This window comes from Myxocyprinus asiaticus, chromosome 33, assembly GCF_019703515.2.
Source record: "Myxocyprinus asiaticus isolate MX2 ecotype Aquarium Trade chromosome 33, UBuf_Myxa_2, whole genome shotgun sequence".
Taxonomy (NCBI): Eukaryota; Metazoa; Chordata; class Actinopteri; order Cypriniformes; family Catostomidae; genus Myxocyprinus; species Myxocyprinus asiaticus.
Window position 1 is genome coordinate 28,271,818 of NC_059376.1, and position 70,057 is coordinate 28,341,874.

At 40.9% G+C, this 70,057-nt stretch overlaps 2 protein-coding genes across 4 annotated transcripts in view; one reads left to right on the top strand and one right to left on the bottom strand.

Moving 5' to 3' along the window:
* LOC127423785 (IQ motif and SEC7 domain-containing protein 2-like) overlaps positions 1 to 25,126 on the top strand; it is a 121,183-nt gene extending 96,057 nt beyond the window's left edge. For all 3 annotated transcript variants that reach the window (XM_051668357.1, XM_051668359.1, XM_051668360.1), the window contains 12 exons: positions 3,020 to 3,196; positions 4,916 to 5,970; positions 11,544 to 11,705; positions 11,951 to 12,073; positions 12,405 to 12,571; positions 17,311 to 17,450; positions 17,954 to 18,079; positions 20,090 to 20,189; positions 20,988 to 21,149; positions 21,976 to 22,167; positions 23,256 to 23,305; positions 23,933 to 25,126. In XM_051668357.1, the coding sequence (XP_051524317.1) occupies positions 3,020 to 3,196; positions 4,916 to 5,970; positions 11,544 to 11,705; positions 11,951 to 12,073; positions 12,405 to 12,571; positions 17,311 to 17,450; positions 17,954 to 18,079; positions 20,090 to 20,189; positions 20,988 to 21,149; positions 21,976 to 22,167; positions 23,256 to 23,305; positions 23,933 to 25,123 (3,645 nt within the window). In that variant the 3' untranslated portion in view covers positions 25,124 to 25,126. The remainder of the gene's footprint in view (positions 1 to 3,019; positions 3,197 to 4,915; positions 5,971 to 11,543; positions 11,706 to 11,950; positions 12,074 to 12,404; positions 12,572 to 17,310; positions 17,451 to 17,953; positions 18,080 to 20,089; positions 20,190 to 20,987; positions 21,150 to 21,975; positions 22,168 to 23,255; positions 23,306 to 23,932) is intronic.
* Positions 25,127 to 29,966: 4,840 nt separating this feature from the next.
* Positions 29,967 to 57,334, bottom strand: LOC127423793 (PDZ domain-containing protein 4-like). The gene is made up of 8 exons (XM_051668379.1): positions 55,609 to 57,334; positions 40,686 to 40,724; positions 39,068 to 39,357; positions 38,587 to 38,677; positions 37,448 to 37,546; positions 37,273 to 37,335; positions 34,911 to 35,012; positions 29,967 to 31,955 (listed from the first exon to the last, which is right to left on the bottom strand). The coding sequence occupies exons 1-8, from the start codon at positions 55,666 to 55,668 to the stop codon at positions 30,027 to 30,029; spliced, it is 2,673 nt and encodes an 890-aa protein (XP_051524339.1). The 5' UTR covers positions 55,669 to 57,334; the 3' UTR covers positions 29,967 to 30,026.
* Positions 57,335 to 70,057: the final 12,723 nt, after the last annotated feature.

Below are 70,057 nucleotides of genomic sequence, written 5' to 3' on the forward strand. Positions count from 1 at the left end.
TAGAATCATTTAAAAGCATTATTAATATGAATGGCCGAGGTAAATATTTAACCACCAGCAGATTTCACTGAGGCAATGGTAGAAAAAGACTCTCTCTCTGCTTTATACAGTATATCTAGCCAAAAGCTTCCCTGCTTTGTCCCCCGACTCGAAGTATGACTGTCTTGCCCTGAATAGCCAAAACTCCACCTTCCACGACAAAATAGTATTATGTCTATATTTCAGTCGGGTCAATTCTCTGAGGCCATTAGACGACATTTGGTGCTTCAGCTCTGCCTCGGCACTTTTAATATTCCCTTCCAAATCCACGAGTTCTCGTGCTTTGGATTTTTTGATGAATGAGGCATACTGTATGATCCGACCTCTAAGAACCACCTTAAGTGCCTCCCAAGCCATGCCCACAGAGGATACTGAGGACCAGTTGGTCTCCATATAAACATTGATTTCAGCCTTTAACATTTGTTGGAATTCAGGATTTTGCAAAACGGATACATTAAAGCACCAACTATATGATTTCTTTTTCTCTGTATGTGACAATGCCTCTAAACTCACCAGGGCGTGATCTGAGACTAAGATGTTTCCAATTGAGCAATCAACAACAGATGAAAAGAGGGACTTAGACATAAAAAAAAAAATTAAGTCTAGAATAAATCTTATGGACTGATGAAAAAAAATGTATAGTCCCTACCAGATGGGTTCAAAAGTCTCCAAATATCTGTAAGACCAAGATTTTTACACATCCTGTGAAGTGTGGGTTGATGCTCTTACACACTTTTGCTTCACTATGATCAAGGAATGAGTCCATCAATAGATTAAAGTCTCCTCCCAATATTATATCTTGAGGGGTGCCAGCGGCTTGCAACATCCCTTCAAGATCTATAAAAAGCCCTGATCATCAGCGTTAGGTGTGTAATTATTAGCCAAAATCAAACTTTGCCCCTGAATTTCTGCTAAAACAGTAATGACTCTTCCTAATTTATCTTTAATCTGTTTGAGAATTTGAATTGTAGATGCTTACTTATCAGTGTAATGACTCCCCTGTTCTTACTTGAGCCAGCACTAAAGAAAACATGTCCACCCCATATCATCCCAAATTGTTCAGCGTCCTTCAGGGAAAGATGCGTATCTTGAAGTAACACTATATCATATTTCTTACGTTTAAGAAGATAAATAACTTTCCTACTTTTTATGGGGTGCCCCAACCCATTCACATTCTATGTGGAGAAAGACAATCCACTCATACTAACATTTGACATTTTGACATATTAGAAAAAATAGATTGTGTCAAAAATAAAATTATAAAAACCACATTCCAACAGTAGTGCAACAATCAAACCCCAAACTTCCCCCCGAACCAAACAAACAGAAAAAAGAAAAAACGTACACATTAACCCCGTTCACGACAGCTCCAACCGGCGTCCATCCTTCTAAACTCAAACAGTCCATGTACACCTACGAAAGCCCCCGCAACAACTTTGCCATAGGATTGCTGAAGTCCGGCCAATAGGTGGAATAAACACAAAGAATGTGTAGATTCATCCACATAACTGTCTCGAAGTTGTGTTCCTCCACAAAACAAACTCCAACTTCAGTTTCCTTGGACAGTCAAACAAATGTTCAGTGCTACTACACAAAACAAACACCAGCTGCAAGGTGGAACCAGCACAAAAAGAAACAAAAAAGGCACTCAGCTTCCTCAGACAATCAAGTGGATGTTCAGTGAGTCGGTCCACTTGGCTGCAACGTGAGTACCACAAAATAACTTAGTCCATTGACTTTATGAAGGACATCGCTTGCTGGGGACATGTAAATACTTTACAGCCATTCTTAGCATCTATGCTCAATTTGGCCAGGAACATCAGTGCAAAAGCGGCCATCCGTTGATGTAAGAGTTTCTTCACATTCCTTGAATCGATTATGTTTCTCTCTTGTCGAATTTGCAAAGTCTGGGAACAAGAAAATGCTGTGGTTCTTCCAAGAAAGCCTTCCTTTACTCCTCGCCTTGTGTAACATGAGATCTTTATCGGATGATCTCAGAAATTTGGCCAGAATTTATCGGGGCCTGTCTCCCTCAGCGAATCGACGAGCCGGAACCCTGTGAGCTCACTCGATTTCCAGCTTATGGCCTGTTATGTTGAGCAGACCCGGAAAGAGACCGTCCAGGAATTTCACCATATCCCGACCTTCTTTGTCCTCAGGAATTCCTACAATTCGGACGTTATTCCGCCGGTTGCGGTTCTCCAAGTCCTCCAGATTTTCCCAGACGTGCTCCAAATCCACATTGGTCGCTAGTGGATTAGCAGCTAATTCCCTCTCCGATGACTCCAGATAATCGATCCGTTTCTCAACATCCCCCATTCTTGTAACCAACTCATTGAATTTCATCTCCATGGCCGTGATCGATCAATGTATTACAGCAAGATCCTCCAAGTCAGCAATGACATTCGTCAGCATTGCCGACTCGTTCAACAATTCTTGCCGAATTTCCTTCACTGCTCTAGCCAAATCGGCTCCCGGGCTTGCGGCCTGTTCGGGGGTATCCACTTTAGCACGTAAGTGTCTTTTAATGTCTCTAGAGCTCGAGGATTTGGAATTCTTTGACATACTGTCTTCCTAGAACAGTTAAGGATCAGGGTGTATCGAATCTCACCGGTTTATGACATAAAAATTATTCAAACTAGCAAAGTGCGCAGAGCTCACCGTTCACATGTCCGAACCTCGCATGGCGTCACGTGACTCAACATTTCACATTCTTAAAATAAAGTAGTGATCCTAACTGACCTAAGACAGGGAATGTTTTCTATGATTAAATGTCAGGAATTGTGAAAAACTGAGGTTAAATGTATTTGGCTAAGGTGTAAGTAAACTTCTGACTTCAACTGTAAGTACCATGTCACTGTTCTTTCTCAATGGTACATGACTTGTCCTGACTTCCGGATCACATTACTCACCTGGACAGAAATTGTGAAAACATCAAATATTATACTAAGCAATTCTGTCTTTTCCATTATTTCTTTAGGTGCAGCCCCAGATACCCCATCAGCAGCAAGGTCGATATACCAGTCATCATAGCTCGACTTTGGGTACAGCTGTCCAGCCGGGAACCCCAGACACACAGCAGGATGCTGATTCACCTGCACACTGTCCTTCAGATAGAGAAGAGTATTCGCATGCAGATGATGCCTTTAACAAACAGGTGAGAGATGTGTGAAATGCATGGAATGGATTTTTGGAAATTGCATTGGAAAGAGTGATAACTGCTTTGATTTAGTATAGCATTTAAGATGTAAGATTAGAGATTTTGCTTTAAATTGGGTTAGTATTGTGTCTGCAGGTTTAGATTAATGTTTTTTTAAAGATTTAAGACCTTTGGTGAATGAAAAGCAAAAGCATAACTCAAAGGCAATACTTGTTACTTATCACTTGGCAGACACTTTTTTCAAAAGCAATTTAGAGTGCACTAATTGCAGAGACAGTCTCCCTGGAGTGACCTGGTGTTAAAGTCTTAGCACATTGGCACAATATTCATCAGGTTCAACTGGTCACGCTTCAGTCCAATGCTCAGCCATAATGGAGATTAAACTGAGTGATGTCAAATCTTTAATTACCATCAATCACATTTGAATAGTGTGGGTTAGTGGATGACTGAAATTGTTTTTTACAAGTTGTTTTGACAAAATCAGCACAGCTGGTCACCAGCATATTATGTGTTTTGGATGCTAGCCCCCAGTAAGGCATTCTGGTATGCTGGTGTCCCCACTAGGCCTCGTACTAAGCTTAACCAGACTTCCTTAGTAGGACCAGCTTCATCAGGAAGCTTCATTTGGAGCTTCATCCAATATATATGATAGCAAATGAGTCATGCAAAATCACAAGATTTTACACAATATTTGCTTAAAATTCACAAAAATAATTACATTTATTTAATTAAATGAAATATTCGTATGTTTGAATTGAATTATCAGTTGACAAGGCCATCGTTGTATTACTCATTTGCCAGTCGGGCACAAATATTGGTCAATGCCACTAAGCTCAAACTGGCCAAATTTCAGCCAATTAATCAGCCTGGCCAATAAATTCAGATTTTTTTTACACAACTATCTTGTATATTCAGACGAGATAGAAAAAAAAAAAAAAAAAGAAGAAACACACATTTATACAAGAAGAAAGTAGATTATGTTTCTTCAGAGGTATTACATACGCTGAGATCTACCAAGAACCAGCTTGTTAAAGAAGTCCAACAACGCAAGAAAACCGCACTTACGTGAGACTTGAAATCATCTGGTTATTCTCTGCTTTTTGCATAAAAAATAAGAACAGGCATGCGCACAACACTTGCGCACATTGGATAAGCCGGTAAGAACTTCAGTAAAGGTGTTTATGTGCAACGTGAAATCAGCATAATGGGCAAAGATCTAGATGTGCTGATTGGTTTATGCTTAAACCATATATGAAAATCATTAAAAGAAAACCATAAGATGTGTTCGTGACCACATGTGTTGTTGGCTTATTAAGAATAATCTGTTTTAGATCATGCATGCTAACATGCTTACTGAAACACTTGAAACACTGTACTGTAGTGCATCTGAAAACTTTTTTTTTAAAGATGTTTTAGAAGTGAGTCTGTGTTAATTAAAAACTGGGGAGAAGTACGCCCTAAATTTGAGAATTAAAAAAAAAAAAAAAAAAAATATACATATATATATATATATATATATATATATATATATATATATATATATATATATATATATATATATATATATATATATGTGAAAATGTTAAATGAAGAAATGATTCCAATGATCTATCAGATGTATTACTGTAATAATTAATTATTTCTTTGAGATTAAAAACTGTGTGTGGTCTAAGTATGACTCCATTCTTGAATGTTCATGTGTGTTTCCTCACTCAGGTGACATCTCTGGCTGACTCTATGGACGACACTCTGACATGTCAGTCAGGACAAGGGGACTCTCAGGATGGTGGTGGGGGAGGCGGTGAGGTGGGCGATGATTTCAGTGAGTGTGCATGGAGCAGCAAACCCACCCCGCGAAGAGTCTTAGGAGAGCATGAGCGACTAGGAGTCATGCATGAAGACAGCACAGCCACTTCGTACAGCGACGTCACACTTTATATGGATGACGGCATACCGTGTTCACCACTGTCCATTGAGCGGGTTCCCTCCAGCACGGACACAGAGTACTGGGGTGTCAGCAGCGGGGTCGGAGGTCGCGAGGACAGCCGGGACATGGAGGGTGGTGGGAGCAATAACAGCAGGCATAGCACGCCATGCACGGAATGCAGAGATTACCGCTTACGTGGGTCACACCTCCCTGTCCTTACCATAGATCCACCCAGCGACAGCTCGGTCGACATGAGTGACCGCTCAGACCGCGGCTCCCTCAGCAGACAGCTGCTTTACGAGCAGGAGCCCATGGGTGGTGGATCGCCCCAAGAAACTCTTAAACACAACCCTGTCCCTCGCTCGCCCAATCCCTGTGTGGCACAGGGCCAGACGCGACCTCCGGGCCGCCCCATCCCATCGCCTTTACCTACGCACTTTCCACATCACACCATGATGCATCACCACCATCACCCACACCTTCACCATCCAATGCACCACCACCCTTTACCGCATATCCATCACCCCTACCCAGACCCCACGTCCCCCTCCCCCACCCAGCCTCCACTCACGCCGCTCTCTTCCTCGTCGTCCACGCCGCTGCCTCCTACTGGCCTGGAGCACTCAGATGGCGATAATGACTCGCTGAATTCCACCACCAACTCGAACGAGACCATCAACTGCAGCTCAGGCTCTTCATCCAGGGACAGTTTGAGAGAGCCACTGCCTCCGCTAGGAAAACAGACTTATCAGAGAGAGAGCCGGCACAGCTGGGACTCACCAGCTTTTAACAATGACGTGGTGCAGAGGAGGCAATACCGCATTGGACTCAACCAATTTAACAAGTAAGAGACACTCACCAGAATGCACCTGTAGCAGCCTAGTAATAAGATTGACAGTGTGATGTTTCATATCTGAGTAGTTGGCGTTTTAAGTTGAATTTGAAGCAGTGACAACAGTATCCTACATTTACATTTAGTCATTTAGCAGATGCTTTTATCCAAAGCGACTTACAAATGAGACACATAGCAAGCAATTTGTCATACAAAGTTTAACAAGGACTGCCAAGTTTTCACAGTGGCTGGAGTAGTAAAGATGATAGCACAGAAGAAAGAGACAGACAAGGATTTTTTTTCTTCTGTACATTAAGTGCAGGTTAAGTGCAGTAGTAAGTGCAATTAGTGTGGGTTGGTTAAGTGCTCTCGTAACAGATGTGTTTTCAGATGGTTCTTGAATGTTGAGAAGGTAACAGCAGATCGTGTGTAGGTTGGAAGTTCATTCCACCACAGAGGAGCAGAGAAAGTGAATGATCATGAAATAGACTTTGAGTCTCTTTTTGATGGGACCACCAGGCATCGCTTGTTCATAGACCGCAGAGAGCGAGTTGGAGCATGGACCTGAAGAAGTGAATTGAAGTAAGAGGGTGCGGTTCCATTTGCTGTCCTGAAAGCCAGAGTCATAGCCTTGAATTTTATGTGGGCAGCTACAGGTAGCCAGTGGAGTGAAATCAAGAGTGGGGTGACATGAGCCCTTTTTGGCTGATTGAAGACCAGACGCGCTGCTGCATTCTGGACCATCTGCAGTGGCTTAATTGTGTTAGCTGGAAGGCCAGCCAACAGAGCATTGCAGTAGTCCAGTCTTGAAATGACCAGAGCTTGGACCAGGAAATGTGTAGCATATTCAGACAGGAAAGGTCTGATTTTCCTGACGTTGTAAAGCGTGAATCTGCAAGAACGGCGTTTGATGAGATGTGTGCAGTGAAATTAAGCTGGTCATCTATCACCACTCCCAGGTTCTGGGCTGTTCTGGTTGGTGTTAGTGTAGTTAAACCAAGATGAATAGTGAGGTTGTGGTCAACAGAGGGGTTGGTTGGGATCACGAGGAGTTCTGTCTTGGCAAAGACAGAATCCTGAGATGCTATACTTCATTTAAAGCTATTTTTTTACAAAATTTTCAAATTTTTTGTACTTCATTTGTTTAAAGACTGGACTTTTTGAGTGAAAAACCTAAAAGATGATATAAATGGAAATTTCACTCAAAAATTACATATATTGAGCATCATTATTGAAGTAATTGAATATTTTGGGTTAAAAAAAAAGATATGGTGACCAGTTACAGCACCGTATGTGGAGGGGAGTTTTGAACCTTTGGACTTATTTCTTTTTAATTTAAATTAAATCATAACATCCTTCGTAAACAGAGCAGCCTACATAACATAGCCTACCATTTCTCTGGTGCTGGTGAGATGTCAGCTGAATCTGCTTTCCCCAAGATCGCTGACGTAATAGTAGGTTGGGATGAAACAAGGAGACCAGCAGATCAACTGTGCTTGTTTTCATGTTGTACTTTAACAAACTATCAAGTTATATGCAGAAAACATAATGTAAATTTATAGAAAATCGATCCAACACTGATTCCATTGAGCCCACTTCATCTTTATCTATGCCGTTCTTCTTCTTCTTTTGTTTTTTGGCCCTGTACTATATATGAATTGTAAAAGAATTGTCCTGGTTACTTTTGTAACCTCCGTTCCCTGATGGACAGATCGGCGTGATGACTACGCGATGTGTCCCGTGGCGCCATGCCCATCTCGGGACTCGAGTCTGAAGCCAGTGCTGAAGCGGTCTCATATGCATCAACCCGAGCGGTGTGGCAACTGCAGAGGATGCCATATGCCCCAGGAGCCTCTGAAAATGTTTCAGTGGAACCGCTGTCTTCTGTCTGAACGCCTTCAGGCAGTTCATCACCGACTGTGCACGCTCGTTCATGAGGCGCGCCGTCATTGAGACTGAGTCCAACTCCAAGCCAAGAAAAGAGATGCTCTGAACCGGGGAGAGCTTGCTCTTTTCCCAGTTGACCCGAAGCCCTAGACGACTGAGGTGCCTGAGCACCAGGTCCCTGTTAGCGCACAGTAACTCTCAAGAGTGAGCTAGGATCAGCCAGTCTTCGAGGTAGTTGAGTATGCTGATGCCCACTTCCCTTAGCGGGGCAAGGGCTTTCTCTGCGACCTTCGTGAAGATGTGAGGGGACAAGGACAGGCCGAAGGGGAGGACCTTGTACTGATATGCCCGGCCCTCGAAAGCAAACCGCAGGAAGGGCCTGTGTCGAGGTAAACCCGAGACGTGGAAGTACGCGTCCTTCAGGTCTACCGGCGCGAACCAATCTTGATGCCGGACGCTCGCTAAAATGCGTTTTTGTGTCAGCATCTTGAACGGGAATCTGTGCAAGGCCCGGTTCAGAACTCGCTGGTCCAAGATTGGCCGCAACCCACCGCCTTTCTTCGGTACGATGAAGTAAGGGCTGTAAAACCCTTACTTCATCTCGGCTGGAGGGACAGGCTCTATCGTGCCCTTGCGCGGAAGGGTCGCGATCTCCTCACGCAAGGTCGCAGCGCACTCGCCCTTCACCGAGGTGAAGCAGATGCCGCTGAACCTGGGCGGGCACCTGGTGAACTGAATCGCATAGGGGTCAGCCAAACTCCGGGCGAGGGGGACCAAGGGGATAATCATGTCGGACGTACCGGCGGTTGGGGCCTCGCGACGGGGCAGAGCCATGGCCGTGCTGAGTCCAGGGACATCGGAGCACTGACCTGGCTTATTTATAGGACTCCTATAACATACACTTTGTGTTCCTTTTATTTTAAGGACACATCATACATTCCAGTCCCTCTGCTGGGCTCATATTTGTACTCAATCATACACTTCCATACGCAATTGCACTTCAGTCACACTTCACACACTTTCAAACACAGACACAAACACTCTCACAGACACAGAAACTTTCACACTTTTTACAAACACAAGGCCTTTATAAACACAAAGCTCTCAAAAAAATAATATAAAATTCTTAAACGCAACTATTCTATCAACCCTCTTAGGTGACCTGTAGGAGTTGCCTCTCTTGCCTTCCTGGCCTTTTTTATTTTTAAATGTTTACATTTTATCTGCTCTTCATTTACTGTTATCCGTTAAGGCCCCCTTAACAGTAAAAACAGATCATTGCAGGATTTGCCTACCTGGTCAAAAAGCTGTCTCTGTTGCCTTCCTGGATTTTTAATTTTTAATTTTTAAATTTCATCTGCTCTTCATTTACTGTTATTCGTCAAGGCCCCCTTAACAGTAAAAACAGATCATTGCATGCAATTATTTCTTCTGGAATCAGAACCCTTTATTCTTTTTTGTTCTTTGAATTTGGATGAGCTTTTTGAATGTCCTTACCACCATGGGCAGATTCTGGCAAGCAACACAAACTAATTATATAAGCAAAAAATGCTTACCTTTTTAAGTGGCCACTGTTTGAGTTGCTTGTCCGGATAGCCCATTGTGGCTTCAACTCTGCTCCTTTCCAGTGCCCCACATTGGGCGCCAATTTGTTGTGGCTTCTGCCACCTCTGTGAAACATCACTCTTGAAGTCTTGGGGTTTTGATGCCAGAAGATAGACTTTATTATCAGAGATAGCAAAGCCGAGTTGCTCCCAGCACAACTGACTTTCTGTATTCAAACAGGCCTATATACACACATTCACCTAGGGCGTGACCAATGCACCCCATACATTTTGTTCTGTGTCTTCAGTCTGTTTAGAGAACATTAAATTATGAGAGAGGACCCTCTCCATCTGGAACTTCTGTACGGAGCCTTATCCTATATTTTCTCTAGTGTCAAAATGAGACTCAAGTTTACCATATATGAGTACCATATGTGATCACATATTCCATTTTCAGGGGCCTCCTTCCCACAGGCCTCTACACACACACACACACACACACACACACACACACACACACACACAGTAAAATCCATGCTTGACCATCAGAAAGAATAAAATGGCTGTATTTACATTGATTATGCTTGATGAATTTGTATTTAACTTGATAAAAATATTCCACACCCACTGATTCAGTTTCGAATTAAAAGCGCAAATTTGTGCATAATTGTGAGTGCTGAATGTTGTGTGTAATTATCGCTTTAAGATGCTTTATAATAATAAAAGTATCATAATAATATAAAAGATTATTATCAAAAAATGTTAAGAGATACCATTAAACAACTTACATTAATTTCACAGTAAAATCATTAAAGGAGGGTATATTCAGCCATGAAAACAATGGTAAATGGCAAGTTCATTTGTGGGGGTGAGTAGCTATCTCATCTCTTAAGAGACAGACCAGTGGATTTTAACATCTGCATTTACACTTGCACATTTGCTGTATGAAATACACAACGTAAACACATTTGCCTGGTGAAAAAGTGCCCCAGCGCATATTCTACGCCCATGTCTATGAGTACATATAAACTTTAACCTATAATCTTGATGTTGAAAAACTGGTTTATAGACATCTACAGATTTATCCTTCATATGGTTTATTACAACTGTCATATTATTTTCATATCCTAATGTTCAGTACATGAAGAGCCCAGACTGAAATCTCTGAACTTCTTCTTTGACTCCTACTACCTGTGTTAAAGATCAGAGAGGATGTATGGAGGTACTGTTATTTTAGCATGTCCTTCATTATAAATCAGATAATTGACAATGATAAGTAACTGTAATGTTTCATGATGCAAGATTGATGTGTTATGAATAATTTAGCATGTTCAGAACTTTGAAAAGGGTCTTTTAGAAAATGAATCCTTATGAGGAAACGAAACTGAGAATCAATTGGATTTTATGATCAAATGTGCTCAATTGTATATAAACCTGTCTCTCCTTGGCCTGTTGTTTCTGTGTCTTTTTCTGTTTTTCTTTTTTTTTCTGCTTTCACTCACTTCAGTTGATCACTGTTTTACTGGAATTAATGTTTAAAGCAGTGGTTCTCAACAGGTTTTGCTTCAGGATCCAGATTTTAAATTTGATGTCAAGCGGCACTCAACACAGTACCACATTTTTATTGTGCAAAAGTGAAAAATTAAACATTGAAATTTGTTATTATTCCATAAGCTCAACAATATGCAAAATGATATTTTAAACATTTAACATATTATCAACATTGGCTGCTCTTGGCAGAGATTTTCACCACACAAAACAAATTGTGGTCGACTCAAACCATGTTTATTTTCTGCAAATGAATCCATATTTAATGTAGTGTGGGTCATATTTTCCTTTACTTTGCATAGTTTTGTCCATGGTTTTGTAGTATGAGGGGATGTCCTATCCATGTTGACATTTTGCCTGATTTGGCAGTTTGATTTGACGCATGGCCTTTGACATCAACAACAACGAAATGGTGTTCTCTCTTATCTTAAAAAGAAAATCCCTATTTTGGGATTCTAACTACATATGATTATATGGTTAGTTGCATTTAATAATTTAATTTAGCAGGATTTTTCCCCTTTGTGTTGCGAATCCCAGTAATTTCTTTCTCTGTCTCACTCAATGTGCTTGCCCTCATTCGCTTCGTTTGTCTCACTTGTCTTTTAGGAAACCAGAAAAGGGGATCCAGTATTTGATAGAGAGAGGCTTTGTTTCAGATACACCTGTGGGAATTGCACGCTTCATTCTGGAGAGAAAAGGCCTGAGTAGACAAATGATTGGGGAGTTTCTGGGAAACCGACAAAAACAATTCAATAAGGATGTTTTAGAGTAAGTACTGATGTTTTTCCTGTCTCCTGTCTTGCAGCCCCAGACTGTAGACTGAGGATCCATCGTCACAGCAGCCTTGAGACAAAAAAAAAAAAATGCCAGACAGTGGCTAAAAAATTATCTGAACTAAGAATATAAATTGGCAGATGAATTTAGAGAAAAGCTGAAAAAGTTATGTAGAAGTGGTCAGGCAAGTTGGTAATTCATTTTTTTCTTTGTTTTCTTTCTTTCTTTCTTTCTTTCAGTTGTGTGTTGGATGAGATGGATTTCTCAGGCATGGATCTGGATGACGCCTTGAGGAAGTTTCAGGCTCAGATTAAAGTTCAGGGAGAAGCCCAGAAAGTGGAGAGACTGGTAGAGGCCTTTAGGTAACCTCTCCTTTTTCTCTTTATCTCTCATCTTTTTCTTTTTTTTTTTTCTTCAAAAGACTTTCAAATTACAAATTTGAATGCCTTTAAATGGTTTCAGGACTAAGATCAAGGACTAAAACATATGTGTCAGTGTTTTAATGTAAAGTTAGTCACAGTCATGTTTTTATATATGTCTCTTGATTTTATGTTTGGTCTATTTATTTTTGTTGTAAAGTTTTAAGCTGATATTATGTCCAGGCCTGTCTTGAAAAAGAGTTTATAATCTAACCTGGTAAAATCAAGGTTAAGTGCTTTTTTTACTGTGTGTCTTTTTATTTCTTTCTCACAGCCAAAGATACTGTGTGTGCAACCCTGCACTCGTCCGTCAGTTTCAGAATCCTGACACTATCTTCATCCTGGCCTTTGCAATCATCCTACTCAATACGGACATGTACAGTCCCAACGTCAAAGCTGAGAGGAAGATGAAGCTGGAAGATTTCATCAAGAACCTGAGAGGTGACCAACTCCGCTCATGTCCCTCTGGAAAAAAAAAAAAAAAAAAAACAGTTAGACCAGCATCCATCAAACCAGCACTAACCAGCATAATCAGTTTGGAAAGTTATGATGGTCTAAGGAGGTCAGGGTTGTGAGATCCAAAATGACTTTTGCACACTAATGCATTTTGATTGAAAACGCATACATTTTGATACAAATATGCTTCTCATCCACACTAAAACGGCATTTTCCTCCACCAAAAACAGAGACTTTCAGAAACGCTCTCTATTTCTCCATACTTTGGAAAATGATGACGTTAGGAATCGTCCTGGTTACTTGCGTAACCTCAGTTTCCTGATGGAGGGAGCGAGACATTGTGTCGATGTAGTGACACTAGGGGTCACTCTTGGGAGCCCGAGACACCTCTGGTCTTTGATAAAAGGCCAATGAAAATTGGCGAGTGGTATTTGCATATCACTCCCCCGGACATACGGGTATAAAAGGAGCTGGTATGCAACCACTCATTCAGGTTTTGTGCTGAGGAGCCGAGACAAGGTCCCGGCCATTTCAGCGGATAGTTCAGCGTTGTGGCAGGAGGGACACAAAGTCTCGTTCCCTCGATCAGGGAACGGAGGTTACGCAAGTAACCAGGACGTTCCCTATCTCTCACTCTCTCGACGTTATGTCGATGTAGTGACACTAGGGGTCCCTACACGAAACACCACAACTGTCTGAACTGTGTTACGTGAACTGGCGGTGTGTAACGGGCAGACCACTGTGTGCCTCGTAGCCAGCGCACCAGGCCAACATGTAACCTCCTCCAGCGCTGTTATGAGTGTTGAACGGCCCTTTGGGGAAAAGTCGACTGCCCAAAAGATAGAGACAGGCTGGCCCAGTCGTGGCCTCTTATCCTCTTTTTTTCCTCTCCCCAAAAAAAAAGGAAAGCACCAATCTGACTGCACATCTCTTATGTCACGAGGAGCGTGAGGTCCGAGAACCACGTCTGGGTGGGCCAGTAGGGTGCTACCAGGACGACCTGCTCCTCATCCTCCCTGATCTTGCACAGGGTCTGTGCAAGTAGGCTCACTGGGGGAAACGCATATTTGCGAAGTCCAGGGGGCCAGCTGTGTGCCAGCGCGTCTATACCGAGAGGTGCCTCGGTCAGGGCGTACTAGAGCAGACAGTGGGAGGATTCTTGGGAGGTAAACAGGTCTACCTGTGCCTGCCCGAATCAACTCCAAATCAGCTGGACCACCTGAGGGTGGAGTCTCCACTCTCCCCTGAGGCTAACCTGCTGTGACAGCCCGTTCGCTGCAGTGTTGAGGTCGCCCGGGATTTGAGTGGCTCGCAGCAACTTGAGGTGCTGCTGACTCCAGAGGAGGAGACGGCGGGTGAGTTGTGACATACAACGGGAGCACAGACCGCCTTGACGGTTGACATATGCTACCGTTGCCGTGTTGTCTGTCCGAACTAACACATGCTTGCCCTGGATCAACGGCCGAAACCTCCACAGGGTGAGCAGAATTGCCAGCAACTCGAGGCAGTTGATGTGCCAACGCAGCCGCGGGCCCGTCCATGAGCCAGCGGTTGCATGCCTGTTGCATACAGCACCCCAGCCCATTTTGGAGGCGTCTGTCATAACCACGACGCGCCTGGAGACCTGCTCTAGGGGAACACCTGCCCTTAGAAACGTGAGGTCGGTCCAAGGGCTGAAGAAGCGGTGACAGATTGGCATGATGGCCACGCGATGTGTCCTGCAGCGCGATGCCCATCTTGGGACTCGAGTCTGGAGCCAGTGCTGAAACAGTTTCAGTGGAACCGCTGTCTTCTGTCTGAATGCCTTCAAACAGGTCGGCACCAACTGTGCGCGCTCGTTCATGAGGCGCGCCGTCAACGAGACTGAATCCAACTCCAAGCCGAGAAAAGAGATGCTCTGAACCGGGAGGAGCTTGCTCTTTTCCCAGTTGACCTGAAGCCCTAGTCGGCTGAGGTGTGAGAGCACCAGGTCTCTGTATGCACACAACACATCCTGAGAGTGAGCTAGGATTAGCCAATCATTAGGATGCGAATGCCCACTTCCCTTAGCGGGGCAAGGGCTGCCTCTGCGACCTTCGTGAAGACGCGAGGGGACAAGGACAGGCCGAAAGGGAGGACCTTGTACTGATATGACCGACCCTCGAATGCAAACTGCAGTAAGGTCCGACCCCATGTGTGTCGAGGCAGAATCAAGACGTGGAAGTACGCATCCTTCAGGTCTACCGCCGCAAACCAATCTTGATGCCGGACTCTCGCCAGAATGCGTTTTTGCATCAGCATCTTGAACGGGAGTCTGTGTAAAGCCCGGTTCAGTACTCGCAGGTCCAAGATTGGCTGCAACCCACCGCCTTTTTCCGGTATAATGAAGTAGGGGCTGTAAAACCCCTTCTTCATCTCGGCCGGAGGGACAGGCTCTATCGCATCCTTCCGTAGGAGGTTAGCGATCTCTGCGCGCAAGGTAGCAGCATTCTCGCCCTTCACCGAGGTGAAGTGGATACCGCTGAACCTGGGCAGACACCTGGTGAACTGAATCGCGTAGCCGAGTCGGACAGTCCGGATCAGCCATCAAGATGGATTGGAAAGCGCAAGCCACGCGTCCAAGCTCCGGGCGAGGGGGACCAAGGGGACAATCTCGTCAGACGTACTGGTGGGTGGGGCCTCGCGGCGGGGCAGAGCTTGAGGTGCCATGCCATATTGTTTCCGTGCTGAGTTCAGGGACATTGAAGCACTTACCTGGCTCCTTGTGACCACCCCCGGAACAGCCTGGGACGGGGGAGGAAGAGGCCTGTCCTCGTGACCCGTGGAGACTGTCACATCGGGGTCGGATTTGTGCCACAGCTGGGCACGCAGGGGTGGGAGGGCCGCCGCTGGAGCGCCAAACCTGCCAAAAATGGAATGGTGGACGGTGGTCATGATGACGGCCATGCACACCGGGTATGTGACCCAGGGAACGAGGAGACCGCTCTTTTGCTGAACTGTTGGGTACCGCAGCCACTTGGGCATGCGGCGAAATTAAATGAAAAGGCAACAAAAGATTCTCCTCCCGGCCCTCCACTGGGGGATGGAGTAGTCTGTTTACCAGCTCCAAGGCAGTGGGTTTCGTCGTCCCTGGGTCCCCGTCTCAGGGGCGCTTCGAAGCCTTTCGCGGGTTCTTGGCATCCGGCCATGAGACAGGTGGCGTCTGCTTCATGCGGTGGGCTCCACACCGGGGCCAGCTGAAGGGGCGGGCTGCGGTGGAGCCGATGCAGTCACCGCATGTGGACGCCCTTGGTGACGAGCAGGCAGGGTGCGGGATCTTGAGCCGATGTGCCAGATAGCCTCCATCTGCTGCTTCACCGTTGAGAACTGCTTAGCAAAGTCCTCGACGGTGTCGCCGAATAGGCCAACCTGGGAAATGGGGGCAGCAAGGAACCGTGCCTTGTCGGCCTCTCCCATCTCAACCAGGTTGAGCCAAAGGTGGCGCTCCTGGACCACCAAGGTGGACATCGCCCGTCCGAGAGACCGCGCCGTGATCTTCGTCTCCCGGAGAGTAAGGTCGGTCGCTGAGCGCAGCTCCTGCATCAAATCTGGGGCAGAACTACCCTCGTGCAGTTCCTTTAGCGCCTTGGCTTGGTGGACTTGTAGGAGAGCCATGGCGTGCAGGGCGGAGGCGGCTTGTCCAGCGGCACTGTAGGCTTTGGCCGTCAGGGACGACGTAAACCTACAGGCCTTGGACGGGAGCTTTGGGCACCCGCGCCAGGTGGCAGCGCTCTGCAGGCATAGGTGCACCGCGAGCGCCTTATCCACCAGGGGAATTGCCAAACAGCCCCTGGCCGCCCCACCATCGAGGGTAGTGAGGGCGGTGGAGCTGAAAGATCAGGACCAGGCAGTAAAAGGTGCCTCCCACGACCTTGTCAGCTCCTTGTGCACTTCCGGGAAGAAAGGAATTGGAGCGGGGCGTTGCTGTGAGCGGCGCCGCGAGCCCAGGAACCAATCATCGAGCCGTGAGGGTTCAGGGGAGAGCGGAGGGTTTCTTAAAAAAGCAAGCTGCAACTGCAGCGTTGCCATGGTCATGTTCTCGCAATGAGTACATGATCCATCCATGAACGCTGTGTCCGCGTGTGTCGCGCCCAAACACGAAAGACAGCGATCGTGACCGTCAGAAGTTGAGAGATAATGACCACAACCAGGAATAACACAAATGGAAAGGCATCTTTAAAAAGACGCATCTTTAAAAAGTCGTTCCGTGTGTGCCGCTCTTTTAGAGAAATATATACTCTTTTAGAGAAATATACTCTCTTATTTCTGCCGAAGCACCCAGGGGCGTTCTCTAGAGTACACCAGTGCAGAGAAGGGAGAAACCGCTGAAATGCCCCGTCAGATCCAGCAGAGGTGAATGAACAGTCAGCTCAGTAAACATCGACTGTTCAGCTCCGAAGAAAAAATCTGAATGAGAGGTTGCATACCAGCTCCTTTTATACCCGTATGTCCGGGGGAGTGGTATGCAAATACCACTCAGCAATTTTCATTGGCCTTTTATCAAAGACCAGATGTGTCTCTGGCTCCCAAGAGTGACCTCTAGTGTCACTACATCGACACAATGTCGAGTGAGTGACAGATAGGGAACTGAAATCAGAGTTTTAATCCAAAAAAGTATTAGTGTGGACATGGCCTACAATACAGCACTATTTATAAACCATTTTTTACTGCTTGTCTCTCTTTTTGCCACTATTTTTCATCAACAGGAGTGGACAATGGACAAGATATTCCCAGGGATATGTTAGTCGGAATCTACCAGCGCATTCAGAAATGGGAACTCAGGACAAACGATGACCATGTGTCTCAAGTGCAGGCTGTGGAGAGGGTCATTGTGGGCAAGAAACCTGTGAGTTAAATGCTGCAACTCACACAACCCATGAATCCCTCATGCATGTCATACATACAGTTGAAACCCCATATTTTTTTCCAAACTTATAATTAAAGGGACTGTTCACTCAAAATGAAAATTCTCTCATCATTTACTCACCTGTTGTTCCAAACTGGTATGACTTTCTGTCCTTCATAAAACATAAAAGGAGATGTTTGCAGTTTATAAGTATCAGTCTACATTCACTTTCATTGCATATTTTTTCCAAACAATGACTATGAATGGTGACTGAGACTGCCATTCTGTCCAGCATATCCTTTTGTGTTCCAGGGAAGAAAGAAAAAGTCATACGGGTTTGGAACAACATGAAGATGCAAACAACAGAATTTTCATTTTAGAGTGAACTGTCCCTTTAACAAAATGTAAAGAAACTTTGATCTTAGTTTTCAGTTTGTACTGGGGAACGTGATTGTGTTGTTTAGCATATTTGAGCTCACATGTTTTGATGTGTGTTTGTGTAGGTGCTTTCTCTGCCACATCGCAGGCTAGTATGCTGCTGTCAGCTATATGAAGTCCCTGACCCCAATCGACCCCAGCGGAGTGGAGTTCACCAGCGGGAGGTCTTCCTCTTTAATGATCTTCTGGTGGTAAGTCTTCCTCAGTAACTCTGAGGGAGTAACTCCCACACTGGCCTAATTACTGCATACAGATGCAGCAGCCTTGAAATATTATGTAAAAATAGATTGTTTGAATCTTTATTTGATAAGGTTGTGCATCAAACATTTATCATTTTCCCTCTCGTGACATGTACTTCTGATCCCAGGGCTCGGCAAGCAGCAGCTAAATCTCTCTCTATTTTTATTTAGTTTTTTTATCCCCTTTTCTCCCAATTTGGAATGCCCAATTCCAAATTGCCTCGTGGTGGCGCGGTTACTCACCTCAATCCGGGTGGCGGAGGACAAGTCTCAGTTGCCTCCGCTTCTGAGACAGTCAATCTGCACATCTTATTACGTGGCTCTCCGTGATCCACGCGCCCCATTGAGAGCGAGAACCACTAATCATGACCACGAGGAGGTTACCCCATGTGACTTTACCCTCCTTAGCAACCGGGCCAATTTGGTTGCTTAGGAGACCTGGCTGGAGTCACTCAGCACACCCTGGATTCGAACTCACGACTCTAGGGGTGGTAGTCAGCATCAATACTCTCTGAGCTACCCAGGCCCTCTAAATCTCTCTATTTAATGTTTTTTCCAACTCTTTTAACCAGCTTTTAACCGATTTGAGATATTAGTATGGAATAATGTTACTTCCTGGATTTACACTGCGTTCATGTCGCGTTGGTATTACCGTAATGAACCCTTTTCTCATTTCTGTGTTTGGAGCACAGAGGTAAATTATAGTTGGGTAAGCTTCTGTAGAGGAAAATGGCAGACTATAGCAAATATTATTTTTGCATTTCCATTTGCTCCAACAGTGCAAGAAAAAATCGGCTATTACATTTCCACAACTTTGCAAATGAGAAAAATTATTGAGAGATATAATGTCTCGTTTGGAAGGATGCGTCCTCGAGGCCATCGAGGCTGTCTCGTTTCAGAAAAGCGAGTAGGACACTTCGAATGCAGCCTTCGAATGCGACCTTCTTTCACGGGAATTCGGAGGATGCATGAGGTGTATCCTTCGTGGGCACTCACAACCCACAATTCTTTGCTTCAACGGAAATGTCTAAAAAAAATTATGCCAATTTGCCCGTAAATATGAAGTTCAAATGCAAGGAATGTTAATTCCCAAGTTGAAGTACCTCAGAAGATGGGTGCAGAGTATATAATATGTATAATTATAGTAATATATCATTAAAATAAATTATTAGACTAAAAGTACACCTGTAAAATCTATTTTCTTTTCTCTTTACATCATTATAACTCTCCTAAAATGTACCTCATACATTCCCTTCTAAAGGGACTTTGTTCCCTTCTCACTCAAAGTGCTCACGCTTGTTAAAGAGTGGCATGCTGTCATAGCAACCATGTTACGTTACGTTTCCGTTTGTACTACATAGGCCATCTCGTTTAAACTACGCTTGTTTAAAGGAGGACACTTGGTATACTGCAGCCTTAAAAGGACGCGTCCTACCTAGTATGCAGCCTTGCAAACGAGACACAGCCATGGATTATGCAGTCAGAAGAGAGAAAGATGCCAAATTTACAGTCACTCTGTCAGCAGCTGTTTTTGAAACCCCATCGCAGCAGTGTTTGGCTAGTTTTATTTAATCTTAATATTATAATAAAATGCATATCAAGCAGAAATATGTATAGAGGTACCTAACAACTTTTAACTGTTGAGGCTGATGGCATTTTGGTTGTTTTTATAAGACATCACATTGGTCAAGTGAGAAATTTTTTTCTTTTTTTTTTTAAGTTTAAAAGTTGTAATTTGCAAGTTGTGATTAGCTTTTAGAAGTCAAAATCTTAAGATTAATAACGATAATTCTATCATGAAGTAATCACAGCATTATTTACTAGTCACCAATCAATCAGTGGTTCTGGTTCCAATGGTTTTGATTCTCATTGCACTCTAGAAACTCTCAGTGCACTGTCTTTATTGACATGTGTCTGTAAATGTGTATGCATATGTAAAATCCCTTCTGTTCCCACCTGCAGGTAACAAAGATCTTTCAGAAGAAGAAGACGTCGGTGACGTACAGTTTCAGACAGTCTTTTCCCCTGGTGGAGATGCAGGTTCATATGTTCCAGAACTCCTGTAAGTAAATTCATCCCTCCATCTGTCTCGCAATCTGTCCCTCCTCCTTTATTTATACTATCACTCCATTCCAGCTAATTTATACACTCTCTGCTCTCATCCACTCCATCATTCTATGTTAGCTCGGAGCTGTTGGAGTCATTATTCTCTTGTTGTGTTGTGGTTTCTTAGTTGTGTATGAAGGTTTAAAAAAAACATCTGACACACCTTCATCAAAATCTTTAACAACCATTCTTTAACAATCCAATCTTGGCTCTTTTGTTGATTTCCATTTGAATGTTTGTTCTGTATTTAACATGCTTGATTCCATATTTCTAGAATGCACTGCAAAAAAAAAAAATATATATATATATATATATATACTTAATCAGTGTTTTTGCTTGTTTTCCAGTAATAAAATCAAAACATCCTTAAAACATGTTAGGTTTACTTTCTTAGAGAATATATATATAGAATTGCGTTTATTTATCTTACCACATTGGCAATTCAATTTTTCTTGTTTCATGCATAAACCTCACTGAATTTGTTAGATTTTCCTTAAAAAAATAAAATAAAAATAACAACAACAATTTGCCCCAAATTTAAGGATGTTTAGATATTTTTGCTGGAAAATAAGACAAAAATACTAAGAAAATCATGTTTTTATTGTGTCTTTTAATGTGTGTGGTTAATTTAAGTACAGTGCATGTGTGTATCTGTGGATCAGAACTAGAGATCTATAAATAATTACATAAAGCAAAGCACATCCCTCTTTATCGGGGTCTCTCTCTAATTGACTGTGCCATCGCTCTCTTTTAGACTACCCCCATGGTATCAAACTGACATCAGCAATGCCTGGCAGTGAGCGCAAGGTTCTGATTATGTTCAATGCACCGAGCCAGCAGGACCGAACACGCTTCACCAGTGACCTGAGTGAGAGCGTTGCTGAGGTTCAGGACATGGAGAAATACCGTGTCGAGTGTGAGAAATCCTTTAATACTCTGTTGTTTCACACATGACAGTTTAAAAGGCTGTAATGTTTTTGTGTGTGTGTGTGCGTGTGTGTGTGTGTGTGTGTGTGTGTGTGTGTGTTTGCAAGCTAAGTACTGAAATTTGCTGTGTAGGAGATAAATTATTCATTAGGCTTAATGTTCAGTTTACAGTGTCTCCTGCACCAGTATTCAGCGACGGTGTTTAACCATTACTGAATCTACAGCGCCATAGCAAAATAATATTTTTCACAGTATATTTTACCCGAGTTGTAAGTTTGCAGTCTTATTTGAATGCTATGAGATAAATAAACTGTGTTTTGCAAAATAAAGACAATAAATAGACAACACATCTTTCTATTGCATTGTTTTCACTGGCTGCATGCAAAAGCAAAAAGTTTGGTTCATTATGAATGACTCTTATAAGGCAGCTCTTTTAATGAATCCCTATTTTCATTTTGAATTTGTCTAATGAATTTCTCACTGAATCCCTCAGAACTTACTAAATGTTTATATGATACCAGTTAGTTAAAGATACACATTCACAAAAAGGTTTTGTTGTAATGAATGGTATTTTAAAATTTGTATGTACCGTAATTAAAATATTTTATAAAAAAATTTAGTGATTGTATACAGTATGTTAATAGTTTGTAGTTAGGACCAGTTATGGGTTTTGGCTGCAAAAATGCAGAATTCTGTTGGAAACATTAAGCATGTTAATAGTTTGTGAGCACTGAAAACTGTAACAGTTGTCTTTGCAATCATTAACCACATTCCCCTTCTCTTTGCTTTCGCTTTCGTTTTCTTTCTCTTTGTAGCTGAGTTAGAGAAGCAGAAAGGTGTGATGCGTCCAGGGCTCTTGAGTGGAGATGTGGGTGGGGTTGGCGGGATGAAGACTGAGGCTGTGAACGGCACTCTGGGTAGGCCCAGTCTGGATGACACGTATGCGGCAGGGGATGGACTTAAACGAACAGCACTTAGCTCCTCACTGAGAGACCTCTCTGAGACAGGTACACATTTACTCACATACACACACAAACACACAAAACTTCTATAACATAAACTCTTTCTTTAAACTATTTTAGCAGCTAAGCAAGACTTTGTTTATCTCCAATGGCTGAAATATTCATACATAAATTAGGGCTTGTCACTTTAACATGTTAAATTAGTACAAACAATATAATAAAATATGTTATAAAAATTAACACATTGAAACTTGCCCACTTGCCATTATTTTGATTAATTAATCAACATATCATGTAATTAATTTGATATACATTTTTAATGGATTGACAACCATAAGATAAATCCATCACTTTTTGTTCATAAGAGATATTCATTCTGGCAGAGTTGTAGAATGCTGAAGTTTTGTTATGCAGTACAGAGAGAAAGACACTGCCCTCTAATGGCACATTATTTCCTTGCATAAAGTTTTTATTACAAAGACTTGTCTTCTGAGTTGCATACTACTCTTACTATTTTTGCAGTATTTAGTATGTGTACTGTGCACATTATGCAAAATTTCTTTATGCTTAGTATAGCCAGATAACCTAATAAATTAACCAAAATATGCAGTATAGAGCAGAGAATGTAATGCGCTCAGCTTGACCTTCCATTTCCAGTGGATAAATTACCTAAAAGTACTATCATCCATGATTTTTAACATCTTTTTCTTGACTTAGACTTGCAAAAGTGGAGACATCTTTAAACAAAAATGTAAAAATAATTGTATTTGTTTCAAAGATGATAACTGAATGCCACTCACTCAATTAAACGTAAAGTCATGACAAAAAAATGAAGTGTACAATTTGAATGTTTCTATTTCACATCTGTAAAAAAAAAAAAAACAGTAATCAGTTTTCAGTGTTTACAGCACAGAATACGGTAAGAAGTGTGCTGGTATTCCAGTCCAGACAAAGCCAATGTCGTTATGCTCTGTATTGACAGTTACACTGTTAGCTCATTTTTATTTATGAACTGACATTTGAGTACAAATTCAGAAGTCATTATTCATTGTAAACTGAATGTCCAGGGTCAATATGCAGTAATTATTAATAATGTTTAGTTTCTTCCATGACCTTTGACTCTGACCCTGCAGGCAAGCGAGGCCGTAGAAACAGCGTTGGCTCTTTGGATAGTACTATTGAAGTAAGTCAGGCAGCTCTATTAACACTGATAAATACAGTCACATGGAATGATCTTGTCTTGCAGCATGAGTCTTCTGTGCTTTTTAACCAAAACGGCTTTACATAAAATTATGCTTGTTGTGTGACGAAATGCAGCATGTTTTCATGTTTTTTTTTTTATCATTAAGTATGTTTAAAAAAATACTATTATCTTTGCTTTGCATATTGCATATCTAATATGATATGCCCTCTGCAGATGCTACTAACTACTAATGCATTGCTTTGGTAAGGTAATGGCCTAATGACTGCTCTAGACAGCAGGGCTGCTTCTGTTACAAGCTGCTCAAGGATGAGTGAAAAGCTCTAATGAGTAAGCTTCACTGGATATGGTCAGTCATCACTAACATGTGACTGTTTCGTGGCTTGTATAATGTGACACTCTTATTTCTTGCTTGGTAATGTCACATCTTCCCTGATATGTTTGAAGGCTGTATTCTGTGCTGAAAGGCTTTTTCTTTGTCCTGGTGCAGGAGATATTTGTAAAGTGAAGTTGCATGAGTCTGCACGAGTGTGATCCTCCGTCTGTTCTAAAAAATGTTCCAAGTAATGATTGTCTCTGCTCTTTCGTGTCTGTTTGTGCACACTGTAGGGATCCATCATTAACAGCCCACAGCCACACCAACGCAGGCCCAAGGGGGGTGCCGTTCCTGGCTGCTACGGGGTGGAAGACTACCGGCCTCACCGCCCCATCCTGAGCCCCGGAGTAGGGGTGGGGGGTGGGCCGGGGCAGCTTCACAACGCCGTAGGGAACATGGTGGGAATCCCTGGCATCGGCGATCGAGGTGGGGGGCCGGGGAGCAGTTCTGGAGGGAGCAATTCAGGTTCCTTCCTGGGCTCCCTATTTGGCAGCAAGCGCGCCAAACCCCCTGCTCCTCTTACACCCCCTGGGCCACATTACCCAGCCCCCGTGCCTCCGCCCACTACAGGGGGGCCACCACCACCATCCCCCTCCGCCCTCAGCCAGTCAGACCCCGGTGGGCCATCCAAAATCCAAGCGCTGCACGCTCAGTACTGTCACAACAACTTTGGCCAACCTCCACCCCCATACCACCATCATCACAGATATCACATGCAGGTGTCCGCCCCAGGCCATTTGCCTGCTACCCACCATACTCTGCAACGAGGGTCCCTCCCTCGGCGTGGGCCACCCGCTCCGTCTCATGCCCAGCTCCAGCAGCAACTATCCCATCATGCTATGCAGCAAGGCCGCTACGGCAATATGGCCTGCACCCCTCCGCCTCTGTCCCCCCATTCGCCCCATTCCCCCATCGCCCCGTTCAGCTTCTACCATGCACACCCCATACGCCATGCCCGTGTACCAGGTTCTACAGGCAAGCTTCCGCTCACCCTGTCTCACTCTCAGCCCCACCCACACGCCCACTCCCACGTTCACTCTCATACCCACAGCCATCCCGGCCTCGCCCTCAGCCCCCACCCCCTACTTCATCACTCTGCCCATCAGCCTCACTTCGTCTTCTCCCCTCCTCCTCAGGCGCCATCTGCCATCACTGCCCGCCACATACCCCAGGGCACCGGCCACTACATACCACAGTACCTGCCCCTCTCCTCCATCCCGCCCCCTCCACCACACTCCCCGTTACCTCCTCCATCCTCCCCACATACCCCTCTCACCCCTTTTACGCCACTATCTCCGCTCACTCCAGGACCCCTGGGGGCTCAGTCGGGCGGCCCAGGGGGCGGAGGAGGCGGGGCCAGCAACAGCAGCATGGGCAGCAGCTCCAAATCCAAACCTATCAACCGCATCAGCACGGTGGTGTGAGGGTGAGCCGTGGCAGAGGGCGCAGGGTCAGAGTCCCAACACAGAGGAGCCAAAGTCCAGGCAAGAGGAAGCACACCATACTCAGACTCTGTTACTTCCACATCAGCTTCCCTCATGTGTAGAGCCTCACTGGAAATTAACAGAGTGGATTCTGGTCGGCTACATTACTAGCCTGAATGGCGAAACACTCTTGCTGTTAGCCACCTTTCAAAACATAGGCTGTGTGACAGCATCTAATCTGCATCAGTTGAAGGTCTGAGAAGCCAAAAGTGGTGGAGGTAGATTCTGTTTAAGGTTGAAGTGTTTTTGAAGTTTGATATTTGATGTGCGTCGCTGCCAAAGGAAGAGATTACAAGAGGAAAAGGGGGTGCCAATGTAAGTCAGACTTAAAGTCCTGAATTGAACCATGCTGAAGCAAGCAGGTGAACTCATTCCCTGCGAAAACTGAGGAGGAAGTCGACATGGACAAAGCTGGATTAATGAGTGGAAAATAAAACAGTAGAAGAAAATAAGACTTGAAATTAACTTTTCCATTTGTAGTCTTTTTCAGTCTTTGTCAGTTTTCATGTTTATCCGACAATCATTTCAGGGTCAGTCCGAAAACTTTCGCTTGATACATTCCTCAAACTTATCAAACATATTTCTCAACCGAAGTATAAAAAGGGCCAGCGTGCACATAGAGGGATGCGAAACACTTTTTTTTGTAAGACAAATATTTTGTTTTAAAAAGACCTCTTTTCTTTTAGCTTGTCAGTGGTGGAATGGGTGGTTATCACTGAGAAAAGCTTTGCATATATCTTCATGCCTACTGCCCATTTTTATTTTGAGGCTATACGAAGAAAGATTTTTTTTCTGAAGTTGCTGGGTGTCAAGTTTGCAATAAGTCAGCCATACTAGTGTAAAACATGTTTTTTTTTTTGTTTGTTTGTTTTTTAAGACCACAGAGAAAATATGTAACCTGAATGTGTAGAGACAGGTGAAAAATGTTGGGATAGAGTTTATATTTTTTAAGAACATCCAATATACAAAACAAATTGTGACTAATGGTCACCAATCATTGGTCAGTATGCTTAAATTACAAAATCAAGAGCTCTGCTTATTATCTGCCACCTGTTACCTCAACATCTGTACTTACCTTATAATGTTGACATTTCACCATTCCTTTAACTATTTAAACAATCTCACATGACCAATGAAACATTTAAATTGGCAATTCAATACATAACCTTAGTGCCTACTGTAAAGGTTTGTCATTGGAGGTTTGGGATCAATGGTTATGTCATAATGCACCTGGCTATGTTCTCTTGATAACCTGTGGAGAAATAGGATGTACTTATGGAGAAACGTCAGTGAAATATTGACATGAATATTATACTTGTGGTCTTGGTTTTGTACAGCTTCATAAGGTGGTTGAAATGGGTTTAAACATTTATAAGTTAATATTCAGAAACTGAATTTAAAAAAGAACGTCTGGTATGGGTGATTTTATGGGTGACTTTACTATTATGATATGTGTCAAATACTACTGATATAATTCTTGCTATTTTTGGTGTAAAAGCTACTGCTAATATGATCTGTGGGTATGTTTTAGCAGAGTGATGTGCAGATTGTTTTTTAAGAGCTTTTTTTTAGACCAACGAACTGGTTTCATTTTCTTGTGTACAATTAATGTCTAGCAAACTAATTGGACTGCTGATTTCAGGTACATGTTTGCAGCAAGTTTGTAAAACTATACTATCCATGTAAAGCTGTTTGATCTGTGTAAAAGTCATTGTTGTCAGAAGCCATACACACTTACTTGAGAAACTTGCTCTTTTAATATTGTGAATTTATGCTGAATTGCATGTCCAATGTTAGTGCCCTCTTTATTTTTTATATGAAAGCGTGTTTAGGGACCTATATTATGCGCACACACAAACACAAACATTTTGATTTTGCACATATATTAAAGTTCATCAGTGCCTAGGATTTAAAGCTCCAAAACCATCTGCATCCTTCCAAATATACTCCAAATCTTTTCTCACCACCCCCCGCCACCCAGCATGGGCCATTTTCTCTCTATTAACACAGAATCATTCATAGTATTACATTAAGGATGTGTTTGTGTTGTGGCAGTTATTTTTATACTTATAAAATGTTAATAGTTTTTAAAGTCCTACAAGGATAGAAACATATTTTAAATTGAGTATGAATCTCTGCTGCTAGGCCCTGTCCTTTTATTAATATATATTTTTTGTAGGCCCAGTTCTTGATATAATGCATTTAGTTAAACTATAATGCTCTTTATTCAGGTAATCACTTGGATTCCAGTTATTTAAACATGCTAGCACGTCCATGGCTAGAGGAAATCCTTAAAGGGACAGTTCACCCAAAAATGAAAATTCTGCCATTCTTTACTAACCCATATGCTGTTCTAAACCCATTTGAGCTGCTCTCTTCCATACAATGTAATTGGATGGTCACCAGGGGCTGTCAGACTATAAAATGCATCATAAAAGTTGTTCATACGACTCATATGCTATATTCCAAGTCTTCTGAAGACATACGATAGCTTTGAGTGAGGAACAGACTGAAGTTATTCAATGAAAATCATGCTTGACAGTCTTGGTCACCATTCGCTTTCATTGTATGGAAAAGTGCAGCTTGGACATTCTTCTATGAATTTCTCCTTTTGTATTTCATGGACAAAAGGTGAGTAAATGATTACAGAATTTTCATGTTTGGGTGAACCACCCATTTAAGACCCTTGTAGACAGAATATAACTCCATGTCCCATTTCATTCATCTGTGACATGATCTGAATTTAGAGGGCCATTCATCACATTTCACATTCTCTCCTATGGGCTGTTTTGCTTCTCTCTTAATGTTTGCTCTCGTGCTTGTATTAAGTGTCCTGAGTGCTGGGGCATGCTAAGCTCAAACACAAATAAAGCAGAGGTGTATGATGTTAAAAAAAAAAAAAAAGTATTTTCAAAACGCGTGATCTGGTTTCTGGATACGTTACATGTTGAACCACCATGCCCCTTGTTGCATGTATATCTGCACTTAGCTGAATGATGCTGTATAAACCTGAATGTATATATTAGCTGACATAAATATGCCATATATACTCTGCACTGGACTTCGGGATCAAAATCTGACTGGGAATGGGCACATGTTTACATTTTAAAGACTCGTGGGGGGCTTGGAATGAATTGTAATTGTACAATTGTATCAGTATGTTTGTGTAAGAGCAGTTCCTATATTTAAAAAGAATTGTACGAAGTTTTATTTGTATATATGTATGAGGTCTCAATGCAAAACTAATTTAGAACAACTATGTGATAATTTATTGCTCTCATTCTATAAAACATGTTCTTGCTGTTGGAAAGACTTTTTATTTCCGAGATCACACAATATTTTGAGCGCATACTTATCTGCTGTTTGTTCCTCTGTTTTGGTGTGTGTCTAAATTTGTGAATATGTGTTGCATGTCTCTAAACATGACATGGCCCAGATTACTTCATACAAAATGGTTTTATTTGTCTAAAGTGATACAGATTATGAGATTATGATTATTGAAATAACCACTCAAAAACTAATGCACATTACACATTTTGTAATTAGGACTATTGATATTAATTAACAGGTACCATATCAGTATAAATATAAGCATAGAAATCTACATACAATACACAGAGGGAAATGGTAAATTAAGTCAAATATATTCCTCTGGTCACAGACATGGTATACTGAGAAATGTTCATTGTGTGCTTCAAGTGCCTGTACATTATAATATAAGTTATGCAAAATTAGTCAAGCTGAACAAGTCACTCTCATCAACAGGTGATGTTAAAAGCGGTCAAAACTCATAAGGCTTTTTTCCTTTAAAAAAAAAAAATGAGTGAATGAGAACCAAATTGTAATTTTTGGTTGAACTGTTCCTTTAAGGTTGCATGTTACTAATAACAGTATATTTAAATGTACAACCTGTTTAAATGACAAAGCTGGTTAGATTTCATAAAGTTCCAGAGTATTTTGTGCTTCCATTTTTGCTGGTGGTTCGTATGTGTTAACTTTAGGCCACACAGTCTGTTTAATGTAAGTAAAAAGGGTGTTGGGATAGAGTTGCCGTACATTCAGATTACCAAGTACTACATTCGTTATAAACAGGCCAAATCAGCAGTACAAATGTTCAGCACCATGTCTCTGTAGCAAAGTTTAACATGATTGTGTCTGCACTGGTTAGCACTTGAGAGTTGAGATGCTGTAAATTACAATAGCAAATAATCAAGAAGTCAGTCTACAAAATCACAAATAAGTTGAGAATCATATTGTTGCTTGTCTTTTGTGCACCTGTGAGGGATTTCACATACAAGTTCCATTTGTCCGCTCAATCCCACAGAGTGTGACGTGTGCTTGTGTACAGTGTGTGCCTTGTGCTTGCCTGTGTATGTTCTGTCAACATTCATTAATTTCAAGTCTTTGTACGTCACCCATGTGCTTTATCAGTTTGATCCATGAAAGCAGATGCGTGACCTCCAGAGGTTTCATAATCTGTAGCTGAAATATAATTTTAAAAGTTGTTTTGTGCCTGTTGATATTTATTGATAAAGAAAATACAAGTTACTTAATAGTTCCACCAGTTCTGAACGTTTTTTTTTTTATCAGCCTGTGAAACTAAAGAGGGTTATACAGTAGTTGTGTGATTTTGCTCAGCCATGTTAGAAAGTGGAAAGGTGACAAAGTTATGAACTGTTCAAGAAAAATTCACGGGATAGTTCACCCAAAATTCTGCATCTCCTTTTGTGTTCCATGAAGAAGTCATACAGATTTGGAACAACATGAGGTGTTTTACTGAAAACAAAATTAAATTGTGGGGTGAACAGTTCCATTAAGTTGATTATTGATCCATTCTTTCCTCTCAGACTGTGGTAACAGACAATAAAGGATTGTACACCTTCGTCCCATCTGGAGAGCGAGAGCCATGGGCCAGTAGCTCTTGGATTGTGATCCAGTTGTCCAGAATGCGTCGGTTGCGTTTCTTTGAGCTTTTTTTCTGGCTGAGCTCCAGAATGGAGGCTGGTGTCTGGCCTGTCTGCAACTGGCTATCCCTGCCTGCATCCAGCCCCCGATCTCGCAGATACTCTATGCGGCTCTGCATCATAAACTCTCTGCGTCTTCGCTGCTCACGAGCCCTCAGCAGCTGTTGCTTCCGCTCTTCTTTGCTCCAGTAGCGTCCCATCTTCATTTCACTCATGGCATCATCATCAGTAGTCATTCCGCTACGCTCTTCTCGGATCTTCATTGCGCGAGCCTTCAAGAGTCGGTCTCGGACTGGACGTTTGGCCACGTAGCGGGTCCCATCGCTCCTGATTTTCACTTTCCATTCCATGTGTGGTGAGGCAGGGGGAAGCAGCAGAGGTAAGGCCAGAGAGAACTTCACTGGGCTAGGATGAGGCAGGATCATGGGGCCCTCATGGTCACTACCACCAATTGGGGCCTCACTCTCTCCCTCCACAGCTCTATCCAGGAGTCCAGAGCTTTCCGAAAGTGAGGATCCCAGATGCATGCAACTCTGGTACTGTTCTGGAGTGAGGCAATTGGAATGTCTGCGTCGGGTGAAGTAAGGACTGGACTCGGCACTACGACCACCATTTCTGTCATGATTGCTTACCCTTGAATTGCAGACTTGCGTCATGCCCTCTGGTAAGCATCGGACAGTGCCGTCTCTTGAAAGTGAGCGGAAATTCTGGTTGGTAGCGGTGTTTGTGTGAAACTTCTTGTAGCTGGTAGGTGAATAAGAATTGTTGAGGCTTGCTCGTCTTCTTTCATTCCAGTTTGGTTGGTCCCTGTGTCTACTAGGTAGAGGGCTTGTTGACTCGTTCATTTGAGAAACAGGAAGTCGATGTTCACTTACCATGGGTGTGCTCCTGCAGCTCTCTCCCCCAGTGTTGTAAGCGCTAGTGCTGTCCTTGTCTGATCGTTCCTTCTCAGGCAGTTCATTGATGTCAGACAACTCATGCTGCAGAGATCCCTGTGGTTCAGCGGAAACCCGTCCAGATGTTTCTTCCTCCATTAGCCAGGCTTTCAAACAGCGCTCTCTTAACTGCTGCATCTTCTGTGCACGCAGAATATTGCGACACTTAAACTCGAGGTGCCTCATTTCCTCTTCCAAAAGCGCCATTTCGTGTGGATTTGGCATCATGAGGTTCTCATTACTGTTCTCATCAAGAGCCGGCTCCTCTACAACCTCATCTTCTTCTTGTGTTCCTCCTTCGTTCTGTTGCACCTTCTTCACACTCTTCATCCTCTTCTCATAGCGACACTTGATCTCTAGAAGCTGCTTGTACCTCTTGCATTCCTCCTCTGTCAGGCCAGGCATCATCATCCCGCTGACAGGGTCGTGAAGGTACCCTCCAGCAATGCTTCCACAATCCAGTGAGTCAGTGCTGAGGTTCAGCTCTCTGAAAGGAAACAGCGGGGAAGGAGTGTCACTTCCGCCTTTTCTGCCTGGCCTGAGCTTGCGCAAGCTGGCGGGCGTGTTGGTGGCGTTTGTGTTGGAGGTGCTGGTCTGTTCTTCACCCAGAAGAATATCATGCTCGGAGGACTCTTCGTTCTTTGTGCTCTCGTCAGTGCGGCCCACACCACTGTCTAGCTCCTGACTGTTGCTGGGGGTGGCTAGGCTGAGCATGGGAGTCTCCCGATGTGAGGCTTCCTCGGGAATGCTCGCTTGGGTTCTCTGTTGGCTCAAATGGTAAAGGCCAGACAGGGGGGAGGTGTTAAGGCTTTCCGTGCTCATTTCTGCAGGTAATTCACAATCGAGTTCCTCTGGGTCCAAATGAGTGTCTGTCTATGGGAGAGACAAAAAGTTAAAGGATAAGTACACCTGAAAACAAAACTATTCATCATAATTTACTCACACTTGTGTCATCCCAAACATGTATGTCTTTTTATTTCATGGAACACAAAAGGAGATGTTAGGCCGAATGTTAGGGACTGAGAGTTTCAGTCACCATTCACTTTCATTGTATTAAAAAAAAAAAGATGCAATGAAAGTGAACGGTGACTGAGGCTAACATTCTTTCTAACATCTCCTTTTGTGTTCCACTAAGAAAAGAAAGTCACACAGATTTTCAGTTCTTCAGAATAAATTATACATGATGACGATCAGATGAAGACCCCACAGTTTGTTAGATTGAGAAGCTTGTCAAGTGGTCAGGATATTATAATTTTAAGAAAGAGGGAAGGAAAGTGAAAAGAAAAAGAAAGATGAAAGTCTCATCAGTGTATGAGAAAATACATGCAGTAATACATTTTAACACTAGATGGCAATGTAGATATATATAATGGAAACGTGCGCCTCCAAAAATCACCATTAAGATACTTCTTTCAATATGTAAAGCATTATTATCATACCCCTATATAAAGTAGTACTGTAATTAACACCACATTTGAATGCTAAAAAAAACATTGTATGGTATGGTACATGAACCCCATATTGAACTTATATTTTACATAAGAGAACTCTTGCATAATATATTGTTACAATAAAGACGTTACAAATTACTATTTCTTTTTGAATAAATGCTGACTTTCTGTTTATCTAAGAATTCTCTGCTTGCATCAATGCAGGTGTTTGGCATGTACTGTTCATTGAAGATGCTAGTTTAGAATATGTAAGGAGGCTGTTTCTCAAACTAGAGACTTTGATGCTCTTGTAGTTGTGCATCTGGGATATCCAATTCTCTCTTTGTCCCGGTTAAATCCAGTTGGATTTCTTCTTTCAAAATAGTAGTGCATGGAATAGCTTTTTTTACCTTTAAAAAAAACAATAGACTGATGAATCTCAGGAGAAATGTGTTTCTTTTTGGCCATTTTTAAAAAGCAAAATTGGACTTACACATGTATGCATGCAACAATAAGTAATAATTTTCAACATTCCTACTGTTTTTGGCAATATTTTTGATCAAATTAATGCATCCTTAATGAACAGAAGCATTTATTTCTTTCAAAAACAATAAAGTCGTAGTACTCTAAAACTTTTAAACTGTATTATAAAAGGGATGTGTGTGTGTGTGTGTGTGTGTGTGTTTGTGTATAAATATATATATATATATATGTATGTATGTGTGAGTGTATATATATATATATGTGTGTATATATATATACACACATACACACACTGTATGTACTATCTCTCTCTCTCTCTCTCTCTCTCTCTCTGTCTTCATCTCCTTCTGATTTAGTAAACCTTTAATCTCTTTCACATAAACACACTTTTCCTCTTTCTCAATCTCTCCATTTTCTATCTATTCCTCTCCTTGTTTGACAGCTCCCCTTGTCTTTTAGTCTTCAATTCTTCATTAATCATTTTATGTTGCTGGTAGGGTGATTTGCTCCCTGATTTATTCATTAGCTGACGGCTGTGCTCATGATAGATGGTATTTGCCGGCTGCATACAATAACCAACAGCCAATTTTTCAATATCTCCATTGGTTGCCTAGATTTTGTAGCGAAATTGACACATTACACAGTCATAAATTCAAAACACTCCATCTCAGAGCCATAGATACAGCATAAACAGTTTCTAAATGAGCGGTGCAAGAGAAAAATTGCATTAAAATGTTATTAAATATCACATTAAATATTAATTTGCTCCCACGGACATAACTTAGCTACATAACTTAGCCCTTTTGGCCTTTGTTCAACAGTGGCTGTTTAATAATTTTTTACAATAAAAATACTTTCTCCTATTCCAGTATATTATGCAGAGACAACTATAAGTGTGCCATTTGTCAGTTGATTCCCCCAATATGTTTAAACACTATGGCTCTATGGTGCTATTAGAACATTGCTCTGGTTAATTGAGCATCCCGACCAGCCCGATACAGCTACTTAGGCTCGACCAATGACATGAGTTTGGGGTTGGACAGTCTGTTTGACTTACCAATGGGATAGTATTCAGGAAACTTGCTTGAAAACAGTAATTATTTTTGCATTTCCGTTTGGTGATGCAATGGTGCAGAAATTACACTCTTCACCTTCAAGGTTTTAACAAATTCTGCTGTATACTGTAACTACTGAGGAACTGAACCGAACAGATAATTTTGTGCCTAGAAATGAGCAGATGTGAATTTGCTTTTTCACAGCATTCTTATGTATGCACGAACCGTGGATATGCATGTGCACAACCTTATTATTTGTGATGCTATGTATCTAGATGTTTTAGTTTGTCCTTGACACCTCAGAAAGAGCTGACTAAGGAAAAAATCTTTCCCATCCCTATTCCACCCTACCTAATGCACTTTGTTTGTACCTCTTCATTTCCTCTCTTTTTCATGCCTTCCTTCAATTACTTTCTTGCTCTTCTCCCTCACTCTCCTTTCTGCATGTCTTTCTAATGGTGCACTTCTTTCTGTTCTGTAAAGCAACTTTTTTCTCGTGCTTTCTCTTCATCTCCTTGTGGAATAGCGTTAATGGAACTGCCACAAATCCTTGATGCCCATCACTTAAGAGTGATCACATGATTGATACACTGAGTGATGTAAGAGTTTTGTTTCCCTTCCTTCAGCAAAATAAGCCATTCATTTGAGGATATGCTGTCATTGGGGATGGAGTGGGTCCATTAACTTTGCATGTGCCCTTAAAAAGCCTGTTTTGTGTACGTGTGTGTACATGCCTAATCATGCGTTTGTGCTTTTATGTGTGTCTAGAGGACAGTTTGATTGCATGAAGATTGCGCTTTCAAAGCTCAGGTGACTTAATTGAGTTCTTAGTTATATTTTGAACTTATCTTGATCTTTACCTCTATCTCTGGTCTGGCCAGCAGTAATGAGAAGTTGGTGCTGTCCTCTTGGGTCAGAATGGCCACGGCTTCCTCTCTGTTCTGAACCTCCATACCATTTATCTAATATTGGACAGACAGAGGCATTACTCTCAGTGTTCTTATTACACTTATGTTTAAACACATCACAACGGTCCATTTCCCAAAAATACCATAAAAACATCCTGCTCACAGTCAAATAATCCAATGTCATTATGAGGTTGTGCTTTGTTTGCTCACCAAATTGAGTTTCTCAGTAAGGGACGTGTCAATGTCACATCAGAAACCAGAATAAACTGAGAACTTGTCGAGACAATGGAAACCTGCCACTTTGTGTTTGATTTTCTGTAATTATATTCCAGGGTAATTTTGTGTTCTGTGTTAAAAGTCACATTAATTATCTATTTAGAGGCTGCTTGTCGCCTCGGCCTGTATCCCAGATGAACAGAATGACAAAATGATGATGTCACCATACACTTGGTTGCAATAATGCTTGTGTTGATTGTAAGTGTAATGTTGCTTAAAAGTAGAAAAGGTTTGAACAAGAAGTTAATATTGAGTAACTGACATAAGGGCCTGATTTTAAGAGCACTACGTCTTAAGCACATAACTGTGCGATATGACATTTGGTATTTTTATGCAAACATGCGCTAAGTCTAAATGCAAGTGGGTCGGTGAAATCAAGAGGCTGAGTCAAGTGCAGTTTTATTCAGAGTTTCTTCTCCAGTTATTGCACCCACCATCTACAATACAATTCATCCTGTTATACCATTCCCTGTCAAGTGCTTATAACATTCATAAGAAGTTAGTAGATGGTAAATGCAAGTGGGCTGTATGCAATGAATTAGAAGAATAGAAAATATGGACTTACGTTCTTTTGCACATTAAATGTATTCTTGTTGAATGTCGGACATAGTTTTATGACAGTGACATGCTCCTTATAGGAATAATTGGATGTAGGCTCTGTTAAATTATAGGTAATGTAAGTAGTGTTGACACAATAACAAAATGTCAGTAGTCGTTAGCGTTACCAGTGACATTTTATGGTTCTCAATACCAATATCGATACCACAGCAAAAATATGCTAATATGGTAATGTGATATTAAACACACTCCTTTATCCTATTTAAAAAGTTATATTTCAATGTAAATAATATATTAAAGCAAATGCATGTTTCCCTCAAGTGTTTCTCAATGAAGTATGTGTTGCTTAAATGTTTTTATTTAGGGCCCAACTGAAATCTGTTTTTTTATTTTTTCGCAAATCATGTGTTTTCCACTTTATTTTATTTTTTAGAATTCCATGTTTTAAAGTTTCATTTAATTTAATCATTAAAACAGTGTCTAATCAAATTAATTACCTAAAACATTTAACAAATAAGTATAGAACAATTTCTTTTTAACACTCCACTGCATTTTTTATCAAATGTTATTTAGTATTTGGCAGTCTTCTGATATATTGCTTAATTATTAAGATCATTATTGTTATTATTATTAATAATAATAATAATCATCATCATCGTTATTATTATTTATTACTACAGTCACTATTACATTTGACTAAACAGTTGTAATATATTTCTGTCGCAATTTCTTTAAATTCAGGCGTCTAGCTTTTATTTTAAATCAAGCTTTTATATTGACATGTTTTTGACGGTAGCTTCACTTGTCTGGATAAACAGTTCAGTGTGATCATTAAAGCACAAATGCTGTGATTTAATTCACAGTGGATTAGTGCCCTGCTCTGTCATCTCATATAGCACACAACGTGCATGATTATGTGGAGTTTGGAGTTCTTCACACATTCACTTAAAAGCACACAGCTCATGCAGACTAAGATATCAGTCTTTCACGGTTTAATAATCACAGGAGGAAATACGCTGGTATGATAATTATGCTAAGAGTTAGCAGTCTCACAAAATTTGGATAAGACCTAGTGCACATTCAATGCGCGTAGCACTGTGCCTAGCGCTTACGAAAATAAAGCCCCTAATCCATACAGAAATTTGATGTATGGATATATAGTGTATATAAAAGACATACTGCCTCTCATTGTTTGCATACTTCCGTGTTTTTTAAATTTTATGTACATATTTGGCCAAATATCATATTTCTGTATGGGACGACACAAAATACCCAGTTGTTTAATTTATTATTTTGCTCTGCCAGCAAAATTGAATTTAAACATTTAAATTATATGTAGAGAACACAGATGTATTCTATGTAGTGATACAAAATGTTATACAAAATAACAGCACAATTGGAATTAAACTGTTGTATAAAGCACTATGTAGCACACACACACAAAAACAACAAAAACATTTACAGTATATATATCACATACCTGCAGTATTCTGTCACCCTTTCTGATTCTTCCATCTTTTGCTGCTATGCTGTGTGGATTTACCTTAGAACAAAGAATATTACATATTTAAATATATATATAACTTATTTACTTGAAGATATGCAGTTGTGTTGAGCACTAAAGCAAAATAAAAAGCCCCCGTATGGTCACTCGCCTCCCCGACGTAGATGCCCTGGTCCTCCTCATCGTCCGTGCGGTAACAGACTGTTAGACCCAGTTTATCCTGCTGACTCGACTTATACAGCTCCACTTCCTGACAGAGACAAAAAGAAAGAGCTGCTTATGGGGTAGAGGTTAAACCCTCTGCTTTAAAGAAGCACCAACACAGAAAGCCAGCCAAACCAAATGTTTGAGATGTTGTGGGTTGTGGTTATGTGTCTGTGCTACTGGTTATGTTTAAACTCCCCCCCCACCCCCCCACCCCAAAAAAAAAAAAAGAATCTCAGCTATGAGAGTGCATGTATTTTACTCCTTGGAAAACCTTTTCATTTTTTTTCTTCAGTGAAAGTGTTTATACTCTATCTTATTTGTAACCTGTGAGAAATTACAGTTAGAAATTGCTCAGTGGGTCAGTATTGGCGAAAACAAAACTCAGTGTTGAAAACAGTAAAGCAACATAATTAAAAAAAGAATTTGTTGGGAAAAAAAGAGCTGATACATACAGAATAAATGTATATTTAAATGTGCTTATACGTCATTTAATGGAACAATACAATTCAAATTCTACATTTTTTATAATATTAATTAACTAGTTGCCAATTTAAAAAGAGTCTCAGTGTATTCCTCAGTCACAATTGTGTCCACTGACATGTTTGTATCTCCTTTGAGCAAGATTTATGTGAACCAGAGCAATTGTGTAAATAAATTAATAATTGACTTTTTTAATATTATTTATACCAGATATAGTAATTTTATCTGTATTATGACAGGTTTTTACATTATTTTATTAAACTAAAATGGCTCTGGTCATGTGACTTTTTACATCTTCCTCGTAAAAATGTTCACATGAAATCAGAACAACCTACAATTTAATTTATAGTTGAATGATCTGTTTAAAATATATCAACAGCTCTTTGTTGACCTTGCGGTGGCATGACCCTATCTGCTCCAGGGGCGCCGTATCATGGCTGACCCTGCACTCTGACCCCAGCCTAGCTGGGATATGTGAAAAAAAGAAGAATTTCACTGTATATGTGCAGATGTATAATGTGACAAATAAAGAAAATTATTTAATTATTATTATATTATTTTGTTTGTATATAATGGGTTGTAATGGTTTGTTGTTGTTCCAACCTCATATTCCAACTCTTCTTGTTGATCCACCTCATGGTTAGTGGCATTGAAGTAGTCATTTGGATCTCCATATTCCTGCCCTAGAGAACAACTGCAAAAGACAGATATTTTGTCAGCACATTTTCAATTTATGTTAAATTGGTCCATTCCCATAGACCTACACATCCTGCTGAAAAGACCAGCATCCAGTTGTGCTTTGGATGCAGGGGTCCCTTGTGTGGGGTGGCCCCCACCAGGCTTCTTAGCTTAACCAGCAAGACTTCCTCTGTCAACCTGGAAAGACCATTCTGGTCGAGCAGCTTCACCGGCACCAAGTTTTGCATGGCTGTGTTGGTTCAACAAATAGATCAGCATCAAACCAGTGTTAACCAGCATGAACCAACACTGAAAAACCATGGTGGTCTTAGCTTGTCCTTTCAGCAGAGTAGAGAGTATTGTGATGGGAATGAGAACTTTTTTAGAGGCTAAAGATTAATCTTACAGGTTATTGAGCAGGTATGGCTCCACCAGCTGGGTGAGTGGAGGAGAGGGTGGGGGCATGGGTGATCCACTGCTTGGGTAAGACCCTATGTCCCCATGCAGAAGGTTCTGGAAGCTGATGTCGGTCTGGGATGCACTGTCCATGCAGTCTGTGATAGCCATGAGCCGGGCTGTGCCAGCAGTGGCACCCAATCTCCTCCTGTGACCCTTATGTACCACCTGAAGAAGCAAAGGATCATGGGGCTGCCCATCCTTATCCTGGGACAGATTAGATGTTCTTCTGCCTTTCAGCTGCAGATAAGAGAAAATGGGGGAGGTAAAGGAAAAGTTCACAAATAAGATAAATGCCGATGGACCTTGGTTATCTGACATAAATTAAATTAAGTCTTTGAGTGATAGAAGCAGGACTGTAACTACCATAGACATTTTGTACCCCCAAATATTTAGATTATTGGTCGAACAGAGTTTTTCGATGGTTAATTTTTACATTTGGTCCACCCCAATCTGTCACAATTTAATCTGACACTTTAGATTAAAGGAATAGTTCACCCAAAAATAAGAATTCTCTCCTCATTTGCTCACCCTCATACTGTCCCTGATGTGTATGACTTTCTTTCTCCTGCAGAACACAAATTAATATTTAAAGAAGAATATCTCAGCTCTGTAGTTCCACACAATGCAAGTGAATGGTTGCCAGAAATTTGAATCTCCAAAAAGCATATAAAGCCAGCATTAAATAAATCCATAAGACTCCAGTGTTTAAATCCATATCTTCTAAAGTGATATGATAAGTGAGGTTGAGAACCAGAAATATTTGAATCCTTTTTACTATAAATTTCCACCTTTGACCAGCCCGACCAGTAGGTGGCGATATGCACAAAGAATGTGGATCACCAAAAAACAAAAAAAGAAGAATGTGGAAAATAAAGTGAAAGTGGAGATATATAGTAACAAAAAAACAAAAAAAAGGACTTAAATACTGAACTCTTTCTCACCCATACCTATCATATCCCTTCAGAACCACTGGAGTCTTATGTTTTACTTTTATACTAACTTTATGTGAATTTTGGAGATACAAAGTTCTGGCCACATTTACTTGCATTGTGTGGACCTACAGAGCTGTGATGTTCTTCCAAAAATCTCTTTACTGTAAAAATAAAAAAATAAAAATAAAATCAAAGCCATACACACCTGGGATAGCATGAGGGTGAGTAAATGATGAGAGAATAAACATTTTTGAGTGAACTATCGCTTTAAGTGCTGAAGTTGTACTATGAATGGAGAGAATGTGGTAGGGAAAGAGGGAGAAAGATGGAAGAATGAGAGAGTGAGAGTGGAAAGATAAATGCATCAATAGGCAAAATTCAAGGATGGGTGTACAGTAGTTCTGCTTCTTCTTTGTGAGAAGTAATATTGCAACCAAGCAAAAATGGCAAATGCAAGACAAGCATGAGCTCTTCGTCATCACATCCAATCACAGAATGACAACACAGACTCGTATTTGGAATGAGAAGAAACAGCTTTCAGTTAAACTATTGTCAGTGATAACAGAAGATTTTGTTGATTTGTACTCCTGTAATAAGTAAGAAACACAAATCAGAGTGTTATAGGCTACTTACCTTTACTTCTGCATGAATTGGACGCATAGTATTTCCCTTCTGTGGAGAAAAACAAAGAGAAGACTAAAATTACACATGGCATCATTAACAGCTTTGAAAAATAAAAAATGGCAGTGCTGTATATGCAAGATATAACTGGTTAATACAGAGTTCATGTTTTAGCAACCTTGCTTTGATGTACATAAAAAAGGCATTTGTAGCAAAGGACTGTATATGCTTGTTTAATGTGCACCTGGTTAAGTATGTTTATTGTTATCATAAAATGTCATGGTACTTTAGCCTGGTACCTTTGTGTGTCCTGTCCCAATGTCCCAACCTCCTGTTTTTTAGCACATACGTCATCAACACATGAAAGAAAATTAAAATAAGTTGTGTGTCTTTAGCTATGAGATAAACATACATTGATTTCTACATCTGGGCCATTATGTATACGTTTCACTCACTCAACAAAAAACGTCGCTCTCGCCCATTGTCAGACCTTAGGGAGGGACAGATGAGAGGTGATTTAGGTGAACAGAACCCACAATCAATACAAGGTTAATACTACTGAAAGGACTTTTAACCCCCTCTTCTCTTTTAATCCCCAAAATAGGTGACAATTTTATTTTTCATTATGTGTGGCTCATTATTGATCTTGTGGGTGGATTTGGTACACAATGGCTTCCTGAGTGTTGATGTAGCAAAAGCAATATTGGTAAACATGGAGTTCACACATCATATGTATGTCTCATATGGAAAGAGCTTAGTGCCACTAGCTTGATGCATTTGCAATTATTATTACTGGAATATATACACAGGATCATGTGGGAAATTACAAGCAATTGTATATTATTACGCAGTCTGTACACAGTACATACTGTACTGTACAAGTTATACACATTCCCTTTATAACTTCTAAACCTTTGTTTTATTAGTTTCAGAAATACAGAGGAACAAATGTGTTGAATGGACTGTTATGGAATTTCTTCTACATGATTAAGTGGGCCACAGAACCCAGTGGGTGTTGCTGATTATCAGTTCAGTGGCAGTAGACAGCAGTTACGCCTCTTTACCTTCTAATACACCTCTATTGACCTTCACCCCTGTACTCTGCCCCTGAGGAATAATTGCATTTTTAATGAAGGAGCTTGAGTAAGCAGTCAACTACAAATACTGCTGTGCACATCTGCACCCCAAGGATCCCCATCATCTCACTGTGAGATGCCTGCATTAACAAGAGTCTGTGATCTATCAAACACTGCGTTGATTATAGCACTTGCCACGAAAAGGGTATAAAACAGGACGTGAAGTAAAAAAAATTATATATTATTAGATAGATAGATAGATAGTGCGCTCAAATTGAGGGGGGTCTGGGGGGATATGGGTATTACTGTAATTAATGTAAAAGTATATGAGCTTAAAATTGTCATTGCTGGCTGTTTGTTGTCACATTTCTACTGGCTGTCTGCGATGACTACTAATTATTATGTAGAAATAAAGGACTGTTTCCCATTAGATTCTACCCTAGTAATTATTTTTGTTTTTAATTTCAGAATCTGCTGCTCTCAAATCAATTTGACCCAGTTATACAATGTATTAGAAATGCTAAACGTCTTCACAAAGGTTCAGCGCGCTGCAGTAAACTAGGTCAACTCAATTTGAGCTTCTAAATTGTGCTTTTTAAATTTTTCCCAAACTGCTCCAAACTCTCTTCTAGTCCTCTGTGTAGCAGGAAGTAGTCATGACTGTCAGTGGGGAGAGAGGAAGCGGTAAGGGCCATCACCTGGTGATTGTAGATATTAAACACCTGTGTCTCATTTCAGTGACGGTGGAGACGGGCTTTAAAAGGCCGGCAGAATGACAGACCAGGAGAGAGAGTCCCAGTCACGCAGACCCAATGCAAGGAGCTGAACACTACAAAAATTGTTAACTGAGTACATACGAGTTTTTGTTGACTATTGTGCCCTACGCTGATGAGTGTAAACTAAAATAGATCTGAAAAGGCAAAAGTGTGACTGGGAACCTGAGAAATAAAACAGACTTATGTGGACTGCAACCCCGGCTGCCATTTCCTTCATGCTAAAACTTCTACACTGGTGCAGAAACCTGGGAAAAGGAAGACGACTGGCCGCCAAGGACACCTCACTGCTGGGCGAAGTCATCCGTGCCCTGGCTAGCATCCAGGAGACTCACCACCAAGCCCTCCTCACCCAGGAGCAGTGTTTTCAGGAACTCCTCCAAGCACAGGCCCCACTGATACTGGGGACCAATTGGCCGGGGTTTAAAAGATTACTAAAAGCGTTGTGTGTGTGGATGGGTCCTGTAAACCGAAATCTCGGTGTGTGATGTGTGACGCGATGGCTGGGGAGGCGGAGCCGGGGCCGTCCACGTCTGCTCAGAGTCAGGATGATGCAGAAGGGGAATCCTTCAGCACTCCCACGCTGAGGGAGTTCTCGGAGGGGGATTTCCCTCTAGAGCAATCACGTGATGAAACCCTTAGGCACGCATTTGACCAAGTGAATGTAATCGAGAGTAATCAGCCTGATGTCACCCTCACATATCAGTATTTTTCGATTATTAGGGACCGGTTGTATCGAGTGACGCAGGACACTCAAACCCATTTTTCCAGGTGGCTCACCATAATCCTATGGCGGGTCACTTAGGGCAAGAAAGAACACTGCACCAGTTAATGGCCCTCTTTTATTGGCTGGGCATTCGCAGGAATGTGCGCAGATGGTGTGTGGCATGCCGTGAATGTCAGTTGGTGAATCCACCGGCCACCCCAAGAGCACCATTACCGTTAATCGAGGCCCCCTTCGACAGAATTGATATGGACCTTGTCGGGCCATTAGAGAGGTCAGCACGCAGATATCGGTTTGTATTAGTCCTGGTGGATTATGCAACATAATATCCAGAAGCAGTGCCTTTACGCAACATCTCAGCACACAGTGTTGCGGAGGCACTCTTCAAAATTATCTCCCTGGTGGAGATTCCGAAGGAAATCCTCACCGATCAAGGCACAACATTTATGTCACGTGCACTGCAGGAACTTTATGTATTGCTGGGGATTAAATCGATTCGCACCAGTGTTTATCACCTGCAAACTGACAGGCTGGTTGAACGATTTAATTGAACCCTGAAAAATATGATTCTTAAGTACGTACATGAAGACGCTAGAAACTGGGACAAATGGCTGGAACCCCTATTATTAGCAGTCAGAGAGGTCCCCCAAGCCTCCAAGGGGTTTTCCCCCTTCGAGCTCCTGTATGGACGCGGGGTGCTTGACGTCATACAGGAGGCATGGGAGGAATGACCTTCCCAAAGCAAAAATGAAATTCAGTATGTCCTTGACCTTTGAGCAAAGCTACACACACTGGGTCGGTTGTCACATGAAAATTTGCTCCAAGCAGGGTGGAAGTACGGTATCTGAGCTTCCACTTGGGTCATGGGCAGGTACGGCCGCAAATTGAAAAGACCACGGTGGTAGCGGCCTGCCCACATCCCAAGACCAAAAAGGAGGTGAGACAGTTTATGGGGCTGGCTGGCTACTACCGAAGGTTTGTGCCTAGTTTCTCTGATGTCACCAGCCCCTTGACTGATCTCACTAAAAAGGGGGCACCAGATCTGGTCCAGTGGACGGAGGCGTGCCAACAGGCTTTCACGAGAGTGAAATTTGTACTCTGTGACAGGCCACATTTACATGCTCCTAACTTCTCTCTCCCCTTCATTTTGCAGACGGCTGCATCAGAGAGGGGGTGGAGCGGCCCGTGCTGTACATTAGTCGCAAGCTCTCATTGAGGGAGACTAAGTACAGCATGATTGAGAAGGAGTGCCTTGCCATCAAATGGGCTGTCCTAACCCTCCGCTATTTTTTGCTGGGGCGGGCCTTCTTCCTCTGCTCAGATTACACCCGCTTCAGTGGCTCCACCGCATGAAAGATACCAACGCGTGGATCACTCGTTGGTACCTGGCACTTCAGCCGTTCAAATTTAAGGTGGTTCACAGGCCGGGGCCACAAATGGTTATGGCTGATTTCCTCTCCAGGAAGGGGGGGGTTGGTTAGCAGGCCGGACGGGGCCCGGGCCTGAGTCAGGTGGTGGGGGTATGTGGAGCGGGACGTGTGTCTGTCAATGGGGAGAGAGGAAGCGGTAAAGGCCATCACCTGGTGATTGTTGATATTAAACACCTGTGTCTCATTTCAGTGATGGTGGAGACTGGCTTTAAAAGGCTGGTGGAACGACAGACCAGGAGAGAGAGTTGCAAGGAGCTGAATGCTACAGAGACTGTTAACTGAGTACTTATGAGTTTATGTTGACTGTTATGCCCGACGCTGATGAGTGTAAACTAAAATAGATCTGAAAAGGCAAAAGTGTGACTGGGAACCTGAGAAATAAAACAGACTTACGTGGACTGCAACCCCGGCTCCCACTTCCTTCTTGCTAGAATTCTACATCCTCGCACCCTCTTTCCATCACCATCCCCTCATGTTGTGTTTTTCCTTTGATTACGGTTTAGAGGAGGGAGCCCAATTTAGCATCTCTTTCTCTCTCTGTGTTTCTCTGTTGCTCTCTGTCGGCCCTGAATTGAACCTTAACCTCAGTTAACCCTGACTCCTGAACAGTGATGTACACTATATTGCCAAAATTATTTGCTCACCTGCCTTTAGACGCATATGAACTTAAGTGACATCCCATTCTTAATCCATAGGGTTTAATATGACGTTGGCCCACCCTTTGCAGCTATAACAGCTTCAACTATTATGGGAAGGCTTTTCACAAGGTTTAGGAGTGTGTATATGGGAATTTTTGACCATTCTTCCAGAAGCGCATTTGTGAGGTCAGACACTGATGTTGGACGAGAAGGCCTGTCTCACAGTCTTCGCTCAAATTTATCCCAAAGGTGCTCTATCGTGTTGAGGTCAGGACTCTGTGCAGGCCAGTCAAGTTCTTCCACACCAAACTCGCTCATCCATGTCTTTATGGACCTTGCTTTGTGCACTGGTGCGCAGTCATGTTGGAACAGGAAGGGGCCATCCCCAAACTGTTCCCACAAAGTTGGGAGCATGGAATTGTCCAAAATCTCTTGGTATGCTGAAGCATTCAGTGTTCCTTTCACTGGAACTAAGGGGCCAAGCCCAGCTCCTGAAAAACAACCCCACACCATAATCCCCCCTCCACCAAACTTCACAGTTGGCACAATGCAGTCAGACAAGTACCGTTCTCCTGGCAACTGCCAAACCCAGACTCGTCCATCAGATTGCCAGATGGAGAAGCGGGATTCGTCACTCCAGAGAACGCGTCTCCACTGCTCTAGAGTCCAGTGGCGGCGTGCTTTACACCACTGCATCCGACGCTTTGTATTGCACTTGGTGATATATGGCTTGGATGCAGCTGCTCGGCCATGGAAACCCATTCCATGAAGCTCTCTACGCACTGTTCTTGAGCTAATCTGAAGGCCACATGAACTTTGGAGGTCTGTAGCGATTGACTCTGTGGAAAGTTGGCGACCTCTACGCACTATGCGCCTCAGCATCTGCAGACCCTGCTCTGTCATTTTACGTGGCCTACCACTTCGTGGCTGAGTTGCTGTCATTCCCAATCGCTTCCACTTTGTTATAATACCACTGACAGTTGACTGTGGAATATTTAGTAGCGAGGAAATTTCACGACTGGACTTGTTGCACAGGTGGCATCCTATCACAGTACCACGCTGGAATTCACTGAGCTCCTGAGAGCAGCCCATTCTTTCACAAATGTTTGTAGAAGCAGTCTGCATGCCTAGGTGCTTCATTTTATACACCTGTGGCCATGGAAGTGATTGGAACACCTGAATTCAATTATTTGGATGGGTGAACGAATACTTTTGGCAATATAGTGTATGTACAGTTTAAGTCAGAAGTTTACATACACCTTGGCCAAATACATTTAAACTAATTTTTTCACAGTTCCTGACATTTAATCATAGAAAACATTCCCTGTCTTAGGTCAGTAAGAATCACTACTTAATTTTAAGAATTTGAAATGTCAGAATAATAGTAGAGAGAATGATGTATTTCAGCTTTTATTGCTTTCATCACATTCCCAGTGGGTCTGAAGTTTACATACAATTTGTTAATATTTGGTAGCATTGCCTTTAAATTGTTTAACTTGGGTCAAACGTTTTGGGTAGCCTTCCACAAGCTTCTCACAATAATTTGCTGGAATTTTGGCCCATTCCTTCAGACAGAACTGGTGTAACTGAGTCAGGTTTGTAGGCCTCCTTGCTTGCACACACTTTTTCAGTTTTGCCCACAAATGTTCTGTCAGATTGGGGTCAGGGCTTTGTGATGGCCACTCCAATACCTTGACTTTGTTGTCCTTAAGCCATTTTGCCACAGCTTTGGAGATATGCTTGGGGTCATTGTCCATTTGGAAGACCCATTTGCGACCAAGCTTTAACTTCATGGCTGATATCTTGAGATGTTACTTCAATATATCCACATAATTTTCCTTCCTTATGATGCCATCTATTTTGTGAAGTGCACCAGTCCCTCCTGCAGCAAAACACCCCCACAATATGATGCTACCACCCCCATGCTTCACGGTTGGGATGGTGTTCTTCGGCTTGCAAGCCTCACCCTTTTTCCTCCAAACATAATGATGGTCATTATGGCCAAAAAGTTCAATTTTTGTTTCATCAGACCAGAGGACATTTCTCCAAAAAGTAAAATCTTTGTCCCCATGTGCACTTGCAAACTGTAGCCTGGCTTTTTTATGGCGATTTTGGAGCATTAGCTTCTTCCTTGCTGAGCAGCCTTTCAGGTTATGTCGACATAGGACTCATTTTTACTGTGGATATAGATACTCGTCTACCTGTTTCCTCTAGCATCTTCACAAGGTCCTTTGCTGTTGTTCTGGGATTGATTTGCACTTTTTGTACCAAACTACATTCATCTCTAGGAGACAGAATGCATCTCCTTCCTGAGCAGTATGATGGCTGTGTGGACCCATGATGTTTATACTTGTGTATTATTGTTTGTACAAATGAACGTGGTAACTTTAGGCATTTTGAAATTGCTCCCAAGGATGAACCAGACTAGAGGACCAGAGGTCTTGGCTGATTTTGATTTTACCATGATGTCAAGCATAGAGGCACTGAGTTTGATGGTAGACCTTAAAATACATCCACAGGTACACCTACAGTTCAGTACACCTCCTATCAGAAGCTAATTGGCTCATTGTCTAAAGGCTTGACATCATTTTCTGGAATTTTCCAAGCTGTTTAAAGGTACAGTTAACTTAGTGTATGTAAACTTCTGACCCACTGGAATTGTGATATATTCAATTTAAAGTGAAACAATCTGTCTGTAAACAATTGTTGGAAAAATTACTTGTGTCATGCACAAAGTAGATGTCCTAAACGACTTGCCAAAACTATAGTTTGCTAATATGAAATCTGTGGAGTGGTTAAAAAATGAGTTTTAATGACTTCAACCTAAGTGTATGTACATTTCTGACTTCAACTGTTCAAGATGGGAGATAGTGATTTTTTGGTCTTACTAGTGCTACTGAAATGCTGCTGGCCAGGGCAGGGCAGAGGTTGCACTAGAAACCAGAGGAGATTTTAACTAAAGGTTTTTTGTGCCTGAAATGTCAGTGTGGATTAGTTTTTCTTTCTATTCTTTTCTTTTCTTTTCTCCATTCTTCAAGCAAGTGAAAGGTAGACTGTTTCATCTCTCTTCCTTTCATGTTGCTGCATGTTTGGAGAGACCTCTTGCAGTGTCTAGACGGTTGGATTATGTTTATTTACATCAATGTTTTCTCCAGTCGCCTGATTTAGATTATGTATATTCGAGTATGTGTGTGCGTGTGTGTCTTCGTGATCATTATTGCGCCCCTGTGCGTTGCAGTGGGAAAGCATATAAGTCTTGCTTAATGACCTCAGTTGCCTTGGCAACAGCATCCCATAGAGACAAATTTGATGGTGTATGTTAGGTAGAGGCAGAAAGACTGAAAGAGGGAGAGCGAGACTCATCAGACATGTAGTGGGGGGTTTTAGGCGGAATTAGAAAAGGCAAAGCATTTACTAAAAGGTTTAGTTTGGAACAGCTCAACATACAGTATTTATTCACAGGATTTCTGCAAATCAGTCTCATTTAAAACTCATCATGAGGCTAAAGCTTAACAGAAATTAGCACAGCTAAGCATCTCACGAAGATGGCCCTGCCAAATGTGATAGTGTTCATGGAAAATGATTCCATGCTGTTGATTTTCCCAGCAGAGCCAGCTAATATGATCCAGCATGAATGGTATTATTCATGCCTGCAGCGGCTTGTCCTGAGTCTAACGAAGCCTGTCAGAATCTGTCGGTTCTTCATTACTGTGTGCACAGCCAGAGTGTAGAAACAAGCACAAATGCCACTCACTCAGATACAGTACACAGAGCATGACACTGATAAAAGTCTGGTTGAGAAAGTGTGTATGTAGGTGTTTGTGTGTATGTGAGTGTTTGAGAGACAGAGTCTGAATGATATGGACTATGTGCTTCAACAGAAAGAACTGATTGAAACAAAAAGCTTTGAGACTGCATGTTTTTGTTTTACCATGTTTTGTATGTTTTTTATCTTAGAAAATCCATTCACCTTGAATGGCCTATTGCTTTTATAAAACAGTGGCAACAGCATAATTACATTTACATAATTACAAAACAAGTAATTACATTTATTAAAAAATAATAATCACAACTAGATTTTGACATTTTCTGAGGAAAATATGAGTGGTGATTGCCCGTGCAAAACTTGCTGCCCCAAAGCTAGGGTGTTGTGTACGGAACCCCTGAACCGCAAGGTGGAAAAAAATAAATAACTGTGAAAAAATATAAATAGTGTCTCAGTTCCTTCCTAAGCCTAAGTCTTAAATTGTTTTCTCTCTTCCTAAATTTTATTTTTCTCTCTTCAAAAAAATGCATGCGGTACCAACCTTGGCCACCAGGTGCCACTATCAGTAAACATGTAATCTTATGAGTTCTTTTATTTTTTTTAATTGTTGGTCTTTCTAAACCATCTATGCCATTTGCTCAATTTCAAATCTTCGCACTTTGACTTTTGCAACTATATTCGCGATATATCTGATGCAAAACTAACTTGTGCACTTGCAAACTCAGTGTTGGCGAGAGAGAAAGGCCCGCCTTCTTTCTTGCGCAGGGGAGGGCGCAAAGGAGTCGTTTTATAGGTTGGTGCCTAGCCAATGACATCGGACTTCTTTTGTACACGATGTCACGACCATAGACATATAAATGGTCATGACACCTGCGGCCTTAACATTACCAGATGTACCCCTAACACTTCAAAAGGACAGACATAATAATAATTTCCCCATGTTTCCCGTTTACCTCAATACATTCCTTCGCTTCCACCATGTAACACTGAGCAAACGGCATAGATGGTTTAGAAAGACCAACAATTTCAAACAAAAAATAATTCCAGTTGTTACACGACAACGAATGCCATATCAAACATACATAACCTGATTTTGTCTTAAGGTTTGCAAACCCTTAAATAAATAATAAATGTATTATTCAGCTATATAGCAACAGAGAAAGCATTAAAAGCATAAGATAAGATTACATGTTTACTGATAGTGGCACCTGGTGGCCAAGGTTGGTACCGCATGCATTTTTTTGAAGAAAAAAAAAATTTTGAAGAGAGAAAAAAAAAATTTAGGATGAGAGAAAAAAATGTAAGACTTAGGCTCAGGAAGGAACTGAGACACTATTTTTTTTTTTTTCCACCTTGCGGTTCAGGGCTTCCGTAGTTGTGGGAGGTTGCCAGGGCTATGTTGTTCTGACTGGCTGAGTTCTGAGTTAGCATGTTTCAATATGGTTGCTCTGTGTTTTGGGTGTTTGCTAGACGGTTACACATCTAAGTGTCTGTGATATTCTATTCCCTATATATGCCCTTCACAAACAGAGTATAATTTTTATCACCTTCAGTGGCATTTTTGCCCTGAACCCTTGTTCATTTCTGATCCTGGTGTGAGCAATATAGTGATGCTTGCCTAACAAGCACCACTAAAAGGTATAATTAGTATTGTAGTTCATTACCCTAACTGTAGGTGATACTGTAGATGAGTTGATGGTGCATTAATAAAGAATCTAATTGACGTGCAATTACAGGTGTGGATTTATTAGCTTTGTTACAAGTGCTGCAGTGTTGCTTATCCAATCAGATTTTAGAGCCGAAATGATCTGGGGAGAGAGAGAGCGATAAGGACATCCACCTGAGATGAACTGTGTCTAATTACCGGTTCCCACTTCCTCCTTTATCTGCCCAACCTGAACCTTTGTTACACTGATGCCAAAACCCAGGATAAAGGAGGAAGCGGGAACCGGTTTCCACAGTTCACGTGAGTCAGTTTTATTCACAAATAACCAGCAATCGCTATACAGCTTCACTCGAAACATAAGACGGCTTTTCAGCGTCACTCAAATAAACAGTCCGCTTTTCAGCTTCACACAACACACGACTCTCTCTCAGGGGTCAGACATGAAGACTCTGGTCTGTCTGGCTCTCTCCTCTCTCTGTGAACTGGCGGTCTTTTTATCTCCCCTGACTCTCACTGTGAACATAGAGATGGTAATTAGACAAAATTCATCTCATGTGGATGTCCTACTGCTCTCTCTCAACCCAGACGGTCGCTCGACCACACCCTCACCTCCACAATCTGCTTTACAAACAGCCCAGTGTCACTATGAAACATAGCCTAAGTCTTGCTGTATTCTACTAAAGGGCCTCATCTTGGTAAAATAACTCAACATGATCACTTGAGAAACTTGTTGCTTCCGAAGTTCAATCAACCCCTATACTGCCAAATTAAGCGCCATCCCCCTTTAGACATTTTTACATTATTTTAACTGTGGTCAACTTTTCCTCTATCCCTACAGACACGGGTTCTGGTCCCATGGGAACCAGGAAGTGATCGTGTTCACACAAACTACTGTATAGCGTGATTCAGAGGTTGAATTTTCACTCTAAAATGACATTTTTACTCCACTGAGGATTAAGTTTAGGGCTGGAGTTTTGGTTAGGGACGAGAGTTAATCAAATATCCATTCCTGTTGACTGTATTACATCATTTAAAACTAAAAGTGCAACTCGCTTTTGGCACCACCTTGTGGACATTTTACATTCAGAAACTGAAGCTCTCACATGCTCATACGTTCAACAACACTTCCAACTTAGGCCACTGGGGGGCAGTGATTCAAATTTTGGTAAGAGCAGATCGATTTCAGTAACAAAACTTTTGACCTGCTGTTGTCGAATCCACAGGTTGATCAGTCTGAATAACTAACAGTGTACAGAATAGCTTTTGTATGCTATAAGCATTTAGCCTTGTGTGAACAATTTCAGCATGGGTTTGGAATCTGGGAAGGGGAAACAATTTAATGATGTCACCCAGAGCTTGTACATCCTTCTCATGCTTATAGTTTTACATCACATTAAGAATACATTTCATTATAAATGCTTCACTATTCCTTGTGATAAATCCGGGGGCTTCAGGTGTTGGTGCAGTTGACTTAGCAGGAGTTATGTGGTCTTTCGGCTTCCCTTTAATAAGTGTGCAGCATTTTAAAACAGGCTCACACAGAAAGGACTCTTGATAAGGAGCAAAACTATCTGAAGAGCCTCAGGCAGTGAAGGATAAGGCGGAGAGAAGCACTGGAAATTGAAGTGAGATTGAAGAGTTCAAGTGGGAGATCCTCCCTGTATTAGAAACAGCTCGACCTATCCTTCCATGATATCGCGGTCTGGTGGAGTAAGCCAATTCCTCTCTGAACAAAACTTCAAACCTGTAAACTCAAGCTATGTACAGGACCTTGGTAAAGTACAGTTTAAATGTTACAGTGAAGGAACCGAGAGGCATCAATGCATTTGAAATGGGTGGTATTTTTGTCCTATAGTTTAGTAGTTTAGAAAAAGGTAGACGCTAAACTGTTTTATTGGAAAAATAATGCATGATTTTTTTTCATCCATGGGATCTGCAGTGCATAAGGTAAAAATTGTTCTATAGTTGTCAAACAAATATCTGAAACAAGCTGTTTTTTTAATATATTTTAATTTAGCAAGCACTGTTTTTACTATTGCTCATATTTAGTTTTTTCCAGGCTGATCTCATGAAAATTACGTGACTGTGGCGACATCTTTTGCAAAATTATATTGCGTGGTTCCTTACACATATTACGGCATTTCCAAGGTGAAATTTCGACTGTGTGGTGCTGAAAACGAGATACATTTTCTCCCAAACAGATAAGGTTTTTAAGGTTAATGCTCTATCAAGTTGTAAATCAATCAAACCTACCTCCCTACCCTAAACCTTAAAACTTAGCCTAACTGATCATGTCATAAAAGTAAATGTGAGAAGAAAAATGCAATTGCTGAAGCAACCACGTCATTTTGTAGTGCTTCTGTCACTTCCACCTCACTTGTCGACTTGCATGCTCAGTTGAGTTACCATGCAATTTATATTGAAGGAGGAACCCACATTACACTACAGCCATGTCTTCATTGTCAGGCTGAAACCATGTGTTCAGGGGCGTGCTGTTTTTTATTAGGCTTAGTCAAAGGATCCGTTTTGCTTTGGTAAACGTGTACTTTGCTTCTGAATTCAATAAACCTTGCTTTTTGCATTTTTCTCTTGTCTTTGCTCTCTCCGTCTTACCCACATATATTTTATATACCCAATAGGTTTTATTATTAGCAGATCTGCCCTTCTCTCATCCTGCTCTACTTTCCAGCAGTATAAATATGCCCTAGCTTTTAATCATGGTCACATGACCTGTTATGTATTTCAAGAAATGGCAGAATGGAACCCAATGTTTAACAACTCACTAGTGCAGAGGTAACACCTGTAACACTGTCTCAGTCTATTAGAGAATCTCATCACCAAGGCAATTAGAGGATGTCAGGTTTTATGGAGGAAATGGCAGGACTCAAACACAGGGTAGCACAATGGGCTTTTATTTCTCAAAAAATATAACAAAAACAAACAAAACTACCCCAAAGGTTGGGAAAAACACAGTCCAGGGCAACACAACGATGATAGGCTGGGCTGGAGCAAGGAATTGACAGGAATCCACACAAAACAGGGACCATGACCGACAGAGATGTAACAGGGGACATAAACACAAGCAACATCCCACAACAAATTGGCACAAGACAAAGAACACAATGGGGTTAAATAAGGAAGAAAACAAGGAGATTACAAGGAGGGTAAGTGAAAACAATCAACTAATAATCAGACAGATAACAAGGCAAACTAAAGGGCGGGGTTATCACTGAAGACAGACATGAATGCACAAGGGAATGAGAAAACACAAACCCAAGTGCATTCACACAGCACAAGACAAAACACAAGTGCCTGGATTCAGCCACAGAGTAAATAAATCAAGCCAGCCGAAGTGGCTGAATCCAGACACAAGATATAAAACAGACATAGAACACGTACATGTCAGGACTCTGCCACAAAGGGGAAAAAACCCAAAACTAAGGACAGAACCCTGACAGAGGATGCAGAGCAGAAAGTCTTTGTGCTGTTCGGGGGGTTGTGATTTCAACACAGGATCAATTAATTTGATTGTTTGCTGAAAAAATCCAAGTCACCTTAATTCAAAAGCTTTTTGAAACATCTTAAAGCTGTCCTATTAAGCTAACATGCAGTTTACTGGCAGATCTGCAGTCCCCAAAAGGTTGACCTGCATAAGCCTTGGCAACATGATCACACGCAAAGTTGGCATGTTGTTTCCGAGAGTTCCGGTTCCCTAGGATTAGCCACATTATGCTGACTCACCGACAAGCATGATCTCTAGCATGTTTACCTGCCCCTGTGATTCGATCGGAAGCAATTTGCATCAACAGCATGGGAGACTTGGGTTTGGATCCTGAGTTGAAACCAGGAAGTAATCGCGTTTGCATAATCAGTAAGGAGTGCGATTCGGAGGTTGCATTTGTCCTTCTAACATACATTTTTACTCCACTGATTGTTAGGTTTAGGTATGGGAGTTGGGTTATGGGGGTTCAGTTTATAAATTATGCATTCCTTCTCGTTGTATTAGAACAAATACAGCTGAAAACAACTCGCTTCACAACTTGCTTTTAGTGCCCCACCTTGGACATTTCACCTGGAAAATTGAGCGGACACATTCCTATACGCCCAACAACACTTACCGCTTTGGCCACTGGGGGCAATGTTTCGAATTTCTGAATGCACTGATTTTATCTCAAGAAAAGTCAACCTACTATTTCAGTTTTAACTGTGAGATCAGTCTGGCCTTGGCGTAGTAAGAGACACAGTAGAATGTTCTTCAGAGTCCAGACAAATGATGCAGAGCATCAGATGATGTCTAAAGTGATCTTGAGAGGACGTGTTTGCCCAAAATGGTTCTAAATAGTACCAGATCAGTGTCCTTTGGCTTTTAGCAAGATTTCATTGGTCAGCCAGCATCACCAAAAATACCTTTCAATATAATCAATGCATGAACTTTTTATTAAAGGGTTAGTTATAAAAAAAAAATTCTGCTTTCATCTACTCATACTCATGTTGTGTCAAATTTTTTGTCCTCTGTGAAATAAAAGGAGATGTTAGAATGCAGAATTTTAGGGTCTTACAGGCTCAGTCACTGTTCACTTTCATTGTATGGAAAAAAAAAGATGCAAAGAAAGTGAATGGTGACTGAGGCTAACATTCTGCCTAACATCTTCTTTTGTATTCCATGTAAGAAAGTCATATGGGTTTGGAAAAAACATGAGTGAGTAGATAATAACAAAATTTTCCCTTTTAGGTAAACTATCTCATTTTCGGCGAAAGCTCAGACCACCACAACTATTTGTCAATATAATGCAGTGAATACAGACACAGCCCAGGAAAAACAAAAATTCATATCTACTTCATGTGTGGATGTATGTGCGCACCTGAAACATAATCCTATACTGTTCCTCCGGCCTGTTCACCACACACATGTTGCAGCCCATTCTGGCTCGTCGTTTCCTGATGGGTTGATTCCTTGATGCTCTGCTCTTCCTGATTCCCCGATATCACACAATGTAGCTGGCAATCCCTGCTACCCAATTACAGAAATCCCTCCCTGAGATCAGAGGTTAAGGCTCTGCACTCCATGAAAGGGCTTTGATGTTCTGTTCTTTGTCTGCTTCCCTAATTCAGGCCTTGCTGCTGTTTTAATTGAGGTCCAACCCGGGAAGCAGGATCAGAGGAGTGTGTCACATCCAGCCGTGAGGAACGTCAGGATTGATCGTTAATGAACGGCCCCTCTGTGTGATTTGGTCAATTGTTTCTTTGAATCTGTTCCCAGATATACACTTAGGAAAGCTGTTTACATTTGGATGAATGTTGTTGGATGAATGTTGTTGGCATATTGTCTGTAAAACTTTGCATATGACTTATGAATTATAATGATGGGAATGAGGTAGCATTAGATTATACAGATGGGCAGATGTTGTTTCCCAAATGCTCATATAACCGAAATCAATCTATGACAGAATAAATATAAGAAATCCCAATACAGTATCTAAATAATAAAATCAAAGAGAAGCGATGCGTTATGCTTAAAGTCTAATAAATTCCCTAGTGTGTTTGCCAGTAATTGTAGACTGAGACATGAATAATTAAATTAAAGATGCAATAAACAAATGTTTACTTTCCTCTCTGTATTCCCGAGAGATCTCTTCTTACACACTTTGATTCTATTATTAGAGAGATTGTTCCCTTAATTTACATATAACAACACACTGTACTCTATAGCAGACAGTAGCATATACGTGATGCTATTTAAATGGTTAACAACATGTTGCTATTCAACTATTTATTTAAAAAGAAAATAATTCCTCATGACAGATACAGATTTTTCCATTTCTGTGACTAGTTCCTGTTGCAGTACTGACTTGAGTAAAAGTCTATTCCAATGTTAATCTAGATAAAAAGGCATTCCCACAATTACAATGCAGATGCATTTACATGTATATCACTCTACACAATTATTAAGTACTTATGCCTATGGCTGCTGATGCTGTGCTCATAGCCTATTTTCATATGCCCTAGCCACAGCATGCTGAATCTGACATCTGCATATGTTTATCTACATAAATGCTATGATTATGCCTTCATCCTCTATGAAGGGGAGGGTAAATCCACCTCTCATTTGCACTTACTTCACACATAAGCCTGAGTCTGTCCTTCACAGATCACATCAAACCTGACCTTAGCCTTTTTTCTGGAATTCTAGCTGTGTATTCATGGCAGAAAATGAATGAGAGAGTGCACCTGTCAGATCATGTAAGAAACAACCTCACTCTCTATCTATCTCTTTCTCTATAGAGGTAAGCTCAGATCTTAGTCCGAACCATATGTTGCATTATAAGGACTGATCTTTCCATCACATAATGGCAAGATGATTGAAAGGGTGAAGGTGACAGAGTGTGGAACTAAAGACAGATGAGTGTTCTGTCTGGTCTTCAGCAGAAAATTGGATGCTGGATCTGCCCTACATCTGTCCAGCATCCGCAAGGTTAAGAAGAATTCAGATTCAAGAGAAGTAGATTGATTGTTCATGAATAAAGCCGAATCCTTTTTTGAAAGTGTGTAGGTTCCACTGAAATGATGATCTTGCTTGTCTTTTTTGTATCTTCTTTCATTTGCAGATTTGGGATGTAAATCCAGCTCGGAGTGTTGGATATGAATGAACTGTAGCACTGTGTTTCCAAAGAGAAAAATAGTCAGTACACGCAATCATTCAGTCAAACAGTGCAATGGTGATTCCAAAAAATCCATCCGAGAAGGCTGTCCTGGAGCAGTGCCAGCTCAGTGTACGTGCATGTGTGTCTGCAGAGAGAGGAAAGCTGCTGGTTTGGAGGAAACGTGGGGATCGGCACTGCTTCACGAACTGGAGCCCATCACAGCTTTACTGCAGGCCCCTCCTCTCCCGGAGAAACACCCAATATTCACCAGCCAGCTCTCCTTTCTCTCTCTATCTTTCTCTCTCTCTCTCTCTCTCTCTCTCTCTCTCTCTCACACACACACACACACACACACACACACACACACACACACACACACACTCTCTCTCTCTCTCTCTCAGTCACCTGCTTTTACTTATAGGTGATAGCTTCACCCTCCCACCTTCCTTTCCTCCTTCCCTCATATCTTATTTCCCAGCCTCTCTCTCTCCATCACCTGTGCTGGAAGCTCTGCACTCTAGGTCTTTGTTACCTGTTGTGAAAGGGGCTGAAGATCGCTGTCTGTCAGCACACAAACAGAATTTATGACCACACAGACCATGTTGAAAGGAGCTTTGAGAAATGCGCCTCTGTCTCATGACCATTGTTTTTGCAGGAAAGTCTGTAACCATACTGCAGGCATATTTAAGCAATTCGCGATATTGTAAAAATAGTCATGGTTAAAGGGCGTTGTTAGGCACAATGCATTGCAGATACATTATACAATATAGCATCGCTTTAAGTGCCTTATTGCTTTAAAAGAAATTGTTGCAATATAATAAATATATTAAGGACACATATTTCATTAAAACGTAATTTTACTAAGCAAAATCATTAAATGCCATCCTTCCTCTAGAAACATCCTTCTGTGGACCCCTGGGTGTTCGTGAAGGCACAGAAGGGGTCCATGAATATGTGCTGTATGTAAGAATTTGAATTTTCTGTAACACTTTACAATAAGGTTGTATTTGTTAACATTAGTAAATGCATTACTTATCATGAACTAACAATGAACAATATATTTTTGTAGCATTTATTAATCTTTGTTAATGTTCATAAAAACACAATTATTCATTATTCGTTGATGTTAGTTCATAATGCATTAAATCATTAACATATACAACATTTAATTAAAAAACATTATTAGTATACTGTATATGTAGAAATTAACATTACCAAGATTAATAAGAGCTGTAAAAGTATTGTTCATTGTTAGTTCATGTTAACTAATGTAGTTAACTAATGTTAACACAACAAGCTAATTGTAGTGTTACCAAAGTATTTTATATTGGGGTTCCCTGGGTTGGCTGAGAGTTTGGGGTTGAGTCTTTGGGTCTATAAAAGCTGAAAACGGCTGTGCTAGAAGATTTAGTCCCTGTCATGTACTGTAAATAATAACAGATGAACAGGTGTCTCGGATCAAAGCAGTTACTACATTATGTACTGTATATTAGCATGCACTTTGAAGAAAAAAAAAAGTACTGACAGGTAACCTAAAACTTGTGCATCATGTGGTAACATCTAAATGAATTGGTTTCATTCAAGTAAAACATTTGATTTAATCTGACTAAATTTACCTGACAAATTAGGTTAAACTGCTGAAGGTTATATTACAGTTTTTCTGAATTGTTAAAGCACATTTCTTGAAACCTTCACCCATTTTCTCACAACTTTAAACACAAAACCAAATCTTCAAACTACATTCACAAAACCCTTGTTCTCTTCTGGCAAAATCAAACAATCGCCTAAAAATCATTTAATCTGTGCTCAAAACAATGCTTTCAGATCATACACACAGCAAGTCAATATACTGTATAAACACTACAGAGCATTCATTAGACAGTACAGTGCATCCGGGAAGTATTCACAGCGCTTCACTTTTTCCACATTTTGTTATGTTACAGCCTTATTCCAAAATGGATTAAATTCATTATTTTCCTCAAAATTCTACAAACAATACCCCATAATGACAACATGAAAGAAGTTTGTTTGAAATCTTTGCAAATTTATTAAAAATAAAAAACGAAAAAAATCACATGTACATAAGTATTCACAGCCTTTGCCATGACACTCAAAATTGAGCTCAGGTGCATGCTGTTTCCACTGATCATCCTTGAGATGTTTCTACAACTTGATTGGAGTCCACCTGTGGTAAATTCAGCTGATTGGACATGATTTGGAAAGGCACACACCTGTCTATATAAAGGTCCCACAGTTAACAGTGCATGTCAAAGCACAAACCAAGCCATGAAGTCCAAGAAATTGTAGACCTCCGAGACAGGATTGTATCGAGGCACAGATCTGGGGAAGGGTACAGAAAAATTTCTGCAGCATTGAAGGTCCCAATGAGCGCAGTGGCCTCCATCATCTGTAAATGGAAGAAGTTTGGAACCACCAGGACTCTTCCTAGAGCTGGCCGCCCAACCAAACTGAGCGATCGGGGGAGAAGGGCCTTAGTCAGGGAGGTGACCTAGAACCCGATGGTCACTCTGACAGAGCTCCAGCATTTCTCTGTGGAGAGAGGAGAACCTTCCAGAAGAACAACCATCTCTGCAGCATTCCACCAATCAGGCCTGTATGGTAGAGTGGCCAGATGGAAGCCACTCCTCAGTAAAAGGCACATGACAGCCCACCTGGAGTTTGCCAAAAGCACCTGAAGGACTCTCAGACCTTGAGAAACAAAGATTGAACTCTTTGGCCTGAATGGCAAGCGTCATGTCTGGAGGAAACCAGGCACCGCTCATCACCTGGCCAATACCATCCCTACAGTGAAGCATGGTGGTGGCAGCATCATGCTGTGGGGATGTTTTTCAGCGGCAGGAACTGGGAGACTAGTCAGGATCGAGGGAAAGATGAATGTACAGAGACATCCTTCATGAAAACCTGCTCCAGAGCACTCTTGACCTCAGACTGGGGCGAAGGTTCATCTTCCAACAGGACAACGACCCAAAGCACACAGCCAAGATAACAAAGGAGTGGCTCCGGGACAACTCTGTGAATGTCCTTGAGTGGCCCAGCCAGAGCCCAGACTTGAACCCGATTGAACATCTCTGGAGAGATCTGAAAATTGCTGTGCACCGACGCTCCCCATCCAACCTGATGGAGCTTGAGAGGTCCTGCAAAGAAGAATGGGAGAAACTGCCCAAAAATAGGTGTGCCAAGCTTATAGCATCATACTCAAAAAGACTTGAGGCTGTAATTGGTGCCAAAGGTGCTTCAACAAAGTATTGAGCAAAGGCTGTGAATACTTATGTACATGTGTTTTATATATATATATATATATATATATATATATATATATATATATATATATATATATAAATTTGCAAAGATTTCAAACAAACTTCTTTCATGTTGTCATTATGGGGTATTGTTTGTAGAATTTTGAGGAAAATAATGAATTTAATCCATTTTGGAATAAGGCTGTAACATAACAAAATGTGGAAAAAGTGAAGCACTGTGTCGTGTCAGTGTACTGTACATCAGAAAATGGAGAACACATCGTTCAGGGCATGTAGTTACAGAAAAAAATGTTTATTGTATATAGTAAAGCGCATTTTGCAATTACTGTCAAAAAAATTAATCACAACTTACAGTAGTAAAGTGAATATATTGTATACTGTAAGATCTGCAAGTAATACAGTATTGATTGTCTGTATATTCAGCACTTAAAAATACAGTAGTCCAACTGCAAAACCCCAAAGAACACTCTAAATGAAAAACATATTACAGTACACTCACTCAGAAATGTTGTGCAATGAGAGATTCATTCTGCCTCAGCATCACGTTTCATTAGAAACAAATGTGAACAATTTTGAGTCGTTGTATGTAAACAATGACAAATGTGTTGTAGTTGTGTTTAACTTTTGCTGCCCGTGTTTACCGTCTTGCAACGCAAGTGCATCACAGTGCAAAATGTGTTTTAGTGAGTGAGAATGTATTTAGAGTTTTGCAAAAAGAGTGATTGTTTCGACAAATGGGTTTAGTCCACTGAGCATTTGGTTCAGAGAATGGGGTTTAGTGTTTTTGCAATTCAGAAAAACTGTAATGGGTTAGATTAAGTAGAAATAGGGTAACAATTCTAGATTACCACTTTTTACAGTGTTGTTGAAATGCTTTATTGGCCAAAGAGTATCTAGAACCAGAAGGATCCATTTTATATATACAGTAAACCATGATAAAGCAATATTTAACAAGCACAAGGAATGATTATGTAGCCTAACTTCAAAATTGCACTAAAGGGAGTCATTATTGACCTGTAGCTGTGTTGAACACCAGTTGTGAGTGTTCTGGTTAAGCCGTGACATGGGACGTTATTAGGTGTGCTGGCATCCCTCTGTGTATTGCTGATAACCTGTTATCTCACTCCGTCCCTCTGTCTCCTCAGTGCACTGCAGCACTATAGGTAGTCAGACAAAAGTCGCATTGTCATTCAACAGAGTTTATTTGATTTTGCAAGGTACTGATTAATTTAGAGAACAGGGATTACCACACTAAATCAATACAAAAGCACTCTCCTACAAAACCTTCTCATGTTGTATTCTCTTTGGCCTCAATATCACAGTCTCTCATGTCCCCTATGTCTCGCTCTCTCTCTCTCTGTTTTCATAATTATTTTAGTTTATAAGTTAATTTTATATAAGTTTAGTTTTATAAGTGTGTGTGTGTGTGTGTGTGTGTAGCATTTGCATGGAGTTAATCACTGAGAGGACAATTAAAATGACAAAAAAAAAAAAAAAAAATTCCAAAAAGTCCCATTCTGTCACTGTATTACCATGCACTGTGGTGCCATGTTTAAAAGACAACCTGGCAGCTGTGATTAACCTTGCTGACTGAAGGGTAGATCTGTCCTGTCCATCTCTGACACTCAGACAACTAGGTTTATTTTAATATACTCCGCTGCATGCTCAAATGACCTTTGACCCACAACAAAATAACATGCTGTTGACTGACAAGATTCACATTGCAGGTGGTTGACATTTATCAGTTTACATGGGAATTCTTCGCACATTGGAAGGCATCTCACAGCACAACACAAAGCTTCTCATCTGTCAAATTTCTGCATTTAAATATATTCTGGGAAGTCTTTTCTTTTACGGTCCATCACCAGTATATGTCAGGTTTCTCACACATTTCACCATGTGGGGTTTATTGCCACCACCACTAGAGTTAATTTAGAGTTTATTATCACAAGCTTGAATGTAATAGCAGAAATCCAAATGTATTTGCTTAATGCAGAATATCAAGCATAAAATTTGACATGCAGCAAGAGAAAGAAAATAAAAAAATAGATGGGGCAGGCAGGGGGTGCTGTATAGAATGACTGAGGTTAGTCTAAAGCAATTCAAAATTCAATATCTAATATTTTTCTCCAATGTCTTCCAAATTAAATAGAATTGTATTAGACCTGTGCTTGTGAAGGACATGAAAAGAGCTGAATATGGGAGGGAAAGTGGGATAAGGAGGAGGAGGGGAGATCCACATTCAAAGCAGGCTGGCCATTGTGCACACTGTATCCTGATGGCAACCACAATCATACGGCTCTGTGACTTGCTATGAGTTCTTTTCATACCTTGAATAACATGTAATGGGCTGATCACATGGCTGTTTCGGTATTAGTATGCATTATACTGCATAAAGAGAGAGAGAGAGAGAGAGAGAGAGTGACTGAAAGGATTGGAAGTGCAACATGAATTTTAACAGTATGCTCATTACTTATTTACACATCAGGGGAGAGAGAGAGAGAGAGGTCTCATATCTGTTACTGGTGCTGTAACATTCTCGCTGCATCTGTAACTTTTCTGTTTGTTTGATGACCTCATTGTGACCATCCGGGGTTTTGTGGTTGCCTCGCTTTTTATGAACTCTTTGCGGCATTGCGATCCCAACATCATAAATAAAAAACAATTAGCTGTGTGAATGCCCTAGAGAAGGGCCTGCTGTAAACTGAGGGAAAAGGTGACATGCCAACACGTTGCTTGTGAATTCAGTGGGTCGTTTTGCTCTGATATCATTTAGGTTCCTGTAGATCTTTAACAATATATACTATATTACTATTCTTCTCACCACAATTGTACAGAGCGGTTATCTGAATTACCGTAGACCAGTCTGGCCATTATCTGTTGACCTCTCTCATCAACAAGGCATTTCTGTCCACAGAGCTGCCGCTTACTGGATGTTTTTTGTTTTTGGCACCATTCTGAGTAAATTCTAGAGACCGTTGTGCATGAAAATCCCAGGAGAAACCAGCCCGTCTGACACCAACAATCATCCATGCAATTATATAATTAGACAATTGTGTGGCAGCAGTGCAGTGCATAAAATCATGCATATATAGGTCAGGAGCCTCAGATAATGTTCACATCAACCATCAGAAAGGGGGAAAAATGTGAGCCCGGAAGGGCTGGTTTGAGTATTTCTGTAACTGCTGATCTCCTGGGATTTTCATGCACAACAGTCTCTAGAATTTACTCAGAATGGTGCTAAAAACAAAAAACATCCAGTGAGTGGCAGTTCATCACTGATCCTCCACCTGGTCATCTAATGGTTAGACTGAGACCTGGAGAGGCCTACAAGCCACATTGTCTCGCACCCTCTGTGAATTTGGTGGAGGATCGGTGATGATCTGGGGGTGCTTCAGCAAGGCTGGAATCGGGCAGATTCGTCTTTGTGTAGGACACATGAATCAAGCCACGTACAAGGTTATCCTGGAAGAAAACTTGCTTCCTTCTGCTCTGACAATGTTCCCCTACTCTGAGGATTAGTTTTTCCAGCAGGACAATGCTCCATGCCACACAGCCAGGTCAATCAAGGTGTGAATGTAGGACCACCAGATCAAGACCCTGTCATGGCCAGCCCAATCTCCAGACCTGAACCCCATTGAAAACCTCTGGAACGTAATCAAGAGGAAGATGGATGACCACAAGCCACCAAACAGAGCCAAGCTGCTTGAATTTTTGCACCAGGAGTGGCATAAAGTCACCCAACAGCAATGTGAAAGACTGGTGGAGACCCTGAAAATCAGGGTTATTCCACCAAATATTGATTTCTGAACTCTTCCTAAGTTAAAACATTAGTATTGTGTTGTTTAATAATGAATAAAAACTTTTTAAAAAAAATGAACTTGTTTTCTTTGCATTATTCGAGGTCTGAAAACACTGCATCTTTTTTGTTATTTTGACCAGTTATCATTTTCTGAAAATAAATGCTCTAAATAACAACATTTTTAATTGGAATTTGGGAGTAATGCTGTCAGTACCTTATAGAATAAAACAAAAATGTTCATTTTACTCAAAGACATACCTATAAATAGTAAATCCAGAGAAACTGATAATTTTGCAGTGGTCTCTTAATTTTTTCCAGAGCTGTGTATATATATATATATATATATATAAACTTTTTTTTTTAACTAATGTATACAGGTTGATTTGGTCATATGAAATAATTTTTTGTCTTGAATAAAATCCTTTAATTTAGATGTTACCTCATGAAGTTAATTTTTAGGTTATCTGACAAAACATTTTTTTGTGTAGTTTTTAAAGTGCTTTTGAAATAAATTTGAGTGCATGTCAGCAATTGTCTGATTTGCTCCAATTAGCTTTTTTCCTCCCAAGAAATTTCAGGAGAAACATCTGAGACCTAGTTGATGAATAAAACATAACTCAGGCGATAAAAGAAAGCTATGACGAGCAACCTCTTAGCACTAACATTTTTCTTGGAGATGGCACAATTATATCTAAACCTCAAGAATTATTGCATCATAGGCTGCTTTTGCAACCTAAAAGCCTTCATCTCAGCTCTCAAATCAAAGGAAGCACAGTGGAAGAGAGAGAGAGAGAGAGAGAGAGAGAGGGGTGCGTGTCTACCTCAGGGACCCTCCATAAACGACAGGTTACAAGATTTCAAATATTGAGGGATTTGACAAGCCATTATAGAAGCCAAACAGCCCTTCCTCCAGCATGTTGCTGTTAGAACAGAGAGAGAATCGGAGAGAATAATATAGAGATGGTAGCAGTTATTGAAGTCTGGGAGACAGTGATAACAGGTCGGCATTGGTTGGATCTAAAAACAGAGGAGAAATTGCGTTCTTCACGGATAAGCGTAGGGTTATGGATTACTGCCCCAAGGCCTCAAGAAAGAGAAGGCACCTGTTTCTGCCTCTCTAATTAACTAGAGATCAGATATTCCAGACGCAGATTCACAGATCCTGCAAGTGCATTATTCTTTAATGTGTTTGGCCATTGAAAAATGCCAATTGTACCTCGTTTTTATGAATAATAAAATGTTTTAATAAAATTTGCATAAGAATGTCTCATTTCTTTTTTCTTTTTTTTAAATGCAAACAAATAAAACTTGCATCCTAACAAATATGCATGAAAAAAAAGGTGTAGTTACAAATGATCTTCTTCTGAAATACCAAATAAAAACATTTAAAATCAGAATGTCTCATTTCAAGCAATACAATCTTTTAAAGGAATATTTCAGGTTCAGTACACGTTACGCTCAATCGACAGCATTTATGATGTTGATAATCACAAAAACATATTTTGACTATTTTGGGGAAAGGTTTTTTACCATTTTTGTACTTTTAAAACAGTGAGTATTTTGAAGTTTACGGATTGGACCCATTCACTTCCATTGTGAGTGCCTCACCCAGATTTTTACCTTTTCTTTTTTTTTTTAGGTAAAGGAGGAACGAGAAGAAATACCTTTTTGTGGTAATCAACATTATGCCACAAATGCCGATTGAGCCTAACTTGTATTGAACCCGGAATATTCCTTTAAAAATGTAATGAAGGGCCATACATTTCCTGAATGATCCATGTGCATATCTTGTATATCTTGAATTGTGGATGGAATATACTTTTGTCCTATATTATAGACTACTAGAATCCACAGGGTCCATTGCAAACCTACAGAACATCTTCCTGAGAAAAATTAATTACCTCATTCATAACTCATGTAAATGCATTGTGCTTCCAGCAATGAGAAAATATGGAGCCCTATTGTGAAGAAACTTCCACAGCAATTTTGATGATTTTCCAGAAAATAGCCTGAGGGCAAATCTCATGCAACCACACTTTCCAGTTAGGATGCTAGAATTTACAAATTCAAGCTGCAATAAATTTAACTAGCCACTCAAATATGAAGTTGATTGGATTTCTCCTTGCATTCCAAGTTACAGGGCTTAACCGAATTTATAATTAGAAAGCCCATAGCCCAAAATTATTCTCAAACTAAAAGATTCTAAAAAATGTATGGTGCTCAGATAGGTGATATTGAAATGAATATACTCTCAATTAATCAGAATTTTATTCTGCTCAAGCAAATATCCCTTGCTTTCAAATTGTTCTCAAACCCCCCTCCATGAATTGAAGTGGAACACCATCCTCCACCAATATTCAGAATACAGGTCGATCAAACATTTTTTCCAATTACCAATCCTGATTGTACCAATTATACCAAATTGTTCCCCCCAATCTTGAATATTTGGTCATATCCTTCAGTATAAAACCCAAGACATAAATATTCTGGGACATAACTCAAGGCCCTAGCAGAAGTCATCCCAAGATTTATGTCTGAGGAAGAGGTCAGCCGAGAGGAAGAGATCCTTAATATGTCACAGACTACAACCAAGACATCACAGTTTACAGACTATTATTCCATATAGAGAAGAACCATTCAACATACAGATATGATCTAAAACTTGACATTTATAGATACTGACCAGATCTCCCAATTTCTACTTTAAAAAAAACACAGTCACGTTGCTATATAATGCAATGTACAAAAGCAAAAAATATGTTCCTCTTCTTGCTTTTGGGGTTATGGGTTACTTCTAGAGAATGAGAGAGGAAAGCCTGAAGCTATGTGAAGTGGACAAGATGGAGAATGGATTGGGGAAGGATTGAGAGAATGGGGGAGGGCGAAATGTGGTGAAGCAAATGTGTAATTGTGGTTTTGCGGAGCAACCTCTTATTCTTGAGGGACAGAATGATCTGTAAAGTGTTTCATCTGCCTGTAGATGATGCAGTTTCCATTAACAAACATATTAGATAATTGCAATGATAAGAAATGGTAATTGCAGAAATGGAAAGTAAGATTCTTACAAGCCATCATTTTATCCAACATTTCTCTACATTGGTGTTTGTATTGTCAGAACGTACTCATTTTACATTGTTATTAATTTTCTAAGAAAAAACGGTTCAATTGTTTCATATCTCAAACCAGCCCGAGACCTTTTGACCCAGACAGACATGATCAATTCTGGCTCACCTCTATTATTGAGCCAAACTGCTCATAAATAAGGGCACCTCTCTTCTCTCCTGAGAGCAGAGAGGCAATAAGCAGAACTCAGTCAGCTACCCCCAGGGCCTTAAGTCATGTCCTCTCTCCAAGGGCAGCACTGTGCAGTTCATTTAATTACCCAGCATTCCCAATACATTCCATATCTCAAATCTGTATGAGGCAAACATGTCCCACTGGCTGACAAGCATGCCTGTTTTTAATTAATATTTCACCCTGCTCAGCTGAGGTGTGCCAGTCACATTGTGTTAAGGCTCTCATACAGGTTCCAAAGTGTGAAGGATTAGGGTGGAGCTTGAGAAGAGAGATGCTGTGATTCAGGGCCTAATTCATCAAGTCCTGTACCTGTCTCATGTGGGTCTTGGTGGGGGAAGGGAAATGTAAGTCTGCACTGACGGTTGAGAATGACCCATAGCTCAAAGCCCGAGGTGTATAGCCAAGCAGAACTGATTGGAAAGAGTTGGACCAGGCAGTAATTCGGCATTCTTGCAACAAGAGCAACAGGGACATCTAGCTCATAGCGGCTGTTATTACTGTCTATATCAGTGCCATGTATCACAAAAAAAGCTGAACAAATTCTGGATTCGAGGATTGGTTTTAGTTTGACAAAACTTACCAAATCCAATCAGGCTTCATCAGGGTTACCAACTTTCTCTATCAATTCAGAGTTTGATCCCGAGGATATGATTAGTTCACGTGCGCGTTTACATGGATGAAGCGAACAGCCAATCGTGTGCGAGACAGCACGAGTCACATCCCGTGAGAGAGTTAGTGAGATTTACTTCTCCGCTGAAGATATTTATGAAAATTATGATAACATAAGAATTTAAACAAAGTTATAACACAGCACAAGAGGACGTTAAAAAAATATGATCAATAAAATCACATTTACACAGCACGAATAATCACAATGAAATCATGAATAATTATTATACATTCATACAGCACAGAGGATAGTAAATGATAAACTAGTAAATTATAAAGAATTTAAAGGCATTTACACAGCAAGAAGAAACATTGCTGCTGCTGCTGCTGCGGCTAAAGCATGAAAAAATCTGAATGTTATGAAAATATTAAAATAGAAAATATACTGATGTGAAAGTAACTTTATATAGGTCCACAGCAAGAACATTCAGGCTTGTAATTTTAAAAGTTTTATATCTTGATTTGAAATTTAAAAAATTGAAATTAAAAGCTTCAGTATTAATTTAAATTACTAACTTAATATATTTTAATACTATTAGACAATAATACACTATCGAATTATAGGCTGTATAAAAAAGTCTTTCTGGGTCTTGACAGTGAAAAGTGTTCCGCTTGAATTCAGTCAATGAGAACCAGACTTTTGCAGACACTATGCTGTTCCACATAGATGATCTTGTTTAGAGGTCACATTCAAGTGTCATGTCATATAACATGTAAAGGGTGTTTTGTTGTTTTTTAATGCTTATTTACCCTTGTTTTTACACAGCTGTGACACCATTTTAAGTCACTACTCAAAACAATGTTTCAGTGTTCTTAACTTGATCTAATGTACTTGAGTGTGGTATGTATGCTAAGAGCCAAAGGAGTTATTGCCGGTCATTTTTATACATGTTTGTTGTCAAATTCAATACTGGATTGTTTTGGGAAATATTAGGGAAATATTAAGTAACTTACTAAATTGACTCAAACCTGGTTGTCACTTTGAGCCAGTTTAAGGTGTCTTTAAGCTCTTAACAGGGGTCAACAGAGGTTTATTTTAAGTTTGCACTATTTTCATGTATCAGTGCATTAGGTCTAGCCTAGTACGATAATTTTACTGTTTAATGCCCATTTTAGCTGTTACTGGAACTGTTTCTGACAATAGAAATGCAAGCTATTGAGGACAGTTTACAACAACAGCTGATTTTAAAGAGATGTTTCCCCCCCATCCCCATCATTTACTCACCCTCATGTTCCAAACTTGTATGACTGACTTCCGTGGACCACAAAAGGAGATGTTCCGTAGAAATGTTAGGGACTGACAGTCTTAGTCACCATTCACTTTCATTCAGTCCCTAACATTTCTGCCTTACATATCCTTTTGTTGTTGTTTTTGTTTTATTTAATTTTTTTTTTTTTTTTTTTTTTTTATGAAAACTCTAAATAAACGTGAGAAACAAGGAACTAGAAACAGGAGAACTAAACAAACGACTACAACCTAAGGACAAGAACTGACAACGACAGACCCTGTGTCTCAATCAGCTCCCTCTATGGTGAATCAGTATATAATGAACACGAATTCGGGCACTGGTAAGGGAACTGATCCACTGAACATTGGGACACTTATGACTCAATCACCTGC

What these genes read in the sequence shown, in the direction of transcription:
- LOC127423793 (XM_051668379.1), bottom strand. Translation starts at nt 55,668, where the DNA reads ATGGGCTGCAACATGTGTGTGGTGAACAGGCCGGAGGAACAGTATAGG. An exon ending in CCATACCTGCTCAATAACCT is followed by an intron (nt 38,678 to 39,067) that starts GTAAGATTAATC and finishes TGTCTTTTGCAG; the next exon opens with TTGTTCTCTAGGGCAGGAAT. An exon ending in AAGAAGAGTTGGAATATGAG is followed by an intron (nt 37,547 to 38,586) that starts GTTGGAACAACA and finishes TGTCTCTGTCAG; the next exon opens with GAAGTGGAGCTGTATAAGTC.